The sequence below is a fragment of the Nicotiana tabacum genome, chromosome 8, assembly GCF_000715075.1.
Source record: "Nicotiana tabacum cultivar K326 chromosome 8, ASM71507v2, whole genome shotgun sequence".
Classification (NCBI taxonomy): Eukaryota; Viridiplantae; Streptophyta; class Magnoliopsida; order Solanales; family Solanaceae; genus Nicotiana; species Nicotiana tabacum.
This window is the reverse complement of record NC_134087.1, coordinates 1,189,804-1,261,892: the sequence shown is the minus strand read 5'-3', so window position 1 is coordinate 1,261,892 and position 72,089 is coordinate 1,189,804. Positions and strand designations below refer to the sequence as shown.

Sequence of the window (72,089 nt, the reverse complement as noted above, 5' to 3'; positions counted from 1 at the left end):
AAACAGCCTCTCTGCCCCTCGGGGTAGGGGTAAGGTCTGCGTACATATTACCCTCCCCAAACCCCACTCGTGGGATTATACTGGGTCATTGTTGTTGTTGTTGTTGTTGTGGTTGTATTAACCACAGGTTTCACAGCAAAATTATAAGTAAAAGCAAACTAAAAATAGGATGAACTGAAGCAATAAAAGAACCATATTGTTGTTGGAACTTGAATTGAAACTAGAACATACCAGTAAAGAAGACAGTAAGCAATGTGAAGGAGCAGGAGAACACAATGGTTAGCCTTGGCTTGCAGCCAGCTAACTTAGAATAGTAACAAGTAGCACAAAAGAGAGCAGGAAGTTTAAGTGTGAGAGAGAGAACTTTTGAACCAAGAGCGTTCGTATGTTTGTGCTAATAAGAGAGTGTGTATATATAGTTTGAAATCAGGTTGCAAATAAGGTAAAAATCAAAGTTCATCAGTAATTATGGGGACTCAGAATCAATCAGTCACGAAATCAAGGTAATTACTCCCTTTAATTGAGGAGCCAACTTCAAACGGTAATAAACATGTGTCAAATAAGGAAGGAAATTGTATAAGGCTGAACATAACAAATAAGGAAATATTTTCTGCATAGAACAAGTACACAACATGTAATAGAGGCTAGGTTCAGTATATTTTAATCAAGGAAAAGACTTAAGAAATCAAGTAATAGCATAATTGATCGTAGAATAAGGTCAGAAAATATTTTACAAGGTTAAAAATCAGTAAAGATATCATGCGAAATCAGTGAAAGATCAATCACAAAGACTCAAGTATTCAAAAGTAGAAAATAACACTGATTTAGCACAACTTTATAAGAACAAACATATAGTAAGCAAAAAACCAGAACTCTAAGAGGTCGAGTAGGACAAAAATAATATATAAATTAGGGATTCATGTAGAGCATAGTCTGAATTAGTAGAATAAGCATGATACAAGTAGGAGAAGTGAAGAATCAGAAACAATGGTGAACAAAATAGGGTAAAATCACACAATAGGCAGGGATAACCATAATTAGGAACCTTAACAAGCAATCATAGGGTAAAATCATAGAATCACAGAAACACATAGATTAACTGAACACGTTATCAAAACAAAACTCAGAAATCCAAGATTAGAACTAAGAAATTAGGGTTTTCAATATAGGCAAGTTGAAGAGGTGGTAAAATCATAGAATCAGTCGAAATATGCAATAGATAGAATTTTAAACATAAAAAATAGGTTTAAACAAAGTTTTAGAAGAAGTTCTGAAAACTCTAATTTGAGAAGAAGGTGAAAACACTTTGAAATCGATGATTCTTGTAAAGAGTTACAAGGATAGTGTAAAACATCAAAGAAACATACTCAAATCATTCAAAAATCGTACAGATCTAGGAGATGTAAGCAAAAATTAGGTTTCAAAAGAAACTCAAGTAGAGATGAAAGAACCTATCTAAAATCTCAAGGATCGTAACAAGTACAACATGATTTCGCTTGGAATCATACTGAAGTAGCCAAGAACAGACCAGATGGCAAACCCTAGATGCAAGTCAGTATGGCACAGGGCCCTTGAAGGCCTCAGAGAATGCGAGCATGGCAATAGAGGAGCCATTGAAGACTTAGGAGTTGAAGGGAGATCACCGGAGAAGGGAGTAGGTGGTTGAAGGAGCTAGGGTTAGATTGAGTGGTTGAGAGAGGAGAGGAGATGATAGAATATAGAGGCGGCAGATTTGGGAAATGAGATAGGGTTAGGGGGTCGTTGGAATTAAAAATGGTAAGAACGGATGAGGGCCGTTGATCTTTTAGATCAACGCCCAGGATTTGACGGGTCCTGTGTCGGGTATGCGGGTTCAGGGTTTGGGTCGGGTATTTTTAATCTGAAATTGGGCTGGGGTTGGGTTTAAATTGGTCTACAATTGAAATGCAAATCTAGCTATATTTTAAATAGCCAATTTTCCCTATATAATTTATAATAAATGATAAATAATTTTTGGACTATAATTTTGTGTACTAAAATAATTTAAAATAGATATTTAATATTTTAAAAATATAGGAGATCAATTTCACGCATATAAATGTAATTATATATTAATGGGGCTAATATTGCAATTATATGCAATTTAGCTTTAAAAATACGAAATGCAATTATAAAAAATGCATAAAAATATTGTAACCATATTTTGGCATAAATATAGAAATTAAATGACTAAATTACCACAACAAAAATTTGAGGGATAATTATTGGGGATTTTATGAATAAAAGGGAAGAAAATAAATCAATTTAAATCCTTAAAATTATGGAAAAAATTATAAAAACCTTGTGCGTGTTTATATAGGCATGTATATACTATTTTGAAGGTATTTATATATATATAAATATAGAAAAAATTGGGCAACAGGGTGCAGGTTAAAAGGTGACACAAATATCCTCTATTGCTGTAAATCCCCCAAAAATTTAGGACCAAAAGGAATAAGAGTAGAATAGCCTAAGGGCATTTTGGAAATAATCTATCTATCTATACTATATTTAAAAGCACGAAGGGCCTTAGCGAAATATCGTTCGCCTTTTTTGTCCCTCTAAAAATAAACTTCACACTAAACAAAATAGTCATTTTATTGTTTTCCTACTATTTAGGAATAGTCATTTAATTAAGTCCCTAATATTTTGGAATAATCATTTAATTATATTTAAAGATAATCATTTAATTAGGACTTTGTAATCAACTAAAATTTTAGTTATTAGATCTTTTCTTATTTGAAATATGTAAGAGGTGTCGGTTAAAATTTTTACCTTATTAAAAAAAGGGATAAAGAAGCAATAGCCCTAGAAAAAAACGTTATACTTGGAAGACAACATAAAAATTATTAATCCTAAGAAACGAAATAAAGAAACCCAAAATACGGATGAACTAATTATTCTGGAGTTTGTAATGATTTAATAGAATGAAAAAGATTCTTTTTTGAAAACTTGAACCCTCAAAAGACTCGACAAAAAAAAAAAGCAATTCCTCAAGTATATATTATTCCAGTGACTTTGCCTTTATTAATAAAGTATATTTTTTATGACTTCTAATTATTATTCTTTCAATTATCTAACAAAAATTTCGTATTTTCATAAAATGGAATGAAAGAATGTATAAATCTAAGAGGAAAAACAAAGAGACACAATATCAGTAATATTTATTTATTTTCTTATAGAAAGTCAAAATAGTTGCATAAATCTATAAAAAAAAGGTATTTTCGACAGAATTAAGAGGTATTAATGTGCATTTTAAAATTCAACGAGATTTATAGTTTTGAATGATTTCAAAATTGTAGTAATTTTGAATTTTGATTAATTCTACCTAATATTTAAAAGTTTGAAATCCACTTATTTTTTACTTATAATTTCACGGTGAATAATTTATGCTTGAAAGAATAAGGATGGAACAGATTTATATATTTTCGAAGTAAGTTATAATTAATTATTATTATTATTTCTTTTCATCTTCTATTATTATTGAATATTATTTAGTTATTTTGAGTTTTTTTGTGTAAACTGAATTTTGTTCAATCATTTTGATTTTTTTTAATTTCCTCGAAATAAGTTCTTCAACGATTAACACTCTCACTCTATCAGTTGGACTATTTCTTCTATTTAATATTTACAATTGTTCATTATTGTTAAATTCTCCCGATTTCTTAGGAAACTTTTTTTTCTTTTCAAATTGACCAATTCCGATCATTCGACTGAGTAAGACTAAGAAAATAAAAATAATAGTATCTTCTAGCAACAAGAAGTTTGATTTTAGAATTTAAATATCGTCGATCCTCATATTGAACTTATTTGCCACAACAAAAAATAAACGGTGAAAGAATAAAACTAAAAATATATACGATAAGAACGGTTAAAATTAACTAAATGGATCCAAAGTTAGGAACTTTATTTTTGTTAAGTTTTATTTTATAACTCAATTACAAATTCTAAATATTAGTTTTTAAAATTTTAATTTCATTAATATGGGTACACGCACATCGCGCGTACCCTAAGACTAGTACTATATAAAAACACGAAACTCCTTAGCGAAATGTCGTTCGTCTTTTTTACCCTTTAAAAATAGACTTTATATTGGACAAAATCATAATTAAAATATTTACCTAATATTTAGGAATTTGAAATCAGCTAAAATTTTGCTTACTAAATCTTTCTTTATTTGAACTACTATATAGGAAGTCCTAATATTTAGGGCTTTAAAATCAATTGAAATATGCCTTATATATATCCTTTTATTATTTGAACTATTAAATGCAATTGGCCAGTAATTAAAGGTTTTAAAAGAATTGACATAAATTGATACATGTCAAAATATCAAAGACGGCATGGATATAAAATTGTATACAAAATTCTGGATTTTAAAACGTATGCAAAATTTTACCTTCATGTACACTACTCGGATGGTTTTTTCTTTTATTTATAGTCATATTCATTGAAAGCTCAAAAAAGTTACCCTTTTGAAATTTGATTAGCTTAATTTTTTTTTTTGTAATATTTACAACTTTGACATTAACTAAAACTTTGAAGATTACATCTCTCTTTGTTTGAGTTATTATTTGTCATAGAACTGTAACGAATTAAATTTTTAGAACATTGACATTAAGTAATATTTTAAAGACTAAATCTCTCTTTATTTGAATTATTCCTTATCATAGAATTCTAAACAATTAATTTTATATAATTAATTATCTTAGTTGAAAAGCAAGACTAAGTAAAAAAAACTATGTAAACAAGGAAGTATTTAAAAATATACTAAAGAGAAAAAAAATGTGGTTGATAAAAGTCAATAATACAAATGAAGCTGTAGAATATAACCCTTTAGTACATGATTTATCATTACAGTTAAATATTTAAAACTAAGGACGAGTTTATATTAATATTTGAATAACAAAATATAAATTCTTTCCTTTAATTAAAAATTAGTAAATTTTTGAAGTAACTTATTAGACAAATAAACGACCCAATTTCCTAAATTCATCATATAAATGGAATTATTTTTTTGTTGACAAAATTCTTAATATAGTATTAAGACTCAGATTGGTAAAAGTGTTAACTTGAAGGAAAAGTGAAGAAATAGTAGAGACAAAACACATTCTAAATGAGTTATCATTAGTTTTTTTTTTTAATTGCATTCCTCTTAACAAATGACAGCTTGTTGTAAAATACTAATTCAATATTAGTTATTTTTAGGCTTCACACTTTCATTTATCAGTTTTCTTTTATGAGCTATTGTCACGATCCAGATTTTCTATCACCGGCATCGTGATGGCGCCTATTCTTTAAAGCTAGGCAAGCCGACAGATACAGTTTTACCATATTAATTATTAACCAAAATAGAAATAAATAATAGCTAAAGCCAAACAGAGATAAAGTGTGAAAGTGTTATAACAGTTCAACAACTCTAATAAATAACTACCTCAATGATCTGGTGTCACAATCCACGAACGTCTAAGAAATTCTACAAATATAGGTTTGAAAGAAATACATGTATTCTCAAAATAGAAAGAGACAAGAAATCCAAAATGGGGGAGAAGGGGACTCCAGGGTCTGCGAACGCCAGCAGATCTACCTTGGGTCTCCCATGGACTGAAGGCAGCAACCCAAACTCTACTCACGAGGTCCGGCACCGAAATCTGCATAGAAAGTGCAGAGTGCAGTATCAGTACAACCGACCCCATGTACTGGTAAGTGCCAAGCCTAACCTCGGTGAAGTAGTGACGATGCTAGGACACGACAATAATATATAAACCTGTACAGTTAAATCATATACGAGAAAGTAATAACAACATAAATTTAACAAAAACATAACGGGAAGGGGAAACATGGTGAGGGGAATATCAAATTCTGATAGTAATACAGTAAAGAAGCAAAATGAACATCATGCTTTGAACCAAAAGAAGTAATAACATAGTAATATGTGCACGACATCACCCTTCGTGCTTTTACTCTCGTCCTCACCATAAGAAACAACAGAAATAGCACAGCATTACCCTTCGTGCATTGACTCTCTCATAATCATGGCACGACATCAACCTTCGTGCATTAACACTCACAGAATATGGTACGATATCACCATTCGTGCATTAACACTCACAGAAAATGGCACGACATCACCCTTCGTGCATTAACACTCACTCACAATATCGTGCACGCCATCATCATTCGTGCATTAACACTCACTCACAATATCGTGCACGGCATCACCCTTCGTGTTTTACACTCTTCCTCACCCAAACAATAGAAACAATAACATCTCGGCAAGAGAATCAGCTATAACCAATCTCATTTCAATAGTTAAATTCACAATATAAGTCTCAACTTGAGTCAATACTCAACAATTACCCAATAACAAGAAAACATAACAAGACTTGCTCAACATAATAACCAGCTTAAGCATGAACAATACGTAATAAGAGACACAATGGTCACTAGTTTAAGACTCACTTGCATGCTATGACCCAACAACAATGTATAGATACTCGTCACTATACCTATATATCGTACTCAACAACTAAACACGTAGAATAAGGCAACAACACCTAATCCCTCAAGCTAAGGATAGTCACAACACTTACCTCGATTCCACGGCTAAATCAAGCCTCAATCACCGCTTTTACCTCTCAGTTCCACCTCCAATCCGCTTGTATCTAGTCATAATTAACTTAATATCATCAATAAGTGCTAAAGAACTCAATTCCATTGCTTAATTATAGGTTTTCCAATATTTTTCTCAAACAGTCAAAAACCGACCCCAGACCCACATGGTCAAAACTCGAAGTTCGGACCAAAACCGATTACCCATTCACCACGAGCCAGGATATGCAATTGGTTTGGAATCGGACCTCAATTTGAGGTCTAAATCCCCAAGTTTCAAAATTCCCAAAAATACCCAATTTTCCATGAAAATTCCTAGATTTTGTGATAAAATCTTGTAAAAAGATGAAGTAGATTGAAAGAAATGAGTTAGAAATTGTTTACCTATGATTTGGGGAAGAACTACTCTTTAGAAAATCGCCTCTTGAAATTTAGGGTTTGAAACTTTGAGAAATAAGTTGAAAATTCCGTCCAAATCTCTTTTGAACAGTTGTAGCGCAAGTGCGAACAATTCATCGCAAATGCGAAGAATGTCCAGGACTGCCTTCATCGCAAATGCGAACACTTGTTCGAAAATGCGACCTGTTCACATCGCAAATGCGATCCTGAGCTTCGAAATTGCGAAGATCCCCTCCCTGCCCCACTGATCGTAAATGTGATCTTTCTTCACAAATGTGATGCTCGCATTTGCGAGCCAGGCTTCGCAAATGCGAAGCTTGCAGACCTGAAACATACCAACAATTTTCTTAAGTCTCAAAACAATCCGTGGCCTATCCAAAACGCACCCGAGCCCTCGGGGATCCAAACCAAACGTGCACACAAGTCTAAAAATATTACACGGACTTGCCCGCGCGATCAAATCGCCAAAATAACTTCTAGAACTATGAATTCAACACCAAAACTAATGAAATTCTCAAGATAGTTCAAAATTTCTATTTTCTCAACCAAGGGTCCGAATTATATCAAATCTCTTTCGGTTTTCATCAAATTTCACAGATAAGGTCTAAATACCATAACGGACTTGTATTGGGCTCCGAAACCAAAATACTGGTCAGATACCAACAAGATCAAATCTTATTAAATTTTCAAAAACCATTATATTTTTAGTTAAACAATTTTCTTCAAAGATTCATTTTTCGGGCTAGGGACCTCGGAATTTGATTTCGGGCATATGCCCAAGTCCCATATTTTACTATGGACCCTCCAGGACCGTCAAAACACGGGTCCTGATCTATTTACCCAAAATATTGACCGAAGTCAACTAAAATTATATTTTTAAGCCAAAAATTATTATTTTTAAAATTTTTCACACAAAAGCTTTCCGATATCGCGCCCGAACTGCGCACACAAATTGAGGAGAGATAAAAGGAGGTTTTCAAGGCCTCAGAATACGGAAACAGATTCTAAAACAAAAGATGACTTTTTGGATCATCACAGTTATTGAACCATCTCTTATTCACAACTCTTTAAAAAATCAAGGGATTCAATTTTAAATTTGAGTTATCTAATATATAACTCTTTGAAGAACCCACAATAAAAGTATAGTTGATCATATTTGTGACTTTCCGAACAAATATAGTTAAAAATATTTGTATCAAAACTCTTAAATATTCAAGGGCTATATAATTTTGCTAAACTAAAAAGGAATAATTTGATAACTTGTTAAAATGAAGCGATGAAATTATAAAACTGACACAAAGTTTAAGGTGACTAAATTGAATGGTGATTGAGGACTTCTAAGCGACAAAGTTTTTGCCTTTCTCGAGTTAGCTATTTAGGATCAATGTTATCATTTTCAAGAGCTTACACTTATATTTTGTAATTTAACATAATATTTAATATAATATTTATGTGATAAGGTACACACGCAATGCACGTACACTAAAACTAGTAATAATGATAAAAATAACTTGAGAAAGTGGAACGCCATAAACTAGACTTTCTAATATTGACATTGAAAGAAAAGGAACATGATCTGATCCCTTTGTATCCAAGTGTCACCCTAGATACAGCAAAGATATCCATACATTAATGATACAAAAGAGTATAAATGGTTTCAAAATAATTTATCTTTTATTCTCTAAAAGTTAGGTCCAAAATAATTAATGTTTCACAAACCAAGAAGTGATACTTTATAGCTTCCTCGTAGCTCAGTAGAGAAAATTCCTCATTTAACAATTAAAAAATTATAACACACCCCCTTCTGCTAGAAATTAGGCAAGTTCATTAAATTTCGAGGAACATACATCTAAATATTTATTCATATTTGCTCCCTTCTTATGTTGTGACCGTCCATTTCAGCACACAAAACAAAATTCAGGTGTAGGTAGGCAGTTTGAGTTAAATTTCTATTCACTGACAATAAAATTCTGCTATTAAAAAGAACAGCCACTTTATTTCTTTTAATATAAAAAGATAAATATTACTAACAACATAAATAAAAACTGGTAAGATGATTTAAAGAACAAACTTTTTAACTGATTCCCACCTTCCCTCCTATGGACAATAGGTTTGGCTGAAAATTAAGTACAAATATCAGGCAGCAATATATATGTTTTGGTTTCTGTCTTTCTGAAGTTGATCTTGAAAATCCTCAATTAATTTCAGTAAGAAATGGCTGCTTCAGCTCTAGTTTCTTTATCCAAGAAAATTATCAAACCATTCTATCCAACTCCTTTTTCTGAAAGAATTTACAAGCTTTCCTTCATCGATCAATTCAATAGTACACAATATATCCCCCTAGTCTTCTTCTATCCCAAAAATAAGGACAACATAGTAACACCCTCAATTGAACCAAGTGATATGTGTAAGGTTATTGAGAATTCCCTTTCAAAAACCTTAGCTGCTTATTATCCTTTTGCTGGTACATTAAGAGACAATGTTCATGCCGAATGCAACGATATAGGTGCTGATTTTTTTAAGGCTCGATTTGATTGTCCCATGATTGAAATTGTTAAAAGTCCTGATAGAAATGGTATATCCTAAGGGTATACCATGGAATAGTATTACATCTAATAGAAAGTTGGCCACGGTTCAATTTAACCAATTTGATTGTGGAGGAATAGCTTTAAGTACATGTGTGTCGCATAAAATTGGAGATATGTGCACAATGTATAAATTTTTACAAGATTGGGCTGCAATTGCTCGTGATCCGAATTTAAAATTGTGTCCTCAATTTATTGGATCGTCAATCTTTCCACCTACCAATGAACCTGTGAATGAACCACCTATTCAAAAATGTGTTACAAGAAGGTTAGTTTTTTCAAATCATACATTAAGCTCACTCCTCTGTGAATTATCACAAGTGAAAAATCCAACTCGGGTAGAATTACTCACCACACTTCTTTATAAATGTGGTATGAAAGCGAATTCGAGTTCATTCAAGCCATCCATATTGTTCCAAACAGTGAATTTAAGATCTGTTATTCCTCTGCCAGATAATACTGCTGGAAATTTTAGTTCTTCCCTTTTTGTGCCTACATATAATGAAGAAGAAATGAATTTATCAAGATTGGTTAGTGAGTTAAGAAAGGAAAAAGAACAACTCGTTGCTAACTACAAAAAGTGTAAAGGGGGTCAAGATTTGGTTTCAACAACAATGGGACCATTTCAAGAAATAAGGAAGTTGTTTACGAACATGGATTTTGATATGTATAGGTGTAGCAGTGTCACGACCCGGAATTCCCATCCTCGAGAGTTGTGATGACGTCTATTCGTAGAAGTTAGGCAAGCCGTGAACTTAGAAACCACTAACTCATTCGTTTTTATACATGTTTCGCCAGTTAAATTATCAATGATTAAGCATTTAAATGACAACGAAAAGTAAAATTTAGTGAAAGTCTTAAATAAATATGAAACCCAAATATCTAGAAACCAATACATGTCTCTACCCAGAACCTGGTGTCACATCATCCACAGACTACTAAGAATACTACATACATCAGTTTGAAAGAAAGATAACACTGTCTGTCTCGAATACGTGAGATAACATAATATAAAATAGGATAGAGTAGACGCCGGGCCTGCGGACGCCTGCAAGACTACCTCGGTGTCTAGGTGGACTGAAGGTTGGCTCCCGAGCTAATGTTGCTGCTCAAACACTGCTCCGGTATCTGCACATAAGTGTAGAGTGTAGCATCAGCACAACCGACTCCATGTGCTGGTAAGTGTCTGGCCTAACCCCGGCGAGGTAGTGACGAGGCTAGGACCAGACTCCAGATAAACCTGTACAGTTATATAATATATGGCGGATAAAAACTAAACAGATAATAAGCAATCAAAGCTGGGAAAGGGGAACATGCTTCGGGGGTAGCAGATAAAACAGAATATCAAAGAATAATAAGGAAACTACAATTTAACTTCTAACACGGATAGAAAGAAATAAGGCAACTTTCACTTTCAGTTTCATCTTGTTGCAGACGTGCAACCCGATCTCATTTCTCATACCTTGTGGTAGGCGTACCACCCGCTCCCATTTCATTATATCTTGTGGTAGGCGTACCATCCGCTCCCATTTCATTATATCTCGTGGTAGGCGTACCACCCGCTCCCATTTTATTATATCTTGTGGTAGGCGTACCACCCGCTCCCATTTCATCGATCTTGTGGTAGGCGTACCACCCGCTCCCATTTCATCATATCTTGTGGTAGGCGTACCACCTTCTCCCATTTTATTATATCTTATGTTAGGCATATCACCCGATCTCCCATTTACAAGTCATTACAAAATTACAAAAAATCCCGGCAAGGGAACAAAAATAATATAATAACTTCCCGGCAAGGGAACAACAATATCGAAACAGTCATCCCGGCAAGGGAGAATCCGCTATAACCAAATCCTAACTCATTTTGTACTCAGCTCAATTAATGACAATAGTTAATCATACAAAGATCTACGAGGATAAAATCAATCTTTACTAAATATAGGAGATCATTAATTAAAGCATCCGAAGTGCCATCTAAGAGCACAACAACGTTGAAATTTAAGACTCACGATCATGCTCGACAACAACATATAGATACTCGTCACCATGCCTATATGTCGCACTCAACAAGAAGCAAGTAGCAAATAGGACTCAACTCATAATCCCTCAAGTTGAGGTTAGACCGAACACTTACCTCGAACTTTCACGGCCAACACAAGCCTCGAACACCATTTTTCCTCTCAAATTCGGTTCCAACCCAATCAAATCTATACATAATTGACTCAATATCATCAATAAGTGCTAAACAATCCAATTCCAATGTTCAATTATAACTTTCCAATCATTCTTCCCAAAATCCCAAAAATCGGCTCCGGGCCTGCTTAGTCAAAATACGAGGTTCGGACCAAAACCCGATCACTGATTCGCCCACGAGCCCGAATATATAATTTATTTTCAAATCCGACCCCAAAACGAGGTTTAAATCACAAATAATCAAAAAGCCCTAACTCTACCCAAATCCCTAATTTCTACCCTTAATTACATGTTTTAGGCCTGAAAATCTACTGGGTGTTGATGGAAAATGAAGAAAATAAGTTAAAGATTACTTACTGATAAGTTAGGATTTTAATGTGTTATTGCCCCTACTTGCCTATACTTTTAATATAAATTGCTACAAATTAGTTCCTAAATGCTCACAAGTTGTGCTTGATTGCAGGTTTGATCGACAAAGTGATGAAATATCAAAGATCGGCTCAAAAAGGAGTGAAACCTGCTCAAGTACCAAAGACCAAGAGAATTGAAGAAGAAAAGGCCTAGTGCAGACCGCACAATAGTGACCGCGGCCGTACTAGGAGGTTTAGAGACTTGACATATTCAGGCTCAAAGTCACGCGGTCGCGGTAGGATCTTCACGGTCCATGGTAGAGCTTCGCGGCCGCACTCCTGCGCTGTGCGATCCGCGTTCATAAGGTTCAGGGAAAGGCATTTTTGATCACGCGGTCCGCGGTCACGATTGCGCGGACCGCGCCAGTTGCCATCGCAGCCGCAGTACACTTCCACGCGGTCCGCGTCCCCTAGCTCAACTCATCAAACAGTTGAAGTTCAAGAGCCAGTGCGGCCGCGGTCCATTTTGTGCGGCCCGCACTGACCGTGCAGGGGCATTTTTGTCCAGTTTTTCCAGTCTAGTAGAAATAGAACAATTTACTATTTTTTTAGGGATCGATTTATCTGGGAACTAGAGACAAAAGATGTGCTTGGTGTTGTAGCCATTTTTGGCATATTTTGCTTTCCATTAAATATAGATTATTGTAGTTTCTTCTTAGTAATTAATTAATATGTTTAGTTCTTCATCTATTTCTTCAATTTCTATATCTAGCATGAGTAGCTAAACCCATTAGCTAGGGTTGTGGCTCAACCCTAGTGTGGGTAATTGATGGGTGTTGCCATCTAAGGTTAGATTGACTATGGGTGTTTGTTATTTGGGTTGAATTTATGATTTAATTTAAAATTGGTGGTTGCAAATACTGATTCAAGCTTTGTGGGTTTAACTCTTCTTGAGAAAGAGAGTCTATGACCCCAAAATTGACCCAACAAGGAATTGGGATGGACTCATGAGAAATGATAGTCCCAATTAACGGGTTAAATCTCGAGAGAGTAATCACTCTACTTGAACCCCAGTTGCTTGGTCTAATTTGCCTACCTATTTGGTCTCGAGAGAGTCAATTGGGCAAAAATCTCTCTCTCTACTGAGAGGTGTGAGAGTGGGTAAGATTGTGCAACGGTTATAGTACAAGCCCCAAATATGTCAATTGAACCTAAGTAACATCTACCCGTCAATTAACCACCTAGGTAGTGTCACGACCCTAGTGCCCTTCTTCCCATTAGATACAACTTAGCAATATTCTTGTAGTATAATTTAGTGTTAATCAATAGTCTTATAAAAATAGTTATTAAAGAAAAACCCAAAAATGTTTGAAGTGACATTAGAAGCACAACCATAACTCTAGGCTAAACAGAAAATACAACTCCACGACTAGCTCCCTGTGGAAATTCGATCACGAACCTCTATTTAGGTAAAAGCTATTGCGACCCGCTCTTTCTACCGCAGCGTAGTGTCAAGTTGGAAGCGATCACTTTTTGGCACAGTTTCCAGGGAGCTTACGGTGTTGACTATCTGTTTAGTTAGTTTTGTGTTTTACTTCTCTTTCCTTCTTGTTTACTAATTTTGTTTGTGTCGATCACTATCAGGTACAATAGCTCTTAATGCAAATGACCCTCTCGGCAATGTGATAGCGGGGGAGGAGGTAGAGGATCTAGAACAAGATGAGGTCTTACCTCAAGTTCCACGGAGAGGTCGAAATGCCAATGTAAATGCAAATGATAACAACAATATTCCAGACCCTCCTCCGGCACCGCCGAGAGTGGCTCCCAGAGTTCTACCAAATCAAGGATACACTAGTGCTATTGTTCCTCCCCGAATCCGGGCGGGGAACTTTCAAATCACAAATGTTATGTTGATCTTTCTCGAGCAAAGAGGGTATTTCACGGGTGCCTCCGATCAAAACGCCTACAAGCACTTGAAGGGGTTCGTGGATACATGCTGGGGTAGCAAGCAGACAAATATGTCCGAGGATGCATTGAGATTGAGGCTTTTCCCGTTCTCTCTTCTGGGTAAAACATTGGATTGGTTAGAAAGGCTCCCTAATCATTCTATTACAACATGGGATGAATTGACGGACAAATTTATTTCCAAGTTCTTTTCTCCAAGTCATATGGCAGCTCTTCGGGATGAAATTCTAGCTTTCAAGCAAGAGCCAACGGAACCTTTGCACGAGATATGGGAAAGATATAGAATAATGGTGAAAGGGTGCCCTAATAACGACATGACCGAGGCTATGATTCAATAAACCTTTTATCGGTGCATCAACACCACGAATCAATGCATTGTGAACCAATTGGCCGGAGGGAACTTTATGAAACTTTCTTACCAAGAGGCATGTGATGTACTTGATGAAATGGTCGACACCTCTTCGGCATGGCAAAGCCGAGCAAATGTACCCCAAGGTGACCTCACGGTCATCCATTTGCACAAAGAATTACATGATCATGGCCAAGCCATCGCCGAGCTTACAACAACTATGAATCAATTGGAAAAGGCACAATTGCAACAAGTCCAAAACCCGCGACAAGTCAATGCAATGGAAGGTGTGTCTATGTTGAAAAGGAGGCAAAGAGGACAACAACCTCAAGGTAATTGTGAACAATATGACAACAACAATGATGGTGGTGGTTATTCAAATGAATGCTATGACGATCAAAGCGAAGAGGTCCAATATGTCAATAACTACCAAGGGAATAGAGACAACTCTTCGAATCAACAATGGCGTCCTCCAGGAAATTGGAACAATCAACAACAAGGCGGAGGTAATTGGAATAACAACAACCAAAACAACAATTGGGGTAATCATAGCAAATAAGGAAATTGGAATGGTAGTAACAATAACTGGGGCAACAACAACAATCAAGGAGGGTAGAGCAATAGCGGGAACCAAGGCAACCGGGGGCAAGGCTTTCAAAGGCCCCCATGTATCAACAACCGAACAATCCACCCCCTCTCCTTCTCAAGGTCCGAGTTCGTCTGGAACTGATATAGGGAGAATTGAAAGCATGTTCGAGTAAATGATGAAAAAGAACCAAGACTCTGAGGCCCAATTAGCTTCGCATAACACATATATCCGGAACTTGGAGGTGTAATTAGGCCAAATCTCTCAAGCATTGAATACTCGTCCCAAGGGTGCTCTACCAAGTGATACGGTGGTGAATCCGAAGGGTGGAAATAATAATTATATGATGGCAGTTACAACAAGAAGTGGGAGAGGCGGTGATGTGAATGCCTCAATGCAAAAGCAAGTTATGGATGAAGATGTTGAGTTGCGGGATGATGATGTACCTTTGATTGTTGATAATGTGGTTAATCAAAATGTGAACAATGATGTGCGGATTGATATTGATGATGAAGCCGAGGTGGAGACTCAAGATGCCATGAACCCGTCCAGGGAACACGTGATTGACATGCCTGAGCCGATTGTACAAAAGGCCAAGGCACCTTTGCCTAGGCCACCTCCACCTTATCCTCAACGGTTAGCAAAACAAAAGAGTGACAATCAATTCAAAAAATTCATTGACATGATGAATAGCCTCACAATCAATGTCCCTTTGGTTGAGGCACTTGAGCAAATGCCGGGGTATGCGAAGTTCATGAAAGATTTGGTTACAAAGAAGAGGTCGATGGAGTGTGAAACAATTAAGATGACTCTTCAAGTGAGTGCCATAGTGCATTCAATGGCACCCAAGCTTGAGGATCCCGGAGCTTTTACTATCCCTTGTACTATCGGAAGTGCGGATTTTACTAAGGCCCTTTGTGATTTGGGGGCTAGTATTAATTTGATGTCGTACTCGGTATTCAAAACTTTGGGAATTGGGCAACCTCGACCTACCTCAATGAGACTTCAAATGGCGGATCGATCGATGAAGTGACCCTTGGGCATAATTGATGATGTTCTTGTCCGTGTTGATAAATTCATATTGCCGGCCGACTTTGTCATATTAGATTGTGAGGTGGACTTTGAAGTGCCGATTATTCTTGGTAGGCCTTTCCTGGCTACGGGGAAGGCATTGGTTGATGTTGAAGTGGGTGAGTTGACATTCCGAGTGGGAGATGAGAAGGTGGTATTCCATGTTTGCAAATCAATGAGACAACCCAATAGCACGGAGGTATGTTCATTTGTGGACATTGTCATAGCTGTGATAGTGGATGACACAAGTTCTTTGATCAATGTTGAAGATCCTCTTGAGGCCGTGCTTCTTAATATGGATGTCAATGATGATGCTAGTAGAGTGGAGTGCGTGAATGCATTGCACGGTATGGGTTCATATTCTTATGAGCCTAGAAGTCTATCTTTAGATCTTGAAAACCGCAAAACTCCACCAACAAAGTCATCGATTGAGGAGCCACCGGTGTTGGAGTTGAAGCCACTTCCTTCACACCTCAGGTATGAATTCCTGGGTTTAAATTCTACTTTACTCGTTATTCTTTCTTCTGTCCTTACTAACATGCAGGTTGAGGCCACCTTGGCGGTTCTTCAAAAGCGAAAAAGGGCAATCGGATGGACTCTAGCTGATATTCAGGGTATAAGTCCCGCCTTTTGCATGCATAAAATCATATTAGAAGAGGATGCTACGCCTTCACTTGAGCATCAAAGAAGAATAAATGAGGCTATGCAAGAAGTAGTAAAGAAAGAGGTTATCAAGTGGCTTGATGCCGGTGTGGTTTATCCCATTTCTGATAGTTCATGGACTTCTCCGGTGCAATGTGTACCGAAAAAAGGTGGAATGACTGTGGTGACCAATGACAACAATGAGCTTATTCCGACTCGGACAGTGACGGGTTGGAGAGTTTGTATGGATTATCAGAAGCTTAACAAGGTGACTAGAAAAGATCATTTCCCGTTGCCATTCCTTGACCAAATGCTTGATCGTCTTGCGGGTCGGGCTTTCTATTGCTTTCTGGATAGTTACTCGGGGTACAATCAAATTCTAATTGCCCTGGAAGACCAAGAGAAGACGACTTTTACATGTCCTTATGGCACATTCGCTTTCTCTAGAATGCCATTTGGATTATGTAATGCTCCGGCAACTTTCCAACGTTGCATGATGGCTATTTTCACCAACATGGTGGAAGATATCTTGGAGGTCTTCATGGATGATTTCAGCGTGGTTGGGGATTCTTTTGAGGAGTGTTTGGTAAACTTGGATAGAGTGTTGGCTCGGTGTGAAGATACCAACCTTGTTCTAAACTGGGAAAAGTGCCATTTTATGGTAGAAGAAGGTATAGTGTTGGGTCACAAGATCTCGAAGCGAGGAATTAAAGTGGATAAGGCCAAAATCGAGTTTATTCAAGGCTTCCTCCCCTACTTCTGTCAAAGGGGTGAGGAGTTTTCTTGGGCACGCGGGTTTCTACCGGAGGTTCATCAAAGATTTTTCTAAGGTAGTTAACCCGTTGTGCAAGTTGCTAGAGAAAGATGCCAAGTTTGTTTTTGATGAGAAATGCATGGAGGCTTTTGAGCTTCTTAAACAAAAGTTGACAATTACCCCCATCATCACCACACCAAATTGGAGTTTACTATTCGAGCTCATGTGCGACACGAGTGACGTTATGGTAGGGGCGGTTTTAGGCCAAAGGATCAACAAGATGTTCCATCCGGTGTACTACTCAAGCAAGACCATGAATGAGGCTCAAAGGAACTACACAGTCACCGAAAAGGAGTTATTGGCTATTGTTTTTGCTATGGAAAAGTTCCGTCCTTACCTTATGGGGGCCAAAGTTATTGTGCACACCGACCATACCGCCCTTAGGTATTTGATGACCAAGAAAGATTCAAAGGCAAGATTGATGAGATGGGTTCTTCTTCTTCAAGAGTTTGATTTAGAAATTATTGACCGGAAGGGTAGTGAGAATCAAGTGGCAGACCACTTGTCCCGTTTGGAGGAGGAAAGGAGGCCTTGTAATGGCCTTGAGATCAATGAAACATTTCCCGACGAGCAACTCCTTGCGGTGTCAATGAGTGGAATGTCGTGGTTCGCCGATGTTGCAAATTATCTTGTTACCGAAATCATCCCGTGTGAGCTCTCTTCTAACCAAAGGAGGAAGCTCAAGAGGGATAGCTTGGATTATTATTGGGACAAGCCCTACTTGTTTAAGATTTGCACCAATGGTGTGATTCGACAATGTGTCCCGGAGGAGGAGCAATTGGGTATTTTGGAAGCTTGCCATTCCTCACCCTATGGTGGCCATCATGGTGGCGCGAGAACGGCTTCTAAAGTGCTTAGTTGCGGATTTTATTGGCCTACTTTGTTTAAAGATACCAGTGATGTGGTCAAAAGATGTGATGAATGCCAACGAGCCGGCGGAATTTCAAAAAGGGATGAGATGCCCCTCAATACGATTCTCGAGGTAGATATTTTTGATGTTTGGGGCATCGATTTCATGGGTCCTTTCGTGAGCTCTTGTGGAAACACTTACATTCTTGTGGCGGTGGATTATGTCTCCAAGTGGGTTGAAGACTTGGTTTTGCCCAACAATGAAGCCCAGAGTGTTGTGGCACTTCTTAAAAAGAGTATCTTCACGAGGTTTGGCACTCCCCGTGCTATCATTAGTGACGGGGGATCTCACTTTTGCAACAAGGCTTTTGATTCATTGCTAGCCAAATATGGAGTTAATCACAAAGTAACCATCCCCTATCATCCTCAAGCTAGCGGTCAAGTGGAAGTCTCCAACCGAGAAATTAAGAGAATCTTGTCTAAAACTGTAAATGCAAATAGGACCGGTTGGTCGAAAAAATTGAATGATGCTCTTTGGGCATATCGGATAGCTTACAAGACCCCGATTGGTATGTCTCCGTACCGGTTGGTGTTTGGGAAAGCTTGCCATCTTCTGGTGGAATTGGAGCACAAGTCTATATGGGCTTTGAGGAAGTTGAACTTAGAATGGGATGTTGCTGCAAATCTGAGGGTTGAACAACTCAATGAGCTTGATGAGTTTAGATTCCATGCATACTCCAGCTCGTCCTTGTACAAGGACAAAATGAAATACCTTCTTGACAAATATGCTTGGGGAAAGGAGTTCAAAGTTGGGGATATGGTTCTCTTGTTTAATTCCCGGTTACGTCTGTTTCCAGGTAAGCTCAAGTCAAAGTGGAGTGAGCCATTTGAAGTTATGTTCGTGACCCCATTTGGTGATCTTGATCTAAAAAACAAAAATGGTGAAGTTTTCAGAGTAAATGGCCAAACATTATCTTGGAAAGTTTGATGGCAGCCACGTAGTGGCGCTTCTTCATCTAAAGTGATGGGGTGGTAACATGCGTTGTGCCGTGACGTTAAATCAGGCGCTTCTTAGGAGGCAACCCATGTCTTTTTGATTTTCTTTGTAGCTTAGGATTTTCGAGCTAATTGTTTGTGAGATGTTGCAGGGATCGTGTTGAAGCAGTGCAAAACAAATTAGAAAAATTGCATAGTCTCCGAAGACTGCCAGTGCGGCCGCGATGCACTTTGTGCGGTCCACACCGGCATGAGTCAGAAAGGGGACTCTCTGAAGTTCTTCACTGCGGTCGCGGTCAAGTTAGTGCGGTCCGCGGAGGACCTACGCGGTCGCGTTCCACTTTTGTGTGGTCCACGTAGGGTGTTTCATGAAGGGTCACACAAATAAACCCAACGCGGTCCATGGTCACTTTTGTGTAGCCGCGCTGGTAAGTGAGTACGGGTCCCACTGGGTATCTATAAATAGAGACCAAGGGTCTCATTTTACCCTTTTTGCAAATTGGAAACCCAGAACCCTAATTCTACTGTTCACCTTCTTCCAAGATTGAGATTATTGCTTGTGTGGATAGATTGCATTCATTCTTCCTAATCCTGGTAACATTTCATGCATTCATGATTAATTACTTTCTTATTTTTATTTTATTTGCATGCCAGTAGTCTGTAACTTCTTTCTCTTCATGATTTTCTTCGAATTATTAGTCTAGGTTAGATTTCGTGATTAGTTTAAAGTACCTAAGGATTGGGTACCTGAGTAGGGACAAGTAGGGGTAAAAATTTGAACAAAAATAGAATAAAGCATGCAACCCTAGTTTAGACCCTGAAACTGACCTAGTGCGGCTCGCGGTCGCCTTAGCACGGTCCGCGGTACCCTAACGCGGTCCGCGTTATACTTCCACGCGGTCTGCGATGCTTGATTAACTGAAGAACAACTTGTGTCCATTGCGGTCGCGGTAATTTTTGTGTGGTTCGCGCTGGCCCACAGTGGTCGCGACACTATTTTGTGCGGACCGCTGTGTGAGATTCAGAGAAGACCTTTCCTGGGGCTTTGTTCAGTGCGGCCCGCGGTCATCTTAGCACGGCCCACGATGCCTCCAACGCGGCCTCACTCCTGATGGTGCGGTCAGCAGTACCCCCAACGCGGCCGCGCTCCCTTGTGCGCCGGCCACGGTGGCTGGTTCTACAGCAGTGTCTGCAACAATTTTGTTTGTTGTCTGCAACTTTAATTCATTCACCTGCTTAACTGCCTGTGCTTAAACTAATAATGTTAGATACGTTTGCTTGCAGACAATGGTAAAACAACGAGGAAGAGGTGCCAAACAACCCGGCCGAGGTGACCCATCCCGGGGAGGAAAAGGAAAACAAGTTAAACTCACTCCTCGACCTAAATTGAAAACAAGGAAACAAGTTGTAATAGATGACCAATCGGGGAGTGAGTACGTACCCTCTCAAGACCTCTCTTCTGACTTAGGGCCAGCTCCTACAGTCCCAGCTTCACATACTGCCCAAGCCCCACTACGTGTACCTTCTGAGTCGTTTGATGGCTCAGCAGCAGTAAGCGGTGAATACTCCACCTCCCCCACAGCTTCAGTATCTGGGGAGAGTGCAGAAGGTGGGACTAATAGTGATAATGAGGTACCGGACAGTGGTGTGCCCCAGATTGGGGGTGTTGAACGAACTAGAGAACCTGAAGTTTAGGAATATCGATTTGTCAGCCAGGTGGCGTTCCACAAGTTTAGGGAATGGTGGCCATCACGAAAGTTGATTCTTAAGAGAATCTTCATTGACAAAGACCTTCTACCCTTACACCCCAATGTGCATAGATAGTTTCAGGCTCGAGCGGGTTGGGAGTCCTTAAAGACAATTGTTTGAAGGCGAATGAGCATATGGTCAAGGAATTTTACAGCAATGTGGCCCATATCTTGAAGGGCACTAAGGTGACCAAGGTGAGAAACAAAAATGTGGTATTCACCGGGAAGGCACTGAATGAATACTTGGGGTTCATTGATGAAGATGAGTCCCTTTACAATGAAAAGTTAGCAATGGGAGGAGGTTCATCCGTGGTTAGCTTCATACCTGGAAATCCCGAGTACGGTTCCAGAATGGTTACAAGCAGGGGCCAAAATACTTTGGAAAACTTTCAACTTCGAGGCTAGAGGGTGGTTGACCTTTGTGTGCAGTCAGCTCGACCCGACTACCCATGATCAGACTATTCCACTTACCTGGGCGGTTCTTATTGCTTCTATTATGGCAGGCTATCCTATCAATGTGGGCAATGTGATGTCCCGCACCATTTCTGCAGTGGGGGTTGAGCATGACCGGAACTACCCTTTTCCCAACACCCTCACTATGTATTTCTAGGACTTGGAGGTGGAGAAGAGACCGTTTGACGTCAAGGTCAAACCTGTGGCTCCGTTCTCCTGGTATAGTTTGAAGGGGTCAGACAACCCCAAGGACAACAATTACAAGTCGCTTGTTTCTACCCCAGCTGGCTAGTCTGAGGAGCCAGTTGCGGTAGAGTCTTCTGTTGAGCCCTCCATAGAGCCTTCTACCATGCCTGCTGCCACCATTGTTGATGATTTGCCTCTAGGACCCTCCTCTTCTACTGGCCCCAGTACTTTAGCTGACCCGAGGGTTCCTTCTTCCCGGACTCATCCTTTCACGACCCATCAATTGAGCCAAACACTAGCCAGTTTGAACAACTGGATGTCAGCTGCGACATCCAAGTTGTCTACATTGTCTGCTACAGTTGAGGCCCACTCAGCATCTTTTAATGCTTAGATTCCTCAGTCCATTGAGGATACACTAAAAAAGCTCCTGGACAATCAGGAGAAGATTATGAGGACACAGGACGCCTTGATTAAGGCGGTGGATTCACATGGCAAGGCTTTGAGGGAGCTTGCCAAGGAGCACAAGAAGATGAGGAAGTCAAGGGCTTCCAAGGAGTCAGTGAGAGTGCTAAGGACTGATGTGGACAAGATATTGGCGGACCAGATGCCTTTAGACTTGCTATTCGGGGATCCAGCCCCAGCAACAGCACCAATGCCACAGCCACAGCAAGAGCAGGCACCCAGGCCTCCAAGGAAGAAGATGAAGCTCCTCAGTTCAGTTGGTGCAGTTATTAAGCTAGCAGACCCATAAGAGACCCCCTCCAGTGATGTACCTATCATCCAGCCAGTCCAGGAGCAGGCCCCAGTCCTAGTAGCTGAGCAGCAGGAGATCGGGAACCAGTCTGAGGTTCCCGTACATACAGAGGACTTGGGGACCACTAATGATCCCATGCAGACGGACCAGGCCTAGGGAGCTCCTATATCCTTTATTTTGTTTTTGATACTTATTTGATAGTTGCCATTGAGGACAATGTCAGCTTTTATTCGTGGGGTGCGCCCTACTTTTATTTGGATGACTGTATATATAGATTCTTAGTCTATATTTTTGTTGATTTTTTTTATTTTGGGTTGTATATAACGTTACATTTCTGTATATATTCATCCCCTGTTGTATATTCTATTCCCCTATTGTACATATTCATTCTATTTTTTATTTTCGCAAATTTTTGTTTTTAGCTTTGTAGTTAGGCTCGTATCCTCTTGTTTTGTTTTTGACGCTTCCAATAAGCCCTTAGTTTTCTTAATGCCACGGTTCTTTCTAAGGGTGGAGTATTGTGTGAACCGGGTGGCTCTTCCCAATGATAGATGGCGTGACAACTTTCTTAAGGGTTTGAGTCCGTTTCTTTGATTTTTCTTTTGTTTTTGATAGTGTAGTTGAAGGTACCTCAAACAAAGCTTCACTTGGGCCTAGCACATTTGCCTTTGATCCCATGGTCAAAGACATAATGTTGTGTTCATGATGATAAAAGTCGTGGTTTTGAGACTTTTGCGTTGACCAAACAATCATCATGTGGTCTTTTTGGACCATTATGTGCTTAAATCATAACTAAGGTTGTTGTGGGCCCTCGACTCGATGTCTTTAGCAATTCCCTAGCGTGTGTGATGAGGAATCGAAATATGAGTCTAAGTCCCGAGCCAATGGTCTAGAACTTGCCCTGAATGTTTGTTGAGGCGAAATCCTAAGTGAAATTTGACTTGAGAAATGATTATAGGCTCTTCTTGATCCAAATGTTAAATTGAACAATTCCATAGCCTACCAATGAGATGATCCCTAGTTAACCCTTTTGAGCCTTAAACCTTTTTCTTTCAAGAACCAATGCTACAAGCCTATACCCGTTCTAAATGATTACCCTCTCTTGACACCCAAATCTTCCCTTGAGTAATGACAAAAATCTAAGTTTGGGGGGAGAGACAAGAAAGGAAGCAAAGCAGTAAGGTACAAAAGAAAGAAAAGAAGGCAATGAAAAAGCAAGAAAAGAAAAAGAACAAAAAGAAAGTCCCATGTGAACAAGAATAAAAAGGGATTTAAGGAAAACAAAAGTGAAAAAGGTGTGGAAAAAGTAGAAAAAGGAGAAATATTTTGAATTATACAAGAAAGAGTGACAATGTGTCTCTCTAACCCCATGTGAAGAAGTGAAATACTCAAAAGAGTCAAGAGAGTTGTGCCAAAACGAATCAAAAGAAGTGCTTAAGGGAAGATTGAACCCATTTGAATAAAAATATGTCCTACCCTTACCTAAAAGCCTTCACAATGACTCCACAAAAGCCCTATTTGATCTCAAGTTGAAGGGAGATTACATTAGTGGATACTTACATAAGGGGCAAGCATATGGTACTCAGAGTCGGACTTGTGACCTTCTTTTTGAGAGAGATGAGTGAAATTTCATTAACCTCGATTTGTGTGTCAATACTTAAAAGGTGAGGTTCGCTTAGAGAGAGTTGAGGATGTGAGAGTTTGGGTTCCACAATGACCAAAGTAAAAAGCTCGTTGATGAAACGTGTCAACTTTTGATGCTCTTGTGTCACACTTGATCCATAGTTTTCAAAGTTTTAAATGTGTTAATGATGTATTCGTATTGAGGACAATTGTTAGTCCCAATTGATGCTTGTTGAGGTTATTTTAGGATAGCTGGATTTATTTGGATGTTCCTTTAAGGGGTGTGTCTTATTTTGTTTGCTTGAGGACAAGCAAAGGTTTAAGTTTTGGGGAGTTGATAAGTTAGGATTTTAACGTGTTATTGCCCCTACTTGCCTATGCTTTTAATATAAATTGCTACAAATTAGTTCCTAAATGCTCACAAGTTGTGCTTGATTGCAGGTTTGATCGACAAAGTAACGAAATGTCAAAGATCGGCTCAAAAAGGCGTGAAACCTGCTCAAGTACCAAAGACCAAGAGAATTGAAGAAGAAAGGGCCTAGTGCGGACCGCACAACAGGGACCGCGGCCGCACTAGGAGGTTCAGAGACTTGACATATTCAGGCTCAAAGGCACGTGGCCGCGGTAGGATCTTCGCGGTCCACAGTGGAGCTTCGCAGCCGCACTCCTGCGCTGTGTGGTCCGCGTTTATAAGGTTCAGGGAAGGGCATTTTTGATCACGTGGTCGGCGGTCACGATTGCGCGGACCGCGCCAATTGCCATCGCGGCCGCAGTACACTTCCACGTGGTCCGCGTCCCCCAGCTCAAGTCATCAAACAGTTGAAGTTCAAGAGCCAGTGCAGTCGTGGTCCATTTTGTGCGGCCCGCACTGACCCCGCAGGGGTATTTTTGTCCAATTTTTCCAGGCTAGTATAAATAGAACATTTTACTATTTTTTTAGGGATTGATTTATCTGGGAACTAGAGACAAAAGCTGCGCTTGGTGTTGTAGCCATTTTTGGCATATTTCCATTAAATATAGATTACTGTAGTTTCTTCTTAGTAATTAATTAATATGTTTAGTTCTTCATCTATTTTTTTAATTTCTGTATCTAGCATGAGTAGCTAAACCCATTAGCTAGAGTTGTGGCTCAACCCTAGTGTGGGTAATTGATGGGTGTTGCCATCTAAGGTTAGATTGACTATAGGTGTTTGTTATTTGGGTTGAATTTATGATTTAATTTAGAATTGGTGGTTGCAAACACTGATTCAAGATTTGTGGGTTTAACTCTTCTTGAGAAAAAGAGTCTATGACCCCAAAATTGACCCAACAAGAAATTGGGATGGACCCATGAGAAATGATAGTCCCAATTAACGGGTTAAATCTCGAGAGAGTAATCACTCTACTTGAACTCCAGTTGCTTAGTCTAATTTGCCTACCCATTTGGTCTCGAGAGAGTCAGTTAGGCAAAAAATCACTCTCTCTACCGAGAGGTGTGAGAGTGGGTAAGATTGTGCAATGGTTATAGCATAAGCCCCAAATATGTCAATCGAACCTAAGTAACATCTACCCGTCAATTAGCCACCTAGGTAGTGTCACGACCCTAGTGCCCTTCTTACCATTAGATACAACTTAGCAATATTCTTGTAGTATAATTTAGTGTTAATCAATAGTCTTATAAAAATAGTTATTAATTAAAAACCCAAAAATGTTTGAAGTCACATTAGAAGCACAACCGCAACTCTAGGCTAAACAGAAAATACAACTCCACGACTAGCTCCCTGTGGAAATTTGATCCCGGACCTCTATTCGGGTAAAAGCTATTGCGACTCGCTCTTCCTACCACAGCGTAGTGTCAAGTTGGCAACGATCACTTACCCAAGAGATTATGGTGAAGAGAAGCTTCAAAAATCACCTAAGAGCTTTGGAGAAGAAGAGGTTTGTGAAATTTTTATTAAATCCCGAAAGTGTTCTGTTTTTGGCCTTTTTAAAATCACTGGACGAAAATGCCCTTCGCATTCGCGACTGACCCTTCATGTTCGCGATGGTCAGGCTGGGTGAGCCTTCGCGTTCGCATACACGGGCTCGCATTCGCGGAGAGTAATCTCCTCGAGCCCTCGCGTTCGCATCCAAGGGGTCGCGTTCGCGTAAGGTAAATGCCCTACCCCCGCCCAGGCTCGATTGGCCTTCGCGTTCGCGTAGCCAGGACCGCGTTCGCGAAGGGATATCCCCCCAGTACCTCGCGTTTGCGACCTGAGCTACACATTCGCATAGAAGGAAATTCCTTCAGCAACAATTAATCCATCGCGTTCGCGTGGGTACTCCCGCGAACGCGAATAAGGAAACACCAGAAACCCAACAGCTGAGAAACCTGCAACATTTTCTAAATCTGAAACCCTCCGAAACACATCTTAATCACACTCGAGCCCTCGGGGATCCTAACGAAACACACGTACTAACTCAACAACTTCATACGAACTTATCCATGCGATCAATTTGCCAAAATAACCTCAAAATTAAAGGATTTTTCTCAAACTTCATAAAACATCAACTTTAGCAATTTAGGTCCGATTCATGTCAAACAGACTCCGTTTTCAACCAAATTTTATAGAAATGACTTAAACCATATAAAAAACCTGTAACGGGCGTCGGAACCAAAATACGAGCTCGATACCATCTCTTTCTAATCAGATTTCATTTCAAAATTCCTTAAACATTTTCAGAAAACGAACTTTACTTAAAAATTCATTTCTCGGGCTTGGGACCTCGGAATTTGATTCCGGGCATATGCCCAAGTCCCATATTTTCCTACGGACCCTCCGGGACAGTCAAATTATGAGTCCGGATCTGTTTACCCAAAATATTGACCGAAGTCAAATTTATTCATTTTAAACTCAAATTTTATCATTTTTCACAGAATTTCATATTTAAGCTTTCAGGCTACGTGTCCGGACTGCGCATGCAAATCGAGGTGACTCTAAATGAGGTTTTCAAGGCCTTAGAAGCACAGAATGCAATTAAAAATAGGTGATGACCCTTTGGGTCGTCACATTCTCCACCTCTAAAACAACCGTTCGTCCTCGAACAGATAGAAGAAAGAAGTACCTGAGTCGGGGAAAAGACGAGGATAACGGCTCCACATATCAAACTCAAACTCTCAGGTCGATGCCTTAGGAGGCTAACCTCTCCACTGAACATGAACAAAAGGAAAACTCTTCTACCTCAACTGACGAACCTGCCGGTCTAGAATAGCCACCGGCTCCTCCTCATAAGACAAGTCCTTGTCCAACTAGACAGTGCTGAAATCTAACACGTAGGATAGATCGCCGTGATAATTCCGAAACATGGACACATGAAACACTAGATGCACGGCTGATAAGCTCGGCGGCAATGCAAGTCTATAAGCTACCTCTCCCACTCGATCAAGAATCTCAAACGGGCCAATAAACCTAGGGCTAAGCTTGCCCTTCTTCCCAAATCTCATCATGCCCTTCATAGGCGACACTCGGAGCAATACTCGCTCACCAACCATGAAAGCCACATCTCGAACCTTGCGGTCTACATAACTCTTTTGCCTGGACTGAGCTGTACGAAGCCTATCCTGAATGATCCTGACCTTGTCCAAGGCCTCCTAAACCAGATCCGTACCCAACAACCGAGCCTCCCCCAGCTCAAACCATCCAACCAGAGATCGACATCTCCTACCATACAAAGCCTCATAAGGAGCCATCTTGATGCTCGACTGGTAGCTGTTGTTGTAGGAAAACTCTGCTAAAGGCAAAAACTGATCCCACGAGCCTCCTAAATCAATGACATAAGCTCGGAGCATATCCTCCAGAATCTGAAAAGTCCGCTCGGACTGGCCGTCCGTCTGGGGATGAAATGTTGTACTCAACTCCACTTGAGTGCCCAACTCTCGCTGAACTGCTCTCCAGAAACACGAGGTAAACTGCGTACCTCTGTCCGGAATGTTAGACACAGGAACACCATGAAGACGAACAATCTCCCGGATATAGATCTCAGCTAACCTCTCGGATAAATAGGAGACTGCCACAGGAATGAAATACGCTGACTTGGTCAGCCTATCAACAATGACACATACTGTGTCGAACTTCCTCCGAGTCTGCGGGAGCCCAACAACGAAATCCATAGTGATCCGCTCCCACTTCCACTCGGGAAGCTCAATCCTCTAAAACAATCCACCAGGCCTCTGATACTCATACTTAACTTGCTGGCAATTCAAACACCGAGCCACATATGCAACAATATCCTTCTTCATTCTACGCCACCAATAATGCTGCCGCAAATCCTGATACATTTTCGCGGCGCCCAGATGAATAGAGTACCTGGAGCTATGGGCCTCTTCTAAAATCAACTCTCGAAGCCCATCCACATTAGGCACACAAACTCGACCCTGCAATCTCAAAACTCCATCATCACCTAAGGTAACCTGTTTGGCACCTCCACGCTGTACTGTGTCTCTAAGGACACACAAATGAGGATCATTATACTGCCGATCACGGATACACTCCAATAAAGAAGAACGAGCGACCGTGTAAGCTAATACACGACTAGGCTCAGAAATATCAAACCTTACAAACCGATTGGCCAAAGCTTGAACATCCAAGGCAAGCGGTCTCTCACCGACCGGAATATAAGCAAGACTGCCCATACTAGCTAACTTCCTACTCAAGGCATCGGCCACCACATTGGCCTTTCCCGGGTGATATAAGATAATGATGTCATAATCTTTCAACAACTCCAACCACCTCTTCTGCCTCAAATTCAACTCCTTTTGCTTGAACAAATACTGAAGACTCTTATGATCCGTGAACACCTCACACGCCATGCCATATAGATAGTGCCTCCAAATCTTCAATGTGTGAACAATGGCTGCCAACTCTAAATCATGAACCGTATAGTTCTTCTCATGAATCTTCAACTACCTCGAAGCATAGGCAATGACCTTGCCATCCTGCATCAACACTGTACCAAGCCCAATATGAGATGCATCACAATAAACTGTATAAGGCCCTAAACCTATGGGCAAAACCAACACTGGTGCCATAGTTAGAGCTGTCTTGAGCTTCTGAAAGCTCGCCTCACACTCGTCCGACCATCTGAACTAGGCACCCTTCTAGGTCAACCTGGTCATCAAGACTGCAATAGATGAAAACCCCTCCACGAACCGACGATAGTATCCTGCCAATTCCAAGAAACTCCGAATCTCTGTAGCTGATGCTGGTCTAGGTCAGTTCTTGACTGCCTCAATCTTCTTCGGATCAACTTAAATACCCTCTACTGACACAACATGACCCAGGAATGCAACTGAACTCAACCAGAACTCACACTTTGAGAACTTAGCATATAACTGACTATCCTTCAGAGCCTGAAGAATCACTTTGAGATGCTGCCCGTGCTCCTCCTGGCTACGGGAATATATCAAAATATCATCAATGAAGACGATCACGAATGAATCCAAATAATGCATGAACACTCGGTTCATCGAATCCATAAAGACTGCTAGGGCATTTGTCAACCCGAACGACATAACCAAGAACTCACAATGCCCGTACCGAGTGCGGAAAGCTGTCTTAGGGACATCAGAGGCCCTAATCCTCTGCTAATGGTAGCCAGATCTCAAGTCTATCTTTGAAAATACCTTGGCACCCTGAAGCTGATCGAATAAATCATCAATCCTCGGCAATGGATACTTATTCTTGATTGTAACCTTGTTCAACTGCCGGTAATATATACACATTCTCATTGACCCATCCTTTTTCTTAACAAACAACACCGGTGCACCCCACGATGAAACACTAGGTCTAATGAAACCCTTCTCAAGCAAGTCTTGAAACTGCTCCTTCAACTCTTTCAACTCTGGCGGGGCCATGCGATACGGAGGGATAGAAATGGGCTGAGTGTCCGGAGCCAAATCAATGCAAAAGTCAATATCCCTGTCGGGTGGCATCCCCGGCAGATCTGAAGGGAATACCTCAGGAAACTCGCGAACAACAGGCACAAAATCAATAGAGGGAACCTCGGCACTAGAACCGTGAAATACGCAAAATAGGCCAAACACCCCTTCTCGACCATACGCCGAGCCTTCACATACAAGATAACACTGGGGGTAGAATGACCAGAAGTCCCTCTCCACTCTAAATGAGGCATACCCGGTAAAGCTAAGGTCACAGTCTTAGCGTGGCAATCCAAGATATCATGGTAAGGTGATAACTAGTCCATCCCCAATATAACATCGAAATCAACCATGTCTAAAAGCAACAAATCTACACGAGTCTCAAGACCCCCGATCCCCACAATACAAGAATGATGGACTCAATCAACCACAATAGAATCACCCACCGGTGTAGACACATAAACAGGATTACTCAATGAATCACTAGGCATGATCAGATACGGTGCAAAATAAGACGACATATACGAGTACGTAGACCCTGGATCAAATAGCACTGAATCATCTCTATCACAAACCAGAATAATACCTGTAATGACTGCATCTGAAGCCTCAGCCTCGGGCCTGGCTGGAAGGGCGTAACATCGGGGCTGGGCCCCACCACCCTGAACTACCTCTCTAGGATGGCTTGTTGCTGGCTGGCCTCCACCTCATGGTGGCCTGAGCTCCACCTCTAGGACCTCTACTGTTACAACCCATATCCACATGTGTTAGTTCATGCCATATATTAGTTAACATAAATCCAAGAAGGAATTATCTTTGAGATGATAAGAAGTCAATCCTATTGGTCTTAAGTGATACAAGAGTGTATAAGGGTGATTAACAAGTATTAGAAGTTAAATGAATCAAGGATGTTGTAACTCGTATTTTCAGGTAAATCTAGCGGTGCTTAATACACTCAAGAGGTAATGTATTAAGGTATTTTAATCATATAATATCCGTATCATAAGTCTTGAAGTCAAACGAGTTATGAAACAAAAGTCGACAAAAGTTGTCGCAACTTAGGTTCATAATTTTACTTAAACATTAGGTCAAATATTTCTAATATTTTCTCCTAATTTACAAGGAATTATGGGGTGATCTACAAACAAAATTAAAGATCTATGAGTATAGTTTCCAACGCATTAAACCGTTCATCGATACGATCTCGGAGTAGAGAGATATTCGCATTTTCGCGAGACTGTGCCAAGCACCTCTCTATGGGGCCCACTAAGGCGATTTAAGATATTTGGACCTATATAGGATGCCTCCAACCCGTTTTAAGTCATTTCTTCTCACTATTTTCAGACCTTAGAACCCTAGGAACATCCTCTCAAGGTTCTCTCAAGATTCAAGACCCAAAAAAGGGCAAACAACACAAATCAAGTGTCGGGAATTCCGTGGCGCTAGTAAGTCTCTTGTTCTTCTTGTTGTTGCTCATTTTTGTGTCGTTCCAACTCGTGTGGGAGGTTTTTTTAAAGGGTTTATGTTCTGTAAATACCCCCTCATGTCCTTAATATCAATCCTAGGTGATTTCAAGCCTTCTAAAGTGATTCTAGTGCCGAAAAACACTAATTGATCGCTAGTTTCATTTTTTTTTTGTGGCAGCATTGGAGGGATATTTCATGGAAATTTATGGTCAAATTGGAGTTGTTATTTATGTATAAAGGTAAGGAACCTCTTACTCTATATGTATTTAAGATTATCCAAGTTGCGGCTAAGCCATTGAAGCTAGAACTTGTGAAATATATATTGAAAGGCTTGGTAGTAAAGTTATTGTTGTGTGGACTGTTTTGCGTTGCTGTTGGGATGCGTATTTTACTACTATTTTGTGGAGTTTTGGAGGAGTAAGGATGTGGAGAAACACCATATATATGTAGGGTTGTGGGATGATAGTTATTCGTAACATTTCCAAGTCGTTTGATACGACTACGGTGGTCGTCGTATGTATGGAGTGATTAGGCTTTGCGTGGACTATTTTGGGAGGCTCAATATGTTTATTATTGATGTTGTTTGGGCTGTTTGGTGACTATTTTGAATGGTGTGAAGTCATATATATAGGGGAGGTGCTGTCCGTTTCATCGTAAAATAGGTTGTGGTCGATACATAATAGTTATGACGCTTATATGATAACGATAGTATCGTTTCTCTTATTGTAGACTAAGGAGTTTTGACAATTGCATAGCTTGAGATTGGGGAAGTATATACAAGGTATGTGAGTCTATCCCTTTCCTTCTTTTGCACGACTCCGATTGTACATAATGTAATGAACGAGCTTCCAAGATACTCTACTCTTAGAAGCTAGCAGTACTTACATTGTTTTCCCTCTTATGGAACGATTGATGTTAATGTTGCTTCTCTTATTCTTATGTTATCAATGTTGTTGGTACTTCCTGATTCTTATAAGGTTCATAGTGAAGAGTTAGTCTTAATAACGTGTACAGAGGATACCGACCTTATGTCACTCCGAAAGGTTTAGAATGTGATTCCATGAGTCGAGCATGCATTATATATATGTATCTATTTTACTCTACCGAGTCACGCTATAGTTGGCCGGGTACGGCACCTATTGTGCAACCACTGATCAGTTGGGTTTTACCGAGCTCCACGTGGCCGGGTACGATTATACCGAGCCTTATGATGGCCGGGTACGTTTTTTTACCAAGCCTATTATGGCCGGGTACGATATGATGATGATGATGCCCACAGAGGCGAATGTTTTAAAGGTTTATGTATTTATACATATGTATCATGCATTTCATGTCAGTAGCCCTCAGAGGTACTAAGATGTTACATGTTGTATATTCCCTATCCTTGCTTACATTACTGATCATATTTATGATTCTCTACCTTACATACTCAGTACTTTATTCGTACTGACGTCCTTTTATTTGTGGACGTTGCATGTCGTGCTGCAGGTCCTGATAGACAGGTAGGTGCAGCTCCCCCACAACAGTAGGTTGTCTAGTTCAGTGGTGATTGGCGAGATCCCTTCTCCGGACTTGCCTTAGTCTTGGTATGCATTTTTGTTATAGACATTATGGGTATGTAGGGGCCCTGTTCCGGCTATGCTGCAGCACTTATGTTCATTTAGAGGTTCATAGACAAATGTCGACTCATGTATAGTTTGGTATGCCTTGTCGGCTGGTTTTTGTTATATAGTCTTTCATGGTAGCGTGGTAGCTCATACCTTATATGTAGTTTCTTGATTGTCTGGTCATCCTCTTCTATGTATGTTCATGTCGTCATATTTTATTGCTGGTTGTCCATGATCCAGGTCTACCATTTATATTGATCTCGTCAGCCCTAAAAGATAATAATGAAGGTTAGATGAAATGTACGTTGGTGCTCGGCAAGTATGGTCGGGTGCTAGTCATGGCCCTCCAGTTTGGGTCGTGACATCTACCTCCACCTCTAGCACCTCTACCCCCACCCTTAGCTGGCTGGGTGTCCTATGGAACACCTGGGGCCGGAACCATAGCACGAGAACCCTGATGCAGAGAATTGCTCGAAGCTCGAGGGCAATACCTAGCAATGTGCCTCGTGTCGCCACAAGTAAAACAAGCACTTGGCTGTTGGGGCTGATGACCCTGGAAACTCTGAAGCGGTAGTGCACGGATAGGTGCTGGTGGTGCACTGAAGGACTGCTGATCAGAATACTGCATCAGAGGACTATGGCTACCTGAAGCACCGTGAGAAACCTAAAGAGCTGACTGAAAGGGCCTAGGAGGATGGCCTCTACCATATGAATCTCTACCTCCAGACAAGGTACCACTGAATCTGCCTGAATGACGGGGCCTCTTATCCGACCCATGACCACCTCCCTACGACAGAACCATATCAACTCTGTGGGCCACATTGGCCGCCTCCTGAAAGGTGATCTCATTCCCAGTCTCCCTAGCCATCTAAAGACGAATCGGCTGAATCAGACCATCAATAAACCTCCTCACCCTCTCTCTCTCGGTAGGAAGTATGACAAGAGCATGGCGAGCTAAGTCAATGAACTTGGTCTCATACTGGGTAACAGTCATGGAACCCTGCTAGAGGCGCTCAAACTACCTTTGATAGGTCTCTCTCTAAGTAATGGGGAGAAACTTCTCCAGAAATAACACTGAAAACTGCTCCCAAGTCAAGGTTGGCGAACCGACTGGTCTAGCTAAGCAATAATCCCTCCACCAAGTCTTGACGGATCCAGACAAGTAAAATGTAGCAAAATCGACCCCATTGGTTTCAATAATACTCATGTTCCTGAGAACCTCGTGGCAACTGTATAGAAAATCTTGGGGATCCTCATAAGAAGCACCGCTGAAAGTAGTAGTGAAGAGCTTGGTGAGCCTATCTAGCCTCCACAAAGCATCGACAGACATGGTTGCTCCATCGCCGGTCTGAGCTACAACACCCGGCTGGACTGCCCTAACTGGTTGAACCGTTGGAGTATGAATCTGAGGAGCCACTTCCTCTAGAGTACGAGTACCAGGAGTCTGAGCCCTATTTCTAGCCTGAGAGATGGCTGGTGCTACAAGAAGCAAACCTGCTCGGGTGACACTCTCCATGACGCCCACTAATCGTACTAGATTATTTTGAAGAACTGGGATGGCAATAAACCCTTCCGGGACCTGAGTTGGGCCCACCGGAACCGCTGGGGCCGGAATCTCCTCGTCAAAATCAACCTGAGGCTCTGCCACTGGTGCTGCTGCTCGGGGCTGAGCTCTGCCCCTACCTCGGCCTCTAGCACGGCCTCGCCTTCTGCCCCTCGTAGGAGCTGCTACTGGGGGATCGGGCTGCTGAGCGGTAGATGAGGAAGCGCGTGTTCTTGCCATCTGCGAAAGAACAGAGTAGGAAGGCAATCAATATTGAGAAAAAAACTGCACAACAGGAAAGAACAAATGTGAAATTTTCCCAACTATGTAGCCTCTGGGGGATAAATACAGACGTCTCTGTACCGATCCCTCAGACTCTGAGTTTATCCGTGAATTGTGAGATCTATGTAACTTAGAGCTATGATACCAACTTGTCACGACCCGGAATTCTCACCCTCAAGAGTCGTGATGGCGCCTACTCGTAGAAGTTAGGCAAGCCATGAACTTAGAAACCACTAACTCATTCGTTTTTATACATGTTTCGCCAGTTAAATTATCAATGATTAAGCATTTAAATGACAGCGGAAAATAAAATTTAGCGGAAGTCTTAAATAAATATGAAACCCAAATATCTAGAAACCAATACATGTCTCTACCCAGAACCTGGTGTCACATCATCCATGGACTACTAAGAATACTACGTACATCAGTTTGAAAGAAAGATAACATTGTCTACCTCGAATACATGAGATAACAGAATATAAAATAGGATAGAGTAGACGCCGGGCCTGCAGACGCCTGCAAGGCTACCTCGGTGTCTAGGTGAACTGAAGGATGGATCCCGAGCTAATGTTGCTGCTCAAACGCTGCTCCGGTATCTGCACATAAGTGCAGAGTGTAGCATCAGCACAACCGACCCCATGTGCTGGTAAGTGTCTGGCCTAACCCCGGCGAGGTAGTGACGAGGCTAGGACCAGACTCCAGATAAACCTGTGCAGTTATATAATATATGGCGAAAAAAAACTAAACAGGTAATAAGCAATCAAAGCTGGAGAAGGGGAACATGCTTCGGGGGTAGCAGATAAAACAGAAAATCAAAGAATAATAAGGAAACTACAATTTAACTTCTAACACGGATAAAAAGAAATAAGGCAACTTTCACTTTCAGTTTCATCTTGTTCCAGGCGTGCAACCCGATCCCATTTGTCATACCATGTGGTAGGCGTACCACCCGCTCCCATTTTATTATATCTTGTGGTAGGCGTACCACCCTCTTCCATTTCATTATATCTCGTGGTAGGCGTACCACCCGCTCCCATTTCATCGATCTTGTGGTAGGCGTACCACCCGCTCCCATTTCATCATATCTTGTGGTAGGCATACCACCCACTCCTATTTCATTAAATCTTGTGGTAGGCGTACCACCCGCTCCCATTTACAAGTCATCACAAAATTACAAGAAATCCCGGCAAGGGAATAAAAATAATATAATAACTTCCCGGCAAGGGAACAACAATATCGAAACAGTCATCCCGACAAGGGAGAATCAGCTATAACCAAATCCTAACTCATTTTGTACTCAGCTCAATTAATGACAATACACAATCATAACTAAGATCTACGAGGATAAAATTAATCTTTACTCAATATAGGAGATCATTAATTGAAGCATCTGAAGTGACATCTAAGAGCACAACAACGTTCAAATTTAAGACTCACGGTCATGCTCGACAGCAACGTATAAATACTCGTCACCATGCCTAGACGTCGCACTCAACAAGAAGCAAGTAGCAAATAGGACTCAACTCCTAATCCCTCAAGCTGAGGTTAGACCGAACACTTACCTCGAACTTTCACGGCCAACTCAAGCCTCGAACACCGCTTTTCCTCTCAAATTCGGCTCCAACCCAATCGAATCTATACATAATTGACTCAATATCATCAATAAGTGCTAAACAATCCAATTCCAATGTTCAATTATAACTTTCCAATCATTCTTTCCAAAATACCAAAAATTGACCCCGGGCCCGCTTGGTCAAAACACGAGGTTCGGACCAAAACCTGATCGCCCACGAGCCCGAATATATAATTTATTTTCAAATTCGACCCCAAAACGAGGTCTAAATCACAAATAATAAAAAAGCCCTAACTCTACCCAAATCCCTAATTTCTACCCTTAATTACATGTTTTAGGCCAAAAAATCTAGTGGGTGTTGATGGAAAATGAAGAAAACAAGTTAAAGATTATTTACCCAAGAGATTATGGTGAAGAGAAGCTTCAAAAATCGCCTAAGAGCTTTGGAGAAAAAGAGGTTTTTGAAATTTTTATAAAATCCCGAAAGTGTTCTGTTTTTGGCCTTTTTAAAATCACTGGGCAAAAATGCCCTCCGTGTTCCGACTGACCCTTCGCGTTCGCGATGGTCAGGCTGGGTGAGCCTTCGCATACACGGGCACGCGTTCGCGGAGAGTAATCTCCTCGAGCCCTCGCATTCGCGTCCAAGGGTTCGTGTTCGCGTAAGACAACTACCCCACCAACTGCCTAGCCCATTTGGCCTTCGCGTTCGCGTGGCCAGGACCGCGTTCGCGAAGGGTTATCCCCCCCCCCCAAAGCCTCGCGTTCGCGACCTGAGCTATGCGTTCGCGTAGAAGAAAATTCCTTCAGCAACAACTAACCCATCGCGCTCGCATGGGTACTCCCGCGAACACGAAGAAGGAAGTACCAGAAACCCAACAACTGAGAAATCTGCAACATTTTCTAAGTCCGAAACCCTCCGAAATACATCTGAATCACACCCGAGCCCTCGGGGCTCCTAACCAAACACACGTACTAACTCAACAACTTAATACAAACTTATCCGTGCGATCAAATCACCAAAATAACCTCAAAAATAATGAATCAAACCTCAAAATCAAAGGATTTTTCTCAAACTTCATAAAACATCAACTTTAGCAATTTAGGTCCGAATCACGTCAAACGGACTCCGTTTTCAACCAAATTTTACAGAAATGACTTAAACCATATATAAGACCTGTACCAGGCGCCGGAACCAAAATATGGGCCCGATACCGTCGCTTTCTAATCAGATTTCATTTCAAAATTCCTTAAACATTTTCAGAAAATAATTTTACTTAAAAATTCATTTCTCGGGCTTGGGACCTCGAAATTCGATTCCGGGCATACGCCCACGTTCCATATTTTCCTACGGACCCTCCGGGACCGTCAAATCACGGGTCCGGGTCCGTTTACCCAAAATGTTGACCGAAGTCAAATTTATTCATTTTAAACTCAAATTTCATCATTTTTCACAGAATTTCATATTTAAGCTTTCCGGCTACGCGCCCGGACTGTGCACGCAAATCGAGGCGACTTTAAATGAGGTTTTCAAGGCCTCGGAAGCACAGAATGCAATTAAAAACAGGTGATGACCCTTTGGGGTCGTCACAAGCACTTTGGCTAATTATCCAATATATGATTTAGACTTTGGATGGGGTAAGCCTAATGAAATAAGTATTGCGGACAGAGTATTTAGAAATGTTTTCGCGCTGTATGACAGTAAGACAGGGGATCAAGTAGAAGCTTATGTATGTTTGGATGAGGAAAGTACAATGTCTGCATTTTTTAGAGAGATGGAGCAATTTCTTGAATTTGAAATTTTGCTATGAAGAAATTAAAATGGAAGGTCGATGTTGATTATCTTTCTTTTTTCTTAGTACTATTTCTTTGTGATAAACAATTTAAATAAAGATATGCATCAAGTTGTTTTATATTTTGGACGTATTTCTCACGTTGTTATTACGAACCAGGGTTGCTGTTGAAGATGGAACGTAGCCGTTCTGATCCAACGACTACGTTAAATCTTCAAGCTCTAGGTACAATTAATAATCTCCGCAATCCTGATTCATGACAACGACTAGAGGGTTATTTTAAGTTTCTTTTATTTTACTTTAGTTTTAAGTACAAGTTTCAATTGTGTCAAGTTCTTGGTAATTATATTAGTTATACAATCGGAGACAATTGTAATATGAAGAATTTTTGGGGAATTTAATTTGTTCTTTCATTGCTTATACTCGATATTATGTATCAAACTTTGATTATGATAAAAGATTGAACGAGAAATTTCCTTTCCCTTGTCCTCTTCTCTCTCTTCTTCTGCCTATTTTCTCTGCAATTGCTTTCCTTGTTTCTTCAAGCTTTTGATAATTGTTACAATTGATATTTGATATTAGGACGCAAATTAATTGGGGCCAGCTTCGTGAGAAACCACTGTTATGAACCAAAGAATGAAACGCATCGATGAAAGTGTATTGTAAGGTTATTTTATTCTATATAAATTATAATTCGTCATATAAGATCGTTTGCTCTACTTTTACAGCTTGTTTGGATGGTCGTTACCTATTGTATCGTATCGTATTGTTACTTTAAATACGATATTTGTTTTAGTTGTTACTTAAATTTTATTGTATCGTATCGTTAAATCCGTCGTTACGTAACGACGAAATGTGTCATTTTATGTAACGACCAATTTGGTGTGGTTGCGTCGTTATCTTGTCTTTTTCTCTCATCTCACCCTTCACTATTATTAAATTATTTTATTTTATCATTTACCCTACCTTTTTATATAATATATTTACCACGTATCATAATTTATCTTTATAATATTACAAATTTATTCTTCATATTGCTAGTACATGATATCATGAAACAATAGCAAACGATACAATCTATTCAAACATTGTATTCATCAAACGATACAGTACAATACAATATAATACGATACGATACATTATGAAACGATGTGTAACAACCATCCAAACAAGTTCTTACAAAAAAAGAAGTAATACACAAAATAAATTGACATTAGAAATATCGTGTTCAATTTATTTTATATTTTGGCTCAGTTCCCGCTTTTCAACAACATATAACTAAGTGGAAAGAACTCAATATGCTCAACCCTCCGGCCTATGGAGGGTGGTGGAGGTGCTCTGCCACTGAAGTAAACATCACTCGTTAAATAACAGGTTTTAGAAATTACTGTATTAACTAGGTCAAATCTCTGAGGCCATCTATTTGGGCTTGAGCTTGAGCGATAACTAATCGGGCAAGCTACATATTTGGCTCGTCGGTCAAAAATAATTTTATTCGTAAGTCAAATATATAAAAAAAAAAAAAAGATTATTGAATATGTATAAAGTAATGTATATTATACACCAATATACAAAAAAATTATATTTTGCTGCCTATTACTTTTGATAGAAGCTATACTATGTAGTTTTACTTAGCTAATCCATCCAATGGCAGACATCCTATCACAAGCCCATGAGCCCAAACATGGTTTAGTGGTTGTTAACTTCCTATAGCTACCATTTACATAATTACTTCGTTGTATTCGTGTTAATCTATTCATGAATACAGTAACGAAATTCGCCTAAAAATAGAGAAATTCAACTGTTTAATAACAGAAAGAGGATCTAGCGTGTATCACTCCTAATTTAACTCAATAAAATTAATTCTACATAAATTTTACTGCTAGTGTGTTGTATTCCATGTATTCACGCGACAATATTTATAAATACATTAAAGTAATCAAGAAATATGGCGTATACTGTTCTATTCAATTCGACTGTATACATTGAATTCAATTCACATATATTTATTATTCACTATTATACATTCTATTTCAATTCGACTGTATTCAAATAACCAAAAATCACAAACAAGGTGATATTTGGTTGTATTTAAAGAATACAGATCTTCGGAATACATAAATACAGGAAAAAATTAATGTATTTATACAAAAAATATAATGTATTGAGTGTATTTATACATAATACAATGTATTTATATCCTTGTATGTGACTAAATAGCAAAGAGAAAAGAAAGTAGAGACGGCGGAATCCAAATCGAAGTTGTGGCTTTCGAGAAGAAAGGGCTTCGGGTTCGGAAGCAAAAGTGATTTCATAGAATGTGTTGACGAGTGCTTCTCTTTGTGGATCGGCGGTGAGGTTTGCTTGATTTTCCATCTTTTTCTGTTGTTGCTTCTTAATATTTCTCTCCTTCTACTTCTACTAGGAGTATTAGTATGTATTACTTCTCCTTTTTCTCAACATTAAAAACGTTAATATAAATAAATGGTTGTTACGACTCTACTTCAGATTTTCAAAAGCTCAATCTGTAACCATGGCAAGATCTATTTGTCTACTCCCTCTTTGCTTCAGATCTATTCTCTTCGGAAAATCCACCATCGCGTCAAAAAATGGCTGCTACAATGGCTGCCTTAATGGAAAGGGGAGAGATATTTGAGGGAGAAAAGAGAGGATTGAGAATCTTGCTGAGAAGAGAGAGAGAGAGCATAACTGGCATATTTCACGCCTCAATGGTAGGGTATAAAATAAATACTCCATCCATTTCAATTTATGTGAACTCATCTGACTGGCACGGAGTTTAAGAAAAGAGAGAAGACTTTGAACTTATGGTGTAAAATGAGGCACATTTATTTTGTGTGGCTATAAATCATTACATAAATGCAAATTTTTTCCAAATATAGAAAGGGGTCATTCTTTTTGGCACGAACTAAAAAGGAAATAGGTTTACATAAATTGAAACGGAAAGAGTACCTATTTTTCTATATAAAAAAAAAGTAGCTATAAGTAATAATATTTTAAAATTATTTTAATTTATAATAAATAAAGTGTAATAATTTGCTATACGAGATAAAATTTCTATTGAAATTCTTGGTGTCACCAGAATAGTTTTATTAATCGCCTAGAAGAATAGCTTTCATTTTGGTTGATAGACAAGATAAGGAAAATCCAAATGAACCAAACTCTAATTTTACATTTATAAATTTAGTCAAGAATGAGAAATGTGGATTATTCTCTTTTTTTCAAACAATATAAGGAAATTAGTTGTGTCACGACCCAAATTCTCTCTCTGTGAGATGTCGTGACGGCACTTAGTCTTTACGACTAGGTAAGCCTAACATTTGCGAAATAATAAAATGAAAACATAAAATTTAATAACTAACTACAACAGATAATTTAACAACTGATATAAGTGTCGCTCGGCATATATAATAACCACTCTCGAATATGCACAAACTCTCCCAAGACTCGAAACACCGTAAGTCACATGCTTCTAAGACTTTATCTAACTCTTCAATACATTAGTACTAGAAGAAGTAACAGAGGAACAATATAAGAAGGGATAGAAGGGGACTCCGAGACCTGCCGATGCGGGAAGATGTACCTTAAAGTCTCCGGAACAATAGCAACTATGCAACTAAAAGCGAGGCTGGTATGAGGTACCTGGATTTGCACATAAAAATATATGCAGAAGAGTAGCATGAGTACACCACAACGGTACCCAGTAAGTGCCAAGCCTAACCTTGGTCGAGTAGTGACGAGATCATGTCAGGGCCCTACATGTATAAATATAATGAAATAAGACAGAATGAAATATCACAGTAAAATAAATACGAAAATCTAACAGGAATAGAATCAATGAAAGACAACAGCTCAGAACACGGTGATAACAATAGGGGATCTCCCGAGATACCTTCTCGTAGTCCCAAAAGTAAATGTGCAGGGGGATCTCCCGGAATACCTTTATGTAGTCCCAAAGTAAATATGCATGGGGATCTCCCGGGATACTATCCTGTAGTCCCAAAATAAATATGCAGGGGGATCTCCCAGAAAACCGTTCCGTAGTCCCAAAGTAAATACACAGCTCAAACAATGAAAATAATAGCTATAATACGAAATCCTACAGTTTAGACTAAGTACAAGTCACGGAAAAAGCAGGAAATCCACTAAGAATGCTGCACAGAATTCAGATAAGCATTTAAGACACGTAGGCATATTATTCTAGGCTAAACAGGATAATTACACATGCTAGTATAACTCAATTAAAATGAAATAGTTATTTACTCAATGAAAAATGGAGTTTTATAACAAATAGCACGTGTACGCACTCATCACTTCACGTACACTTTGCTTACATATCACAACAGTACCAAATCCTATGGGGAGTTCCCCCACACAAGGTTAGGCTAGCCACTTACCTCAAACCAAGCTCAATTAATCGATAATAATGTCTTTTCCACAAATATCCGACTCCGAATATTCCAAATCCATCCAAAAGTAATTACATATCATAAATACAACTATAATAGACTAATCTAATCAAGGAAATCAAGACTTTAATAAGAAATTCAAAAATCACCCTAAAAAGCCTCCCCGGTCCCACGTCTCGGAAAAGGGTAAAAGTCACAAAATATGAACACCCATTCACTCACGAGTTCACTCGTACCAAAATTATCAAATCCGATATTAAAATCTCAATCAAAACCCAAAATCTTAGTTGAAGAACTTCTAACCCTTTTCCCCAAATTTCTCGCCCAAATTCCTTAATTTAAAGATGAAACCAACTATAGATTAATGGAATACAACCAAAAACGAGCTAAGAATCATTACCCCAAAGTTCTCTCTGAAAAATCTTTGAATTATAGCCTTAATCCGAGTTCTCAATCGCACCTGCGATGCCATATCTACGGAATTTCCCTCGCAACTGTGGAAATGACTTAAAGGGCTGGGTTCGCATCTGCGATGAAGGGGCCGCACCTGCGAGTGCGCGCCTGTGGAACCTGGTCCGCTTATGCGGTCTCTCTTCGCACCTGCGCTCCTTAGGCGCATCTGCGGGCATCGCAGATACGGAATATTACCTCACAACTGAGACCTTTGAGCTCCCATACAACTCTGCTTCTACGCTACACCTTCTGCATGTGCGATCCCGCACCAACGGTCTCCTCACCGCAGGTGTGAAAACACCAAAAACTAGAAAACTTTAGCAATTGCATAAGTCCAAATTTCAATCCGTTAAGCATCCGAAACATACCCGAGGCCCCCAGGACCTCAACCAAATATACCAACAAGTCCTAAAATACCATATGAACTTAGTTGAGCCCTCATAATACGTCAAAAAACAACAAAAATATGAATCTCCCTCCATTCCAAACTTAATAAACTTGAAACTTCAAATTTCTACCACTGATGCCAAAACCTATCTAATCATGTCTGATTGACCTTAAGTTTTGCACACGTCATAAATGACACCACGAACCTACTCCAACTTTCGTAAATCCAATCCGACCCTGATATCAAAAAGTCCACTACCGGTCGAAATCTCCAAAAATTCGACTAACGCCATTTCAAGCCTAAATCAGCTACAGACCTCCAAAACACAATCCGAACGCGCCCTTAAGTCCAAAATCACCCAACGGAGCTAACGGAACTCCATTCTGGAGTCGTCTTTACGTAGTTGCGACTACGGTCAAAATCCTAAAACTTAAGCTTCAGTTTTAGGGATTAAATGTCCCAAAACACTTCGAAACCAAAAATAAAATCTCCCGGCAAGTCACATAAGGAGAAATAGATATGGAGGAAGCAGAAAATAGGGGATCGAGGCTATTACTCTCAAAACAATCGGCCGGGTCGTTACATCCTCCCCCTCTTCAAACAACCGTTCGTCCTCGAACGAGCATAGAGATATACCTGAAGTGGTGAAAAGATGAGGATAACGGCTGCGCATATCCTGCTCGGTCTCCCAAGTCGCCTCCTCGACCGGCTGACCCCTCCACTGAACCTTCACTGAAGCATTATTCTTTGACCTAAACTTTTGAACCTATCTATCCAAAATAGCCATCGGCTCCTCAGCATAAGATAGATCCTTGTCCAACTGGAGTAAGCTGAAATCCAACACATGAGACAGATCACTGTGATACTTTCAGAGCATAGAAACATGGAATACCGGATGAACTCCTGCTAGACTAGGAGGTAAGGAAAGCTCATAAGCAACTTCCCCAACTCGTCGCAACACCTCAAATGGACCAATGAACCTTGGGCTCAGCCTGCCCTTCTTTTTGAACCTTATAATGCCATTCATAGGCAAAATCCGGAGCAAGATCCGCTTTCCAACCATGAATGCCACGTCGCGAACCTTCCGATCCGTATAACTCTTCTGTATGGACTGGGATGTGCGATGTCTATTCTGAATCACCTTAACCTTTTCTAAGGCATCCCAAACCAAGTCTGTACCAAATAATCTAGCCTTGCCTGGCTCGAACAAACCCACTAGAGACCGAGGCCGCCTACCATACAGAGCCTCATACGGTGCCATCTGAATGTTGGACTGATAAATGTTATTGTAGGCAAACTCCGCAAGTGGCAAGAATTGATCCCTAGAACCTCCAAACTCCATCACGCACGCACGGAGCATATCCTTTAGAATCTAAATAATGCGCTAGGACTGTCTGTCCATCTGAGGGTGAAATGTTGTGTTCAGTTCAACCTGAGTACCTAAATCATGTTGCACGGCCCTCCAAAACCGTGATATAAACTGTGTACTATAGTCAGAGATGATAGATACCGGCACGCCATAAAGCCTGAAAATCTTGCGGATATAAACTCGAGCCAGCTGCTCTGAAGAATAGGTAGTTATCACAGGAATGAAATGAGCTGACTTGGTCAGCCTGTCCACAATCATCCAAACTGCATCAAAATTCTGCTGAGTCCATAGGAGTCCAACAACAAAATCCATAGTGATCCGCTCCAATTTCCACTCCGGAATCTCTAACTTCTGAAACAATCCACCCGGTCGCTGATGTTCATACTTCACCTGTTGGTAATTTAGACATTGGGCTACATATTCCACTATGTCCTTTTTTATTCTATGCCACCAATACTGCTTTCTCAAGTCCTAATACATCTTCGTGGCACCTAGATGAGTGGAATACCGCGATCTATGAGCCTCCTGAAGAATCAATTCACGCAATCCGTCTACATTGGGCACACATAGCCTGCCCTGCATCCTCAATGCACCATCATCACCAATAGTGACCTCTTTAGCATCAGGGTGTTAAACCGTGTCCGTAATGACAAGCATATGAGGGTCATTATACTGACGCTTCCTGATATGATCATAAAGAGAAGACAGGGAGACCACACAAGCCAAAACTCGACTCGGCTAAGAAATATCCAATCTAACAAATTGGTTGGCCAAGGCCTGAACATACAATGCCAAGGGCCTCTCTGCTGCTCGCAAATATGCTAAGATCCTCAAACTCTCCGCCCTGCGACTCAAGGCATCGGCCACCACATTGGCCTTCTCGGGATGGTACAAAATAGTGATATCATAATCTTTATGAAGCTCTAACCACCTCCGCTGACACAAGTTGAGATCTTTCTTCTTGAACAGATGTTGTAAACTTGGGTGATTAGTGTAGATCTCACAAGGGACACGGTACAAATAGTGCTGCCAAATCTTCAAGTCATGAAACAATAGCTGATAACTTTAGGTTGTGGACATGATAGTTCTTTTTATCCTACGGTCCTACATCAACACCGTGTCGAGACCAATCTACGAAGCATCACAATAAATAGTATAAGACCCCGAATCTGTAGGCAATACCAATACTGGAGTTGTAGTCAAGGCTGTCTTGAGCTTTTGAAAGCTCTCCTTACACTCATCTGTCCACCTGAACGGAGAACCCTTCTGGGTCAGCCTGCTCATAGGTGCTGCAATAGATAAGAATCCCTCAATAAATCGATGGTAATACCCCGCCAAACTAAGAAAACTCTAGATTTCCGTAGCTGAGGACGGTCTGGGACAACTCTATATTGCTTCTACCTTCTTTGGATCCACTTTGATCCCCTCACTCAACACTACTTGACCCAAAAATGCCACGGAATCTAACTAGAACTTACATTTTGAGAACTTTGCATATAATTTCTTCTCTCAAGGTCTGAAGCATAGTCCTCAGGTGTTGCTCATGATCCTCCTGACTCCAGGAGTACACCGGAATGTTGTTAATAAGAACAATGACGAAAGAGTCAAGATAGGGCCGAAATACATTGTGCATCAAATGCATAAATGTTGCTGGGGCGTTGGTCGGCCCAAATGACATCACAAAGAACTAGTAATGACCATACCGAGTCCTGAAGCAGTTTTTGAAAAATCTGGCTCCTGAATCTTCAACTAATGATAATAAGAACATAAGTCCATCTTGGAAAACACTCTGGCACCTTGTAACTGATCAAATAAGTCATCAATAAGAGGCAAAGGATATATGTTCTTCACTGTAACTTTTTTCAACTAGCGATAATCAATGCACATACGCATAGAACCATCATTTTTCTTCACAAACAAGACAGGAGCACCCCAAGGTGACACACTGGACCGAATGAAGCCCTTATCAAGCAATTACTGTAGATATTCCTTCAACTCCTTCAACTTAGGAGGAGCCATACGATATGAAAAAATAGAGATGGGCTGAGTGCCCGACAACGAATTATTGCCAAAGTCCATATCTTTGTCGGGTGGCATGCCCGGAAGATCAGTTGGAAATACATCAGCGAAATCTCTCACTACTGGAGTTGACTCAACTGTAGGGGTATCAATACTGACATCTCTCACATAAGCTAGATATGTGTCACACTCCTTCTCAATCATTCGTTGAGATTTAAGAAATGAAATAACTCTATTGGGAGTGTAATCTAAAGTACCCCTTCACTCTAATCGCAGTAAGCCTAGTATAGCCAACGTCATGATCTTGGTGTGACAATCAAGAATAGCATAATGGGGCGACAACCAGTCCATGCCCAAGATAATATCAAAATCTACCATACTGAGTAGTAATAAATCGGCTCTGGTCTCAAAAACCACCAATAACAATCAAACAAGACCAATACACACGGTCAATAATAATAGAATCTCCCATGGGTGTAGACATATGAACATAAGAACTCATAGAATCACGGGATATGCCCAAATACGGAGCAAAATAAGATGGCACATAGGAATAACTAGAGCCTGGATCAAATAAAACTGACACATCTTTATGACAGACCGGAACAATATCTGTAATGACAGTCGAAAGCAACTATCTCTGTACGAGTAGGAAGGGCATAGTATATGTCCTGGCCTCACCCTCTAGGGAAACCTCTGTGGAGGTGCACCCTTCCTAAGTCTAGGGCAATTTCTCACCATATGGCAAGTTTCGCCACACTCAAAGTAAGCCCTCGGAGGGCGTGGCTACTATGGCCAGGTTTGCTGGAATGATCGCTGAAAGAACCCGGTGCAGAAGGCATACTAGATGATGGCGATGCATAACAAGGATCTTGGGGCCTAGGAGTAGCCGAAATGCCACTGGCTGCTGGAAGTGCTGAATGAACATGGTGACTCACATATCCCCTTCCATGTCGAACTGCAGTTGGGGCACGAGCACCATAATAAGAGCTAGTATCTCGAGACCTCTTGGCCTCCTCTCCTCTCTCTCCTGAGCAAGCATTCCCTCCACTATCCTAGCAATACTCACAACTTGCTAATACGAGATATCGATCTCTAACTCCCGAGCCATGCTAATACTGATACTGTGATGGAGTCACTCAATAAATTGTCAGACCCTCTCTCGAACTGTAGCAACCAAGGCTGGTGCATGTCTAGCCAAATCACTGAAATGAACTACATACTTTGACACGGTCATAGCACCCTAGCGCAACTGCTCAAAATCAGCGCACCATGCATCTTTGAGGCTCTGGGGAACATACTCCCTCAAAAACATATCCGAGAATTGAGTCCATGTAAGTGAAGCTGCCTCAGCCGGACTGTTAACTCATAAGCACGCCACCACTGATAGGCTGCTCTTCTAAGCTGGAATGCTGTGAAAAAAGCCCCACTCGACTCCGTTATGCCCATAGTATGGAGGATACGGTGGCACTCCTCAAGAAAACCCTGAGCATCCTCTGTCGCTAAACTACTAAAAGTAGGAGGGTGGTACTTCTTGTACCTCTCGAGCCTACGCTGCTCCTCCTCAGAAACTGTCGCCCTACCCTCGAGCTGAACTGGGGCTACAAGTGGCAGTGGTATAACCTCTAGAATCTGATCGGTCTGGACCCACTGCTCTGGGATGCGGGCGGCATAAGTCTATGCTCCTCCCCTAGCCTGAGATGTGGCAAGACTAAGGGGAATCAACCCTGCCTGAGCTAGAGTACTGAACATGCTCATGAATTGTGCAAGGGTCTCCTGAAGAGCTGGTACAGTAGTAGTAGGCGTCTCAGGTGCCTCCGCTCCAACTGGAGGTACTGGTGGCTCCTCTATGACAGTTTGTGCAGGTGCACTGGCTGCACCACATGGACGTCTTCGGCCTCTACCTCGGTCCCGACCTCTGGAGGCTCTAGTAGGGGCGTGGGTGCCTGGTCATCTCCAGTTGTACGTGTCCTCACCATCTATGAGAGAATAAAAGATAGAAGTTTAGAACTTCAAAGTCAACAAATTTCGCACGACAAGGAATCAAAAGAAGTGAAAGTTTCCTAACATTTCCATAGCCTCCCGAAGATAAATACGGACATTTCTGCACCGATCCGCAAGACTCCACTAAACTTACTTGTGACTCACATCACCTATAAACCTAGAGCTCTAATACAAACTTGTCACGACCCAAATCCTTCCTTCGTGAGATGTCATAACGGCACCTAGTCTCTACGACCAGGTAAGCCTAAGATTTGCGGAATAATGAAACAAAAACATAAAATTTAACAACTAACTACAACATATAATTTAACAACTGATATAAGTGACGCTTGGTATATACAATAACCACTCTCGATATGCACAAACTCTCCAAAGACCCGAAACACCGTAAGTCACAAGTTTCTAAGACTTTATCTAACTATTCTATACATTAGTACTAGAAGAAGTAACAGAGGATTATGTTACATTAGTACTAGAAGAAGTAATAGAGGAAAAACATAAGAACAGATAGAAGGGGACTCCAAGGTCTGCGGACGTGGGCATATGTACCTTGAAGTCTCCGGAACAGCAGCAACTATGCAACTAAAAGCGAGGCTAGCAGGAGGTACCTAGATCTGCATACGAAAATATGTGCAGAAGAGTAGCATGACTACATCACAATAGTACTCAGTAAGTGACAAGCCTAACCTCGGTCGAGTAGTGACGAGGTCAGGCCAGGGCCCTACTGGTGTGTATGTGTGTGTCTATATATATATATATATGCCGAAATAGAATATCGCAGTAAAGTACAAGACTGAAATTTAATTAGAAGGAATCACATAAGGATAACAGTACAGTACATGGAAATAACAATAGGGGATCTCCCAAGATACCGTCTCGTAGTCCCAAACGTAAATATACAGGGGGATCTCTCGGAATACCGTTCCATAGTCCCACAGTAAATATGCAGGGGATCTCCCAGGATACCATCTTGTAGTCCCAAGTAAATATGCAGAGGGATCTCCCGGGATACTGTCCCGTAATCCCAAAATAAATATACATGGTGGATCTCCCGGAATATTATTTCGTAGTCTCAAAGTAAATACACAGCTCAAACAATAAAAATAACAGCTATAACACGAAATCTATAGTTTAGACTAAGTACAAGTCAAGGAAAAAGAAGGAATTTCACTAAGCATGTTGCACTGAGTTCAGATAAGCATTTAAGACACGTAGATAAGTTATTCTAGGCTAAATAGGATAATTACACATGCTAGTATAACTCAATTAAAATGAAACAGTTATTTACTCAATAAAAACAGAGTTTTACAACAAATAGCCCGTGTACGCACCCATCACTTCACGTACACTTTGCTCAGATATCACAACAGTATCAAATTCTAAGGGGAGTTCCCCCACACAAGGTTAGGCTAGCCACTTACCTCAAACCAAGCTCAATCAATCGAGAATAATGCCTTTTCCATGAATATCCGACTTTGAATGACCCCAATCTAGCCAAAAGCAATTACATATCATAAATACAACAATAATAGACTAATTTAATTAAGAAAATCAAGACTTTAATAAAAAAATCAAAAATCGCCCTAAAAGGTCTCCCCGGGCCCACATCTCAGAATCAGGTAAAAGTCATAAAATATGAACACGCATCCTCTCACGAGTTCACTTGTACCAAAATTATCCCAATCTGATATCAAAATGTCAATCAAAACCTAAAATCTTAGTTGAAGAACTTCTAACCTTTTTCCCCAAATTTCCCATCCAAATTCCTTAATTTAATGATGAAAATGAAACTAACTATAGATTAATGGAATACAACCAAAAATGAGTCAAGAATCATTACCTCAAAGTTCTCTCTGAATTATCTCCTTAATCAGAGCTCTCAAAGTCCCAAAATTGAAAATGGGGAAAAACCCTCGAACTAGCACTTTTTCTACCTAGCGATTTCGCATCTGCGGGCCTATAATCGCACCTCCGACGCCGCACCTGCGAAATTTCCCTCGCTGGTGCGGAAATGACTTAAAGTGTTGGATTCGTATCTGCGATAAAGGGGCCGCACCTACGAGTGCGCGTTTGTGGAACCTGGTTCGCTTATGCGCTCTCTCTTCGCACCTGCGCTCCTTATGCGCATCTGCGGGCATCGCAGATACAAAATATTACCTCGCATATGCGACCCTTGATCTCCCATCCAACTCCGCTTCTGTGCTACACCTTTCGCATGTACGATCCCACACCTGCGGTCTCCCCACCGCAGGTGCGAAAACACCAGAAACCAGAGAACTTCAGCAATTGCATACGTCCAAATTTCAATCTGTTAAGCATCCAAAACACACCTGAGGTCCCCGGGACCTCAACTAAACATACTAACAAGTCCTAAAACACCATATATACAAACTTAGTCGAGCCCTCATAACACGTCAAACAACAATAAAAATACGAATCACCCTCCAATACAAACTTAATGAACTTGAAACTTTAAATTTCTATCATCGATGCCGAAACCTATCAAACCATGTCTGATTGACCTCAAATTTTTCACACAAATCATAAATGACACTACGAACCTATTCCAAATTTTGGAAATTCAATCCGACCCCGATATCAAAAAGTTCACTACCGGTCAAAATCTCCAAAAATTCAACTTTTGACATTTCAAGCCTAAATCAGCTGTAGTCCTCCAAAACACAATCCAGATACGCCCCTAAGTCCAAAATCACCCAACAGAGCTAACGGAACCAATGAAATTCCATTTTAGAGTCATCTTCATACAGTTCCGACTATGATCAAAATCCTAAAACTTAAGCTTCCGTTTTAGGGACTAAGTGTCTCAAAACACTCCGAAACCAAAAACAAAATCTCCTGGCAAGTCACATAGGCAGAAACAGATACGGGGGAAGCAAAAAATAAGAAATCAGGGCTATTACTCTCAAAACGACCGATCAGATCGTTACAATTTAGGTATAGATTAACTAGAAATTCTACCTCCTACGTGTCTCTACTTTTCTGTCAATATTCAATAGAGGTTCTTAAGCAAGAAATCATTCTTTAAGAAATACGAAGAAAAGAAAATGAATTAAGGGTATGAATTTTGTAAATCATTTTAAAATTATACAACTCAATTCTATCTTTTTCTTCTTCTTCCTTAGCTAACAGTCCGGATACATATATATGGCAAAAATCATATGTGGCCCTAAATTTATTTGGATTTTCTTTTAGACACCTTATTTAAGTCATGTTCCAATTGAATACTTCATCCAATTTAGATTTATACCATTTAAATACTTTTCGCTGACATGGCAAGATGAATGTAATACACCTATAATAGGCGATGTGTGATATATTAATTTAGGCATTTTAATATCTCTTCTCCTTCGTTCTATCTACCTATCACCATCCACCATCATTCTCCACCACCACTATCGTTGTCGCCACTATCTTCACTGAAAAAAACACCAATTGCACTTTAACCCCAAACCAATTCTCTTGCTCTCTCCCAGTTAAAAAAAGAAAAAGAAAAAGAAAAAAAGGAAATCAAAGTAGCTCATTGGAAAAGGAAAATCAGATCTGGGTTTCAAAAAAAATCGGCAAAACTCCATTTTTCCCGGCAAGGTTAACAAAAATCTAAAGGGAATTCATAGTTGGATCTCGAAGTAAAGAAGAAGAGCTGAGAGTCAATTTTCGAATGAATCTACCAAAACTTTATTATTCCATTTCCCGAATGGAGCCATCCACAGAATTACGGCCACCCATCAATTTTCGGCCACCTCCCAACAAACACCGCCATACCACCTACCATATGTCCTTACTAAATTCGATATTTTTCCATGTTATTCGCTAGTGTTATTGTACTATCTTTGTTTTTTTGCTGGTTGTCAAAAAAATATCTAATTGGTACAAATTTGGGTTGGTGTAAGTGTTCGATTGGAATATAGCTTAGATAAGAATGTCTAAAAGAAAAATCCAAAAAAGTTTAGGGGGCCGCATATATATGCTTTTGTGTGTGTATTTCCAATTCCATGCATATTATAAACCAAACTTCCCAGCTGGTTTAATTTTAAGTATAATTGGCGGAAATGCATAATTTGGCTCTCCCAGAAATGCTCGAAACAACTAGAGAAGCAATTGCCTGGATTTAAGTATACATTATTCAACTTCTTCAATGTATTTGCAGAAAGCTTTGCTAATCAAACAAAATATGGTAAATGTTTTATCTTATCGAACTCAAAGTCAGGTCTCTTTATATTAAATTCTATTTTGTGCACTTTTGATTTAATATGTAAACATTGTTAGTATGACAAGAATAGAATACTCTCTCTCTCTATATATATATATAGTTGTTTCTTTATCTATCTTTTGCATTCAGTGCCTGCAATGACCCCATTGATGCAATAATGCTCATATCAAAATGCAATTATATTATGTAGAGAAAATACAAAGTAAAGTACTGTTTAATTATTACATAAACAATGGTTCGTTAGTCTTTTTAATTAAACAACGAATTTGTTTTGGTTAGGTTTTAAGACATCAGAGAGGGGTTGTTTCAGCTGTGGAGGCAAGAGGCAGCTATACGAGTTATGTGAAAATGTGAAAGAAAACTTGTTTTTCGACTATTATCATCCCACTGAGCTGGCCTACCAACGATACGCTGAATTAATGTGGAATGGAACTCTAGATGTCATTGCACCTTATAACTTAAAATCCTTTTTTGAACTTTCAACATAAGGTGATGGTGGCATTGCTGGGATTGTTTTGTTAATTCCTACTATGGGAAGAATAAACATTGTGAAATTTGATGTTTTCCAATGTGCTTAATGTTTTGATTTAACTCTGGTAAGAGGTGTATTTATTCCAATTGAACTAGTATCTTACTGAAATTTAAATCGGGATTTGCCATTAGTGTATTTTGCTAGAATAAGTAGTTTCAAAGTTGTAGTTGGTGTTCAATTAATTCAAACACCAAAGATGTTCCCTGTAATGACAAGTTGTAAGAATCTCAAAAAGAAATATCCCAACATTGCTCTTGTTCAAATGGTGTTTCAAGTGCCAAGTTATATTTTGATTATAGTGTTCCGAAATTACTTTTTTTTTTTGGTTTTTCACTTGGTATTTGATACCTGCATTGGTACCCGACTATATCCAGATTCGCGCCGCTGAGGGCTTCATTTGAGGAGGAGCGCTCCCTACCAAGGATTTTTTCATACCCAGAACGTCTGATTAAAGGAAGAGCAGCTCATCCGCTGCACCACATACTTTGGTGGTTGTATTCCGGAGTCTTTGAGAGCCAGACAGGAAATGATAATCCCTACGGAAAGATAGTTGGCTGCCATTCTAGACACCGTCTTATTAGCCCATGAAAATTATCTAAACCGAGCGGATCAAACCTTTCTTCTTCCTGCTCAAGCAGATGCCGAACCTCATTATTTAGCGGCTCTCCGAAGTCAGAGAGATGGGTGGGGGCCTTTCTGATAGGCGGGACAAAGCGCTTTTAATGGTGATGAAAGAAGGGGAAATGCCTGTACGGTCAATATATTCTTCTTGCTTACTTATCCAACAATAGTAACACAAGCTTTGTATACGTATATCTTGAGCACCCCTTCGACGAGAGGCGGATGCAGTGACTGATATTGAGTTTTGAAGCATAAATTATGTGTAAAAATATGATAAAATTATAGTAATAAATAGTAAATTATGTGTAAAAATTCACTAAAAATATAATAAATAAAGTAGTAAATATTAATTGGTAACTTTAAAAATACAATAGTAATGTTAGGGGATAAAACTCACATATTTTAAATTTTGAATCTGCCTCTATTTGGGCAAAGCCTTCCTAAAATTCTATCTCCTACTTCCTCTTCTTTTGACTTTCTTATTTTGGCTGCTGCGAAAAATGTAGTCTCGAAAAATGACAAACTGGAAAGTCCTCAACTCAATCATTTTCAGAATTAAAAAAATGAATTTTTATGCCAATAATTCACCCAGCCAACAGTTTTGAATTAACAGTGTAATTCATTCTGCACCCCACTAATATCTTCAAGTGGTTTACTTGTTTATGTACTCCAATGGCTTTAATTTCAGGCTTGTTTTACTTGTGCATATTTGTTTTGGTTGCATGTTTTACTTGCCCAATTGTGTGTATTAGCAGACCTCAAGCTGCCCTCTTCGTGTTCGGCGATTCACTGTTTGATCCTGGGAATAATAACTACATCAATACCACCACTGAATTCCAAGCAAATTGGCGGCCATATGGAGAATCATACTTCAAATACCCTACCGGCAGGTTCTGTGATGGACGCCTTATCCCTGATTTTATCGGTAATTTCATATTTTTATATGGCGTTTTGGTCAATTATTTGATAAGTCTTTTGAACAAATATTCTGCGAGTGTTTTAATGGAAAATACTGTAACTTTCAGCCAATTATGGGAAACAACCTAACTTCCACAAATTGCTAATTGGTTAAATTAATTAACTTTGCATTGAATAACCTAATTTCGACAAAGGACTAGTTAATCAATTAATATGTTTCTAAAATAGTTGGCGTAAGCATATGGATCGTGTTTATCCATTCAGTTTGTATTTCTGTTTAAACTGTTGTGATTTTGCTTTCCTTGAGCCGAGGGTCTAACAGAAACAGCCTCTTTACCTGCGTAAGGTAGTAAGGTAGGGTTAAGGTATGTGTATACACTATCTTCCCCAGACCCCACTTGTGAGATTATAGTAGCGATGCTGTTGTTGTTGTGTATAAATTCAGTTCTCACATTGGTACACGAAATGAGTTGCTATTTTCTTATCAGGTTTATGATCAACTATGTTATGCGAAAGGAAGTTAGGTGACTTTCCACATATAAACGGGAGATCCACCCTTTAGATAGATATTCTATAGTCATCTTAAAAACTTTGATTGCAATGTGCCTACGAGAATTATTTGGCTACGGAGGCATGAGGTGATGGAACTTTGAATATTGATTGTATATTTGCAGCTGAATATGCTAATTTGCCATTGATTCCATCATACTTTCACATTGGCAAGCAACACTTCGTTCATGGGGTGAACTTTGCATCAGGCTCTGCTGGTTGCTTGGCCGAAACCCATCGTGGTTTTGTAAGTGACATTTCCTTTTTTGCTTTAGTTTTATTTGTAAGTGACGATTCCTTTGAATTAGTTCTATGTAATCCATGTTTGAAATTGATAATTAAATCAATTTAGGGTGGAAGTCTTCGATTTAATTGGTTTCATATAAGCTCTTATTAAAGTAATAGAAAGAAAATCTTTCAAGGCTTTTGAAAAGTGTTTTTCCTATCCTTCCCACCTATTCCTGTTTGACCATGCAAAGTTTATTGAAGAATTTGTTGAAAGTGCCTTCTCAAAGAAACTTCTTGAGGAACCTCATATATACTCACAGAACATTAGAATTACAACTTCCAAACTCGTCTTTGAAACTTCTTCTCAGGAATACATCTACCGAAAACTTCTCCAAGTGGTCCAAACGCAATAACACTACAAACTTTTTACCTTCCAAAAGTGTCTGTCATGTGTCGAATTATTACAAATGAACTTGTAAGTTGTAATGTGATAAGTTTCTCTACTGTTAAACAAGTAAAAGGTCTTTACTAGTCTGATCTACTAAGAGGTGCAAGTTTAAGTTTTTTTTCTCAATCACACGTATGGATACTTAACTGCTTGATGGTGAAAAAGAGTTTATTCTCATTTGTAAAACTAACATTCTTAGTTAATGTTGTATAAGAAATAAATTTTAATTTTCAATCACTTGCCAAATATTTTTACTTAAAGTTTGACTTTGTGTAGCATTTCAACGTTTTATACTTTGCATTCATCAAACAGGCTCAAGTCTATTTGTATAATACTCTGCATGCTATTTTGTGTTCAGGATAAGATTCTTACGTAACTTATTTGATAAGAAGATTGTTAAATAACCATAATTCCTTCTATGTCAAATTCTGCAAGTTACTTACTATTACCAGGACTTGTTTATCTCTAAAATATTGGTTCCATTTGACAGGTTATAGATCTCAAAACACAGTTGAAATATTTCAAAAATGTGGTGGAAATATTGAAGAAGGTGGGAGAAACGGAATCCAAACAAATCCTCTCCAGTGCTGTATATATTTTTAGCATTGGCAATAATGATTATTTGGCTCCTCTCTTAACAAATTCGACTATTCCATATCCTGAGAGAGAATATCTTCAGATGATTATGGGCAATTTGACATCTGTTTTGAAGGTAATGAACTCGTTGATTCAACCTAAAATTTTCGTCATTCTTTGGAGTTAATTTTACAATTTATCTATTTGAGACTGGGAAGTATTTGCTAAGTGATGAGTGTTTTCATTTTTTCGTCCATTTTAGAAAAGTGTATATTTTAATGATACGAATGGCTTTGACCAAAGCAAATCAAAATTTGTAATTTATTTGGGATGAATTCATATATTGTTGTTTTCTTTTTCTGTGAAATAATGACAAATTAAAACTTCTGTGTTAAATTCTTTTGTTTGCCAAATTTGAGTTTGTTTTCATGCTCTAGGTTGAGTATTGTCTAGAGAGTAGCTAGACTAATTCGTTGCACTTTCTTAAATTAATGCAACAGGGAATTTACAGGGAGGGAGGGAGAAAATTTGCCCTACTTAATATGGTTCCCATAGGTTGTCTCCCTTATATTAGGGCTCTTAATGCTCAAAGAGGAGTTAAGAATGGCGATTTCATAGAGGAGGTCACAAACTTGGTGAAAATGCATAATTTGGCTCTCCCAGGAATTCTCAAGCAACTGAAGAAGCAATCGCCTGGACTTAAAGTATACATTATTCAACTTGTTCAAAGTATTTGCAGAAAGCATTGATAATCCAACAAAATATGGTATGTTTTATCTCATCAAACTCAAAATCACCTCTCTTTAGTTTTGTTTCTATTTTCTGCAGCATAGCAAATATGGTAATAAGTAGTATAGGTTTTTTCTTTACTGTCTTTTCCATCCCATGTTTGCACTTTGTCAGAAATTTTATTGCCCTGCTCATAGAATAGAATGTGGGTTTTATATCTTAATCGGTTAAATCATATGTTGATGCAATGCTCATATCACAATGCGATGATACTGACAATGTAAAGGAAGTACAAAGTAAAATGTTTAATTATCATCTAAAGAATGTTTCCTTAGTTTACTTACAATTTTGCTTTTGTTTAGGTTTTAAGACATCAAAGACGGCTTGTTGTGGGACTGGTCCATTTCGAGGGAATTATAGTTGTGGAGGTAAGAGGCAGGTAAAAAAGTATGAGCTATGTAAAAACGTAAAAGATTACTTGTTTTTCGACTCATTTCATCCCACTGAGCTGGCCTACCAACAACACGCCGAATTACTCTGGAATGGAACTCCAGATGTTGTTGCACCTTACAACCTAAAATCTTTTATTGAACTTTCAACATAACCTGATGGTGGCATTGCTGGGATTGTTTCTTTAATTCATATTAAAGGATAGAAGCAAAAAGGAATGTGAAATTTGATGCTAAAAGAGCTAGATCTCTACCTTGTTCTTCCGTTCCTTTTCTGTTCAATTTAGGAAGACTCAATCTTCAGATTTGAGGAGATGCCGTCATATCTCAGTCTTCATGATTGAACAAAAAGTCGGGAATTAGTTGGAATTATGCAATGTACATTTGAGTTCTATATATCAATGGATAAGGATTTGTAAAAGAATGTCCTTTTTATTAGGGAAGTGATTGGGATTAATAAACCTTCCCCTTTTTTCTGTGTCTCTTGCGTTGTTCTTCTACGGTCAGCTTTCTTTCTCTGTAGTCTGGCATTGCTCCATCATTGGACCTTGAAAAGATGAACGTGCCCAGAGATGGCAAGCATACCCAGTACATCTGCATCAGGCATCATCTAATATCCTCTGCTAAAACTATAGTTCCAAAAAGAGTTGAAGAAAAAGAACATGAACAAAAACAACCCTTTCCTGCCTTCCTTTATGTTTAAAGAAAACAAAAAACATGTTTGGGTGATTGTTTGATTTCTTAAAACCCGATACTATGTTTTTGCAAATGCAGCTTCAGAGTAATTCCATTGTTTGTGCGGACATTGGCATTTGAATTAGTATCTGCTTGTCTCTGAAAACAATCCTTTAAACAGGAAATGAGCATAGCTTGAGATCTTTGTTGTCTTGCTTCTCTTGTTATTTTTCTCTTTTTGGTTTCTCTCCTGGTATCCGGCAGTGGTGTCAAAGGCGTGCTTAAAGCGCGCTTAAGCTCTAAAGCGAGGCTCAAAACATGTTGAGCGCTTCACCTCGCTTTGCGGGCGCTTTAGTGCCGCATCAAGGCTCTAAGGCATACTTTTCCTTGCCAATGAGTGTAATCCTGAAAAGACGACACTAAACAATTGATATATCACTTCATCGTAATTTTTTTTCAATTTTTTTGTCCATATATTTGTTATTCATGCTTAGGAGTGGCAAACGGGCGGGTTGGGTCAGATATGGTTCGGGTCGAAAACGGGTAATGAAAAAACGAATAAATTATCCGACCCGACCCATATTTAATACGGATAAAAAACGGGTTAACCGGCGGATAATATGGGTAACCATATTATCCATGACTTCTTGCATATGATCACTTTTTGGAGAATTCTTAGTCTCCCTAACTTGAGGAACCCCCACTTTGAGGTTTTACAAATGTAAAAGTTAGACCCATTGGTTATCCATTTTCTAAATGGATAATATGGTTCTTATCCATATTTGACCCATTTTTAAATAGTTCATTATCCAACCCATTTTTTAAAGGATAATATGGGTGGTTAACTATTTTCTTTGAACCATTTTGCCATCCCTATTCATGCTTATAATTATTGGTCTTGGACTACATATACATATTTTTACTTTTTCTCCAGTTGCGCCTTTTTTTCATTAAAGCCCACGCTTTATTTGCGCTTAAAGCTCCAACGGACCTTAGGGCTTTTTTGCGCTTTTCGCCTTTGATAACACTGGTGTCCGGTACCCGCATTAGGTCCCCGACTAATCCGGATTCTCACCGCGTAAGGCCCATTAAAGGGGAAACACTCCCTACAGGATGTCTTGTTTCTCAGAATTCATTGTCAGTAGTTTAGATTCTAGAAAGCATGCTCCTCTTGTAAATTATAAATGGGTCTCATTGTTCTGAAGTACTGCCCCATGGAGTTGTTTCACTTGAAAAAATCAGACACAAGTTTCCAAGATATTCAATAGGAAAAATGATGTTCCAGAGAACAGACTGCTGTTATGAGGTGACTTGTGAATTGACTGATTGCTAGAACTTGGCTTTACCGTACCACTGCAAAGCATCAGTCAAGAAGTAAGTCCAGAACATTTCTATGCCGATGGTGGATATACAGTCAGTGGTGGTCTCTGGAACGATCTACTAAAGGTATGCTCATAAACACTATCTATTTCTTAGGGTTGGTCTAAGTATAGGTGGTGCCAAGAATGCTGGCACTGTTGAAGCGTGTTGTGTACCGAACATTCCTTTGCATCATCTTTGATGACCTCACTTATATATTATCAACACAAGGTAAGGGATTTCAACACACACTTGCAAAACCTAAAGATTGGATTCTCTCAAATGTGCAGCCGCACTTAATTCCTCTGAGGCACTGAAGAACAAAGCAGCAACAGAACAAATCCCAACATTGATTATATCATGTATCCTTTAGTATTGTTGTGTCTTTGTTTTGTATTATTAAATTGTAATTCCTATACAGCTTTTAAGAAACATTCATAGGACATCTTTTAAACCATTATCATTGTGGTTGTTTTGACTAGAATTAGTCAAGTGTGTAGCTTTGTAATAGAGTTATTACAAAGAGGCTTACAATATATTTATTGTAAAAAAGTGAGGGATTAAGAGTTTAATTCCTAGATTGTAATAGGTTGTAATCTAAAGTTTGCTCAGTTAGTGAAATTGAAATCCTACTAGTGTAGGTCGTGGTTTTTAATCATGTGAGCTTGGAGTTTTCCACGTAAATATCGTTATGATCTTTACTCACTGCTGTGTACTATGGGAACTGATATAGAACCAGGATCTCTATATAGTTTGATGGACTCTTAGCTTACATCAGTTCCCGGTTTCCACCAACATATGACTCTGTGGAAATAGCTCAATATGCTCAATCCCCCAACCTGCGGTGGAGGTGCTCTACCACTACAGCAAACCTCACTCGTCAAACAATGGGTTTTAGTTTTCATTTTGGTTGATAGACAAGATAAGGAAAATCTGAATGAACCAAACTCTAAATTTGAATTCACAAGTTTAGTCAAAGAATGAGAAATATAGGTTAATCTCTTCTTTTCAAATATTATGAGGAAATTTAGTTGGATAAGACTAAGACATTCTACCTTCTACATGTCTCTATTTTTCTGTCAATGTTCAAAGAGGTTCTTAAGCAAGAAATCATCCTATAAAGAAACGACGAAATTAAGTTTGTAAATCTGAATATACACAAAACTCTCCAACTGGTTTTTCAAAAACTGTTTCAATTATACCAATAGCTTTGAGCTCAAGCTTGTTTCACCTCTGCATATTTGTTTTGGTTGCATGTTTTACTTACCCAATTGTGTGTAGTAGCAATTCTGAAAGACACCAAGCTGCCCTTTACGTGTTCGGTGATTCACTGTTCGATCCTGGGAATAATAACTATATCAATACCATTACTCAATTCCGAGTAAATTGGTGGCCATATGGAAAATCATTCTTCAAGTACCCTACCGGCAGGTTCTGTGATGGACGTCTTATCTCTGATTTCATCGGTACAATTTAATGGCGATTTGTCAATTGTTCGTAAAGTGTTTAGAAATATTTTTGAATCAGTGCATAAAAATAGTTGGCATCAGCTATGTATATGAATCATTTCCGTTCTACTCACAAGGGTTGTTTTGCTATATTATATGGAGACATGAGGTGATGAGGAGACTTCGATTTTTTATCGTATTAATTTGCAGCTGAATATGCTAAATTGCCATTGATTCCACTGTATTTTCAAATTGGCAAAGCAACATTTTGTTCATGGGGTAAACTTTGCATCTATGTTGCGCGGACTCTACAAAATGTAGCCGCACCCGTGTCGGATCCTTCAAAAATGCACTACTATTGGAGGATCCGACACGTATCCTGCCACATTTTCGAAGAGTCCGAGCAACATAGCTTTGCATCAGCCGGTTCTGGCGTTTCGAATGAAACCAATCGTCGCTTTTTAAGTAAGATTTCCTTTGACCTATGTGTATTTCTTGTTTGAATTTGATAGTTAAATCAATATAGGTTGGAAGTTCTTGCTTGTTTATGTATCTTAAAATAATGATTCCATATCAAGAGATTTTCAGTTGTGGAGGCAAGAGGCAGGTAAAACAGTACGAGTTATGTGAAAATGTGAAAGATTACTTGTTTTTCGACTCTTATCATCCCACTGAGCTGACCTACCAATATTACGCTGAATTACTGTGGAATGGAAATCCAGATGTCGTAGCCCCTTATAACTTAAAATCCTTTTTTGAACTTTCAACATAACGTGATGGTGTCACCGGAGGAATCACGTTGTTAATGCCTACTAAAGGAAAGAAGAATAAAATGTAAAACATTTATGTTAAAGAGCTTAATGTCTACTATTTTTACTGTTCTTTTTTTGTTCAATTTATGAAGAATGTCAATCTTTAGTTTTGATGAAATGACTTCAGACCTCAGTCTTTCATTACTAAACTAAAAATCAGAAATTAGTTGGAATCATAATATCTACTTTTCATTTGTATATGCAATTGGAGAAGGATATATGAAAGAATGTCCTTTTGATTAGGGAAAGTTATTGTAAGATACATAAAACTTCCCCTCTTTGTCTGTTCTTTTACTTTGTTCTTATGTAGTCAGCTTTGTTTCTCTGTAGTCAGCCATTGCACCATTATTGGACCTTGAAAAGCTGAATGTATCTGGAGATAGCAAGCATAGTCAGTACTTTTGCATCAGGGATGGGGGGGGGGGGAGGTAGGGACCAAAATAATTCAGACTTATTCCCTTCTTGCTTTGTTTAAGTTAGGGAGAGGGCATTGTACTAATTCAGACTCATAAAGTCGATGTATATTTTTAAATAAGGATCCCTATTTATTACAAAGTCAGATCATTAAATTGAAGAAAGTGAATGAGTCATCTCTATTGTTTTTGTTCCTTTGGTCTCCCATGGGGTGGATTTGAACCGATGACTTACTCTAAATTCTATCACCTCCTCCATCTTCCTTTTGTTTCTTACTAATATCTGGCTGCTGCCACACTTTACTTTACAATGGAAAATGTTGAAAGAAATGGTCTGGGAAATGCCTCACGCAAACATTTATTAAATGAAAATGGAACTGTTCGTAACTCAATAATATTCATTAAAAAAATGAGTTTTATGACATCGACTTCAGCCAGCCAACACTCTTTCTATAGAAAGTAGTCTTACACAAAGTGGTACCAAACTAGTATATATTTAGAATGTATTTCCATTTCAATGCAATTATAAACCAAACTCATCTCCAAGCTATTGGTCGTTCAGAAACTTGTTCAAGTACTCTAATGGCTTTGAGCTCAAGCTTGTTTCACTACTGCGGGCTCTGCATCTTTGTTTTGATTGCTTGTTTTACTAGCCCAATTGTCTCTATTGGCAGTCATGAAAAATCTCAAGCTGCCCTCTTCGTGTTTGGTGATTCAGTGTTCGATCCTGGGAATAATAACTACATCAATACCATTACTGACTTCCAAGCAAATTTTCGGCCATATGGAGAATCATTCTTCAAGCACCCTACTGGAAGGTTCTCTGATGGACGTCTCATTCCTGATTTTATCGGTAAATTTATGTCGTTAGTTTGGTCAATTGCTATATGAATCATTGTACCTATTCCATTTCACTTAAATTCTTTAATTGATGCACCCCCTGCTCTCTAAGGATCGTTAATGGTTCATGTACTTATCTTATGTATCCCTAGTTTTTAGAGGATTTATGATCATTATATTGACAAGAGAGAGTTGTTCAAGTGGTAAGCACCCCCACCTCCAACCCTGAGGTTGTGGGAGCAAAATATACTACTTTTATGCTGACAGCTCTCAACTTGCACGGCTATTATCTTTTATCTGGTTTTGTGAGAAGAAGTTAAGTAACTTTCCGCAAATTACAAAAGGGAGATCCACTACTTAGATGGATTGTACAGTCATCTTACAAAATTTGATTGCAATGCACCTGCAAGAATTATTTTGCTATGGAGATAAGTGGTAATTAGACTTTGATTTTTGGTCATATTTTCAGCTGAATATGCTAAATTGCCATTGATTCCATCATATTTCCAAATTGGCAAGCAACATTTTGTTCATGGGGTAAACTTTGCATCAGGCGGTTCTGGTGTTTTGGTCGAAACCCTACGTGGCTTTGTAAGTGACATTTCCTTTGACTAATTACTTCCATGTAATTCTTGTTTGACGGTAAGCTGGGTTGCTCTGATGGTAAGCAACCCCCACTTCCAACCGAGAGGTTGTGAGTTCGAGTCTCCCCAAGAGCAAGGTGGGAAGTTCTTGGAGGGAAGGATGTCGGGGGTCTATTTGGAAACAGTCTCTCTACCCTAGGGTAGGGGTAAGGTCTGCGTACACACTACCCTCCCCAGACCCCACTAAGTGGGATTATACTGGGTTGTTGTTGTTGTTGTTGTTGTTGTGTAATTCTTGTTTGAATAGTTATATCAATATATGTGTACGATAGATGTTTTTTTATATGATTGGTTTCCTATAAGCTCTCACTAAATTTAGAGTAGGAAAATCTTTCAAAGCTTTTGAAAAGTGTTTATGATATATTTCTCCCAGCCTATTCTCATTTGACCATGCTTATAATAAATAAATAAATTTTAACCTTAAATAGCATGCCGAATTATTTTCACTTAAAGTCGTGTAAGATTTCAAAATTCTATACTTCGCATTCATCAAACTAGCTCAAAGTCTAACTTTAGTTCCTTCTATTTCGTATGTGCAAGTCGCTTGTAATTAGCAAAATAAATTAGTATTACTAAGACTTGTCTATATATCTCTGAAACATAATATTGAGTCGGTTTGACAGGTAATAGATCTTAAAACACAGTTGAAACATTTTAAAAAAGTGGCAAAATTGTTGAAGAAGAAGGTCGGGGCAACAGAGTCCAAACGAATCATCTCCAGTGCTGTATATATACTTAGCACTGGCAATAATGATTTTTTGATTCCTGTTTTAGCAAATTCGCCTATTCCATATCCTGAGAGGGAATATCTACAGATGATTATGGGCAATTTGACATCTGTTTTGAAGGTATTGAACTCATAGATTCAACCTAATCTTTTTGGTATTAGATTTAATTTTATTTTTGGGAGAGTTGGAGTATTCCCTTTACATTGATTTTCTATACTCATGGCTAGAGAGCAGCTAGAATAATTCTTTGTACTTTCTTTAACTTAATGCTATAGGGAATTTACAAGAAAGGAGGGAGAAAATTTGTCATGTTTACTGCGGCTCCCTTAGGTTGTGTCCCTATAATTAGGGCGCTTAATGTTCAAAAGGGAGTTAAGAATGGCAATTGCATAGAGGAGGAGATCACAAACTCGGCGAAAATGTATAATTCAGCTCTCCCAAAAATGCTCAAACAACTGGAGAAGCAATTGCCTGGATTTAAGTTTACAATATTCAACTTCTTCAATGTATTTGCTGAAAGCATTGATAATCCGACAAAATATGGTATGTTCTATCTCATCAAAATCAAGTACATTTGTGTTCGATTATATATTCTGCACTGTTGATTTATATAAGAATAACAACCTATAACAAGAAGTATCATAGGTTGTTTCTTTATCCGTCTTTTCCATTCGGTGTTTGCACTGTCAGAAATTTCATGGCTTTGCTCACAAAATAGAATGTGATTCTTGAAACTTAATAGTTTGAATGACACGTTGGTATAATGCTCGTAACAAAATGCAATTACACAAACTATATAGAGAAAATGCAAAGTAAAATGTTAGATTATTACCAAAGAATGTTTCCTTAATCTTAATATACTTGCTATTTTTTATTGTGATTAGGTTTTAAGACATCAAAGACGGCTTGTTGTGGGTCGGGTCCATTTCGAGGGATTTTTAGTTGTGGAGGCAAGAGGCACGTAAAAGAGTACGAGTTATGTAAGAACGTGAAAGATTACTTGTTTTTCGATTCTGTTCACCCGACTGAGCTGGCCTACGAACAATACGCTGAATTACTGTGGAACGGAACAACAGATGTCGTTGCACCTTACAATCTAAAATCCTTTTTTGAACTTTCAACATAACGTGATGGTGGCAAGATGACTTCATATCTCAGTCCTTCGTACTTGAACAAAGTTGAGAAATTAGTTGAAAGTTACTTTAGTCATTTATGTATTAAATTTTATATAAAAAATTATATTTTAACTCATATTAGATTATGTTGAATTATGTCAAATTTCCATCCCACATCGGTGGGTTAAGGAGTTGGTGGGAAACTTTTCCCCTATAAAAGAAGGCTTAATGTTTAGGATTTAAATACACCTCTCATTTGCCTTCTCATCTGTTTAAGGCATTTGTATCTTCTCTCTTTAGTATTATTTCACTTGTATTTTTGGAGTGAAATAAAATATTGGTTGTGTCCGAGGAGTAGGCAAAATTAGCCGAACCTCGTAAATTCTGGTGTTCCCTTTATTGTTGTTTTATTGTCTTATTTATTATTTGGTGGCTGTCATAATTTTTGGTATAGTAGTTGTGACTTATTCACACTATATACATTTGGCTTCCGCAACAATTGGTATCAGAGCCAAGGTACTGTCTAAGTATGCTCTGTGGTTGCAGCATAGTCTGATCTTCCACATTAGAAAAGATTTATCTTGGTAACTGAGTCAAGGTTCTGTCTGAGTATGCTCTGTAGTTGCAGCTTAGTCTGATCTTCTACATCAGAAAGGAAATAATCTTGATTTGTGTCGTCAGTTATTAAATAATATTTGTGTCAAATATGGGAGACAATAAACAAGAAGAATCTACATCAAGTGTCAACAATACGTCATCATTGGCATCTTCGCTTATGACAAGAATTGTGTCAAATGCGAAATTTGCGGTAGAAATTTTTGACGGGTCCGGACATTTTGGGATGTGGCAAGGCGAGGTTCTAGATGTCCTTTTTCAACAAGGGCTAGATCTGGCCATTGAAGAAAAGAAACCAGATGTTATTGGAGAAGAAGATTGGAGAATTATCAACCGTGTTGCTTTCGGTACCATTCGATCCTACCTTGCTAGAGAGCAGAAATATCCATACACAAAGGAAACTTCTGCAAGTAAATTATGGAAAGCACTGGAGGATAAATTTTTGAAGAAAAATAGTCAAAATAAATTGTACATGAAGAAGAGACTGTTTCACTTCACCTATGTTCCTGGTACCACGATGAATGAACATATCACCAGTTTCAATAAGTTGGTCACAGATTTGCAAAATATGGATACAACTTATGATGATGGTGACTTGGCCTTGATGTTGTTGGCGTCACTTCCTGATGAGTACGAGCACCTTGAAACTACTCTACTCCATGGAAATGACGAAGTTTCTCTTAGAGAAGTTTGTTCGGCTTTGTACAGCTATGAACAAAGAAAGCGAGAAAAACAGAAGGGCAGAGAAGGAGAAGCACTATTTGTGAGGGGTCGTCCTCAAAGTCAAACGAGGACAAAGAAGGGAAGATCCAAGTCAAGATCCAGACCCAGCAAAGATGAATGTGCCTTTTGTCGAGAAAAAGGGCACTGGAAGAAAGACTGTCCGAAGTTGAAGAATAAGGCCAAACATAACAATGGAAAGGCCATTATGGATTCAAATGTAGCTGATTGTGATGATTCAGATTTCTCATTAGTTACAACAGAGTCATCAACATCATCAGACATATGGTTGATGGACTCGGCTTGTAGCTATCATATGTGTCCCAACAGGGACTGGTTCGTGGAATTTCAAGAAGGAGAATATGGAGTCGTCCACACAGCGGATAACAGCCCTCTTACCTCATATGGAATTGGTTCAGTACGATTAAGGAACCATGATGGAATGATCAGAACATTAACAGATGTTCGATATGTACCAGATTTGAAGAAGAATCTCATCTCTGTGGGAGCCCTGGAATCAAAAGGGTTTAAAATCATTGCAGAAAATGGAGTGATGAGAGTATGTTCCGGTGCACTAGTGGTAATGAAGGCTAATCGGAAGAATAATAATATGTACCGCTATCGTGGCAGTACAGTTATTGGGATAGCGACAGTAACATCCAGTGACGACAAAGAGGCAGAAGCAACCAAGCTATGGCACATGCGCTTGGGACATGCTGGAGAAAAATCCTTGAAAACTCTATCAGATCAAGGATTGTTAAAAGGAGTCAAGGCTTGCAACTTGGAGTTTTGTGAGCATTGTGTTAAAGGGAAACAGACAAGGGTTAAATTTGGTACAGCGATCCATAATACTAAAGGCATTTTGGATTATGTACACTCTGATGTTTGGGGTCCTTCCAAAACACCTTCATTGGGTGGGAAACACTATTTTGTAACCTTTGTTGATGATTTTTCCCGAAGAGTATGGGTGTATACAATGAAGAGCAAAGATGAAGTGTTGGGAATTTTTCTCAAATGGAAGACGATGGTGGAGAATCAGACAGGCAGGAGAATCAAGTGTATTCGCACAGACAATGGAGGTGAATACAAAAATGATCATTTCAATAAGGTCTGTGAAAATGATGGCATCGTCCGACACTTCACTGTTAGACATACACCACAACAGAATGGAGTGGCAGAACGTATGAACCGGACCTTGCTGGAGAAGGTACGGTGTATGTTGTCCAATGCTGGCTTGGGCAAAGAATTTTGGGCTGAGGCAATTACATATGCATGCCACCTCATTAATCGTCTACCATCTGCTGCTATTGATGGCAAGACACCATTTGAAAAATGGTACGGAAAACCTGCTGTAGATTATAACTCTTTGCACGTGTTTGGCTCAACTGCATATTATCATGTGACGGAGTCAAAATTGGATCCAAGGGCAAAGAAGGCTATTTTTATGGGAATTACTTCTGGAGTCAAAGGATATCGTTTATGGTGTCCTATGACAAAGAAAGTAATATTCAGCAGAGATGTTACCTTTAATGAATCTGCTATGGTAAATAAGGTAACAAAAGACACCAAACAAAATAAAGGTGCTTCTAAGCAGGTGGAGTTTGAGGGAAAATTTATTTTTCCTACACAAGAAGCAGATGAGGAAACAAATGAAGATTACCCTCTGGAAGGAGAGCCAGTAGAGGAGATTCCAACTCAGGAACCTCAACAACAACTTGAATCAATAGCAACCAGCAGGCCAAAAAGAACAATAACGAAACCTGTTCGTCTCATAGAGACGATTGCTTGTGCAACCTCAATTGTAGCTGATGATGTTCCTACTACTTATAAAGACGCTGTCCAAAGTTCAGAAGAAGATAAGTGGAGGATTGCCATGAATGATGAAATACAGTCCCTTCATCAGAATCATACATGGAGATTGGCCAATCTCCCGAAGGGAAAGAAAGCAATTGGGTGCAAATGAGTATTTGCAAAGAAGGAAGGATTTCCTAACCAAGTAGATGTTCGCTACAAAGCAAGATTGGTGGCCAAAGGATATGCTCAAAAGGAGGGAATTGATTACAATGAAGTGTTTTCTCCAGTTGTAAAACATTCCTCTATTAGAATTATGTTGGCTTTGGTAGCACAATTGGATTTGGAACTAGTTCATATGGATGTAAAAACTGCGTTTTTACATGGAAACTTGGAGGAGAAAATCTACATGACTCAGCCAGAAGGATTCAAAGTTGCTGGAAAAGAAAATATGGTGTGCAAACTTGAAAAATCGTTGTACGGATTGAAACAATCTTCTAGACAATGGTACAAGCGATTTGACGAGTTTATGTTGCGGCAAGGGTACAAGAGAAGCAAATACGATCATTGTGTGTATTTGCACAAGCTTAAAGATGGTTCCTTTGTATATCTTCTCCTATATATTGATGATATATTGATAGCTTCCAAGAATTTGGAAGAAATTGATAAGTTGAAGATTCAACTGAAGAAGGAGTTCGAGATGAAGGATTTGGGTGAGGCAAAGAAAATTCTTGGCATGGAGATAATTAGAGATAGACGTTCAAAGAAACTCTGTTTATCTCAAAAGGAATATTTGAAGAGAGTACTTCAACGTTTTGGCATAGATGACAAGACTAAGCCAGTTAGTACTCCACTTGCTTCCCATTTTAAGCTAAGTACTACTATGTCGCCAATGGATGAAGTTGAACGAAAGTATATGTCAAAGGTACCATACGCAAATGTTGTTGGTAGCTTGATGTATGCAATGGTTTGCACAAGGCCTGACATTTCACAAGTTGTTGGAGTTATTAGCAGATATATGCACAATCCAGGGAAGGAGCATTGGCAAGCTGTGAAGTGGATTCTACGGTATATTCATAATACTGTAGATGTCGGGTTAGTTTTTGAGCAGGAAGACAATCAGTCTGTAGTTGGATATTGTGACTCAGATTTTGCGGGTGATCTGGACAAACGAAGATCAACTACTGGTTATGTGTTTACTTTTGCAAAGGCACCAGTTAGTTGGAAGTCTACTTTGCAGTCAACAGTTGCTTTGTCTACAACAGAGGCAGAGTACATGGCTATTACAGAGGCTGTGAAGGAGGCAATTTGGCTTCAAGGATTGCTAAAGGAGCTTGGTGTTGAACAAAAAGGTATCACAATTTTTTATGATAGTCAAAGTGCTATTCAATTAGCGAAGAACCAAGTTTATCATGCAAGGACGAAGCACATTGATGTTCGGTATCATTTTGTACGAGAAATCATAGAAGAAGGTGGAGTCACGATGAAGAAAATTCATACTACGGAGAATCATGCTGATATGCTGACAAAGGTGGTGACTGCGGTCAAGTTTCAACATTGTTTGGATTTGATCAACATTGTTGAACACTGAAGATTGAAGATGAAGACACAACCAAAATTTGTTACCGAGAGAAAATTGAAGATGTGGAATTTTGCCAAGGTGGAGATTTGTTGAATTATGTCAAATTTCCATCCCACATCGGTGGGTTAAGGAGTTGGTGGGAAACTTTTCCCCTATAAAAGAAGGCTTAATGTTTAGGATTTAAATACACCTCTCATTTGCCTTCTCATCTGTTTAAGGCATTTGTATCTTCTCTCTTTAGTATTATTTCACTTGTATTTTTGGAGTGAAATAAAATATTGGTTGTGTCCGAGGAGTAGGCAAAATTAGCCGAACCTCGTAAATTCTGGTGTTCCTTTTATTGTTGTTTTATTGTCTTATTTATTATTTGATAGCTGTCATAATTTTTGGTATAGTAGTTGTCACTTATTCACACTATATACATTTGGCTTCCGCAACATTTATTTGGGAAGTCATATTGTGATTAATAAAGCTTCCCGTCTTTGTCTGTAGTATTTTTGCATCAAACATCATCAGATGTGATGTGCTAAAAACCGAAGTTCAAAAAAAGCTGAACAAAAGAGAACATGAACAAAAACAAGCCTTTTTTGGCTTCATTTACATTTAAAGAAAACAAAAAATATCTTTGGTGATTGATTTTTAAAAGCCTGATTACTATGATTTCGCACAACGAATGCACTTTCAGTTCAATATCACTGTCTGTAAAGACATTCGGTGTTTGGATTAGTATCTGCTTGTCTCTGAAAATTTTAGACGGGAATGAGCATAGCTTGAGATCTTTGATTTCTTGTTTCTTAGAAATCTTTGGTGATAGATTTTCAAGAACATGCTCTTCTTGTAAATCAGATCAGAAACAGGATAGCCCTCTCATCGATCTGAAGTCGAGTTGTTTCACTTGAAAAAATCAGACACGATGAGAGATTATTATGTTTCAGAAAACAGACTGTTGTTATGAGGTGATATATGAATAGACTGATAGATAGCAATTAGCTTCAGTATTCATTTCCATGGTCGATTTAAAGCATAAGTCAAAGTTGTAAGTTCAGAGCATTTCTA

The 72,089-nt window shown here is 39.2% G+C and overlaps 1 protein-coding gene, 1 long non-coding RNA gene and 2 pseudogenes across 3 annotated transcripts; all 4 read left to right on the top strand.

The window, feature by feature from the left end:
• Positions 1–9,227: 9,227 nt before the first annotated feature.
• LOC142162623 (acyltransferase Pun1-like) lies at positions 9,228–10,372 on the top strand (annotated as a pseudogene).
• A 41,908-nt stretch (positions 10,373–52,280) lies between these two features.
• LOC142162624 (uncharacterized) lies at positions 52,281–53,903 on the top strand. The gene is made up of 2 exons (XR_012693846.1): positions 52,281–53,205; positions 53,521–53,903. It is a non-coding gene; the product is annotated as an uncharacterized LOC142162624 (long non-coding RNA).
• A 628-nt stretch (positions 53,904–54,531) lies between these two features.
• On the top strand, positions 54,532–60,983 carry LOC107775399 (GDSL lipase-like; annotated as a pseudogene).
• A 664-nt stretch (positions 60,984–61,647) lies between these two features.
• On the top strand, positions 61,648–66,707 carry LOC107785414 (GDSL lipase-like). 2 transcript variants are annotated; one of them, XM_075218875.1, is made up of 6 exons: positions 61,648–62,238; positions 63,717–63,851; positions 64,308–64,429; positions 65,106–65,330; positions 65,486–65,753; positions 66,095–66,707. In XM_075218875.1, the coding sequence occupies exons 1-6, from the start codon at positions 62,121–62,123 to the stop codon at positions 66,334–66,336; spliced, it is 1,110 nt and encodes a 369-aa protein (XP_075074976.1). In that variant the 5' UTR covers positions 61,648–62,120; the 3' UTR covers positions 66,337–66,707. The 2 variants fall into 2 exon arrangements, with proteins under 2 accessions (XP_075074976.1, XP_016462205.1); XM_016606719.2 differs by having other exon boundaries at positions 61,648–63,851.
• Positions 66,708–72,089: the final 5,382 nt, after the last annotated feature.

Excerpts from the sequence above, each read along its gene's own strand:
- LOC107785414 (XM_016606719.2), top strand. The coding sequence starts at position 63,500 with ATGTATTTCCATTTCAATGCAATTATAAACCAAACTCATCTCCAAGCT. Across the intron at positions 64,430-65,105 it reads TCGAAACCCTACGTGGCTTT|GTAATAGATCTTAAAACACA; the intron begins GTAAGTGACATT and ends TCGGTTTGACAG. Across the intron at positions 65,331-65,485 it reads ATTTGACATCTGTTTTGAAG|GGAATTTACAAGAAAGGAGG; the intron begins GTATTGAACTCA and ends TTAATGCTATAG.